The sequence below is a fragment of the Nelumbo lutea genome, chromosome 1, assembly GCF_056320005.1.
Source record: "Nelumbo lutea isolate HS-2025 chromosome 1, American lotus-T2T, whole genome shotgun sequence".
Lineage (NCBI taxonomy): Eukaryota > Viridiplantae > Streptophyta > Magnoliopsida > Proteales > Nelumbonaceae > Nelumbo > Nelumbo lutea.
The window spans coordinates 24,499,040-24,571,128 of NC_142684.1; the positions used below are offsets into that span (position 1 = coordinate 24,499,040).

Below are 72,089 nucleotides of genomic sequence, written 5' to 3' on the forward strand. Positions count from 1 at the left end.
TAATAATTTTCATCGATACAAAATAGCAAAGGACCCAATAAGAGGCCATATTCTCCTCATTTTAAGCCCTTCCTCCTATCCCCTCTACCACTGAATTATAAATCCCCCTCAATGTCTAAGAATAGCCTTTCCACTTTAGATCTTTTTTTCTTATTTGTTCCTCTTCCCCCCCCCCCTCCCCTTCCCAATTTCTCCATCCTTTCCAGCCAATGTTTGAGAAAGAATTTAACCCTTCTCACACTTGTTTTTGCTACAACATCTTTCTACAAGTCCTTCCTTTTTATTTTGTTCCTCCATCATTGTATAGATCAACTCCCAAATTCTATCCGCCTCCCCCTTACTACTTCCTTCCAACACCCTCTCTCCTCCTTCCACTATCACCCTCTCTCTTGCATCAGAATCTCCTGGATGGGAAGCTGGGATATCTGTTACAGGCATAGCAAACAAGTCAGTACCTAAAACAGAATTGACACCCATACCTGATAGAACGGGGGTAGGACTAGAATCACTGAAAATGACTTGCTGACAGGCGGCACATGGTTTTAAGGCCTTTCCCCTTTTTGGACAAGGTTGGGAAGCAGACATGGTGAAAGAATCACTTCCTGATGACCTACCCACTTGGAAAACCTTTCTTTGTGTTTTCGACACTGGAATACCCGCATCCATCCTTACGGCCGATTCTTGTCCCTCTCCACCAACATCCTGTAATTCATTAGACTCTGGGTCATCTCCCTCGACGAAGGGAGGAGGAGTTTTCACAGCTTTAGAACCAATTTCTTCACCATTCCTAGTCTTCCCGCCACCTGCCTCTTCAGTCTCTTCCTCTAAGAACAACTCTGTATGCAAACTTTCTGTTTCAAGAAGATCATTGTTGCTTTTCGGAGACAAACTTCCCAGACTTAGCATTTCGTCTCTATCAGAATCGTCGTTACTGTTTTGTTCACTCAACCAATCTTCAAGCCTTGTTCTGTTCTCATCACTAGGCTTCATGTATCTCGGGTTGTGCCTATCTGGTGAGAGATGGTTTGCCAAGTTGGATGGGACCCACTGTAGTGAGCCTCGAGACTGCGAGTCTTGAGACTTTTTTGCGCCTGAACTATTCGGTTGAGAGGAAGGGTTCGGGGTTGAAGAAGATAGACACTTTATCTCGTCTATCAGCTCATCCCTCTTCCCAGTCACGTGCTTACTTAACATGTCCCTTGGCCCATCTGTCTTATAATGGGCCTTGGGCTCAAGACTATAGGAGCCCAACTTTAAATCCTTTACTTGAAAAGCCTTCTCCGGCCCACCATAATAGGGACCCACTCGATTGGGCCCTTCTTTTCATCCCACATGGCCACTTAAAGAGTCATACCCCCCTGTTTTAATGGCCGAACTAGCAACCTTCCCTGTCTGAGATTGCTGGTTCAGCCTTCTCCCTTTCGATAGTAGAAGTTTTTTGTCTTTTTCCCCTGACACTACCTGCGCAAAGGATTTGCCATTTGTCGTACCCTCTTCTTGCTTTCTCCAGGTTTGACCTTCCAACTGCCCCAAAGCTTTTTGGCTTCCCAGAATATATTGGCCCTTTTTAGTGAAACATCCCTTCCCATTTGAATTACCCAATCTCACAAGTCCACGTAGTGCTTCTTCTTCCTCCTTCTCCCCTCCTACCAACCGAGCCTCCTTCCACAGCACTGCTTCAATGGAGGAAGCCAACTGCACAGAGATAAAGCTCCCCTCTGTTCGTACCTCTACCTTTCGTGGAATTTCTTCTGGCTTCACACCACTTAGCAGGATTGCTACTGAATAGAGATCACCCTAGAAAGCACCTTTCAAGATTCCTCCACACAACATAGCTATAGACTCTACTATTTCTTGTTTCCATAGATGGAATGGCAAGCCTATTACACGCACCACCACACCATCTTCAACAAAAAATCCTTGGAGTTGGATGTTGGATTCCATTTGAAGACTATGAATGATCTGAACTCAGCCTGAACATTGATAGCTAATATTTCCAAATCATTCTCTAATGGATCTAGGATGGCTTTACAGTTATCGAAGGGGGTTACTACGAAGACACTCTTCAACTTCAACCTGGTTGCCAGTAAGTCAGCTACCCTCCTCCAATCATTAACCTTTTCCTTGGCTTGTATCACAAACTTACTATCCCACTCCTCTCTCTCTAGATCTCCCACCATTCTGCAATGGCCTTTTGTTTTTGCCATGACCACTGGCCCTTGTTGTACCCTGCTGTTACTGAGATAAGTCTTCTCCTCCCTTATGGAGGCTTTTTTCTCATTTGCTACTCTTTGAGCTAAGAACTCTTTGAGCAACCAGTCTACTTCCCCCTGGCCTTGGTTCAGTTTTCCTGCTGGTAGACACACCAATTGCCTCTGTCCCTTCCCAAAAAATTCAGTCAAAGTTATGAAGAACCCCTTTCTATTCCTCTTACATTCAACAACATATCTTCTCCCTTCTAGTGTACTAAAATCCTACTAGTTTATCTGCTTACCTTTTGAACAGGCTCCAGCTATGAACTTTCTTAGCCACTCGATCACTTCTAATCCTTCCAGCAATACTATACCCTTTTTCGCTTCCCTTACCTTCAGGCTTACCTTCCCCTTGATTCTCATCTCTTCAAACAAGAGATTTTTTGCTTCTATCTTCAAGGATCTCCTCCACTGACCTGCCTGCACGAACTTCATCCCCTCCATTTTCCCTCCCATCTTAGCTCCTCACCCTCTCACCCTCTCCCCCTCACCACTCCTTCAATCACTCACCCTCTCACCCTATAGAACTCCATCCCCTTCATTCCACAATGTGTATTTTAAACCCTAAGGACACTTTTTTGTAGTGTGAATTCCTCAAACCCTTTCGGCTAGTGCATATAAATCATCTTAGTGATAAAACCATTAAGGAAGGCATTATGGGCATCCAACTGACGGATATCCCATCCATAGGAAATTGCAAGTGATAAAATAGTACGTACAGTTGCCGGTTTGACCACGAGGCTGAAGGTATCAGTGAAGTCAACTCCCAAAACATGGGTAAAACCCTATGCAACAAGATGAGCCTTCTAACATTCAATCGAGCCATTAGGATGCCGTTTGATTTTCAAGACCCACTTGGACCCAACCACGTTCATATAGGAATCATAGGGAACCAATTCCCATGTGTCATTCTAAAGTAACACATGAAACTCAGCAGCCATAGCAGAACACCAATGAGGAGATTTAGGAGCCTGTCCATAGGAAGAGGGCTCTTCTTCATGAGTAGTAACATCATGGAGTAGAGCAAGAGGAAGAGGATGGCGAGTAGCTTTTAGAGCTTGAGCCGATCTAGATGCCATGGACCGAGTAGTCATAGTATGAGTGCGAACAGGGGGTCCCACAATAGGAGTTGTGTCTAGCAACTCCTGAATAGGTCTAGTGCACCGAACTAGTAAAGGATCATCAGTAATGGAAGCTTCTTGTTCTGGTACAAAGGAAGAAGTGCCAGATTCCTCATTAGTAATAGATATAGATGGCAGGGGATCAAGAGATACCTCAAGAACAAAACCAGTAGAGGCTGGACACGTGTCAGAATTATGGAAGCCCAGAGAGAGAAGAGTAATCCCAGTAGGAGCAACAGGACTGGGAGATGGTGATGAGTGGACCATTCCAGGGAAGGAATGTCCATCAAAAGCAACATGGCGAGCAATGATCTCCTTGCTGGTAGTAGGGTTGTGAAAATTGTTAGTAGTATTTTTATTGTTTATGGCAACATTCGCATTAGGACTTTCACTAGAAAAATTGTGTTGCAAAATCCAGGATTCATGGCTCAAAAGTAAACCAAGGACATCACTAATATTGAATTGATTTGCATTAACTCGATTTGTGATAGCTATTATAAGAGATTTATACTCACTTCCCAAATCAAATAAGACGTATAGAACCAGGTCTTTCTTTGCTATTAATTCTGAAACTGTATAAAGATTACCTGCGATGGTTTTGGCTTTTTGGATGTAGTCACTGATGGAGAGATTTCCTTTCTTTAGATTTTGAAATTGGTGCCTTGGTTGTAGCACCCTGGATCAAGAGTGAGAAGAGAACGATCTCTTTAGAGCACTCCAAACCTCAAAAATAGTGGAGAGGCCAACAACTTGCGCCAGAACTCCTTTAGTAAGAGAGGCAACGAGCCAACTAAGGACCAACTGTTCTAACTGCACTCAGGTAGTAAAGTCTGGGTTCAGAATCATCATACTCTTGCCATTTGGATCTAGTATTTCTGCTGGAGGCTTGGCAGATCCATCAACTAGTCCCATGAGTTTGTGAGCTCAAAGTACTGGAAGCAACTGAGCTTTCCAGAGAAGAAAATTATCTCCATTAAGTTTGATAGTAAGATAGTGTGAGATGTTGGGAATTGAACTGAGGGTCATTGATATAGAAGCAGTTTAGAGAAGGTTGAGCTTGAGCTCATTGCTTCAGAAGCAATTGATGTATTGTAGGCCATAGGCTTTGATACCAAGTAAAAGTTAAAAGAAGAATAAATTTCAAAGAATGTGTCGAATTCCATTATATTGAATGGTTGTACATGACTGATTATTCATACACAATAATAAGGAATAAATTAGAAACAATTACAAGAATAGAAACAGATAAATAAGGAAAAGTCTTCAGTAGAAAACTTGCAAAGATGAGAGTTTCCTTTTTGCTCTGATTGATCTTTCTTTGGTAAGAGGTTTCTGTATAGTAGCTGGTCCTTCTTTGGTAGGAAGACTAGAGCCTTCTTTGGTAGGAGATCCAGGGCTCTCTTTGGTAGGAAGACTAGAGCCTTCGTCAATGGCTTGCCCTGACCAAGAAGATTAGGACAGCCTTGTCTCAGAGGCCTAGCACCCCAATGGCATGAAGATGCTGGCAAGCCAAGAAATTTGAACAAGGTAGAAATTGGAATATGGTGGTGACTAAGAGAAAAATGGAAGTCTCAGTGCGAGAGAGAATTAGAAAAATCTGGAACGAAATGAAAGAAAGAGGCAGTAGAATCATAAAAACAAGATCAGTTGAACGTCTTGTCTAGAAGGAGAAGAAAGGAAAGTCCTCTTACATGCCTGCTAGAATATACCTGGAAGATGAGGAGAATGAATGAGTACAAAGAAGATGATGATGATCTACTTGGTGAAGTTGATGATAATAAAATGGAATTTGGCGATCCAAATGAAGCTCAGTACTCCCACAATTTAATAGTGAACAACTTGTAAAGAGAATGGGAGAAACAGAATGATAATGAGGGAGTGAATGCATGAGATTCTCCACCATTCGATGTTCAAAGTCATAATTTTCTAATATAAGAGAATCGTTATGAAGCTAGTTTTATTTACATTCAAAAAGGTGTTTCGGGCCAAAATGTTTTCCATCAACAGAGGTCGTGGAGTTGGAAAACTCAGAGACTTACAACTCCATATTTAATTTGACAAATGTAGATAAAAAAATCAACTCATTAAACCACCGACTAGGAAACCTTCTGTCTGAATTGTATATGGTCTGTACATTATTCTTTTGTACAAGTTCTTCATCTGTGCATTCAAGCACCACATCATGCATACTGTATCAACAAAAAGAAAAAAAAAATGGATAATTACATAATAGAACATCGGCTCAATAGAACATCTTTCAAAAATTCCACGGCTGTACTTTTCGCCACTTCTTGCGCCATGGCTGCAAATATTGAACTGTTTTCTAAAGTCTGACAAAGAAATAAAAAGATATTATTATACTTATCAATGTCAACAAAAATATTTGATTTCAAACGAAAAGTATGGGATGGAAGGGAAGGCTAAAAGATATTATTAGTTATCAGTGTAAATATAAATATGAAAACAATAGGGCTGTATTTGATGTGGAAGAAAAGGTAGGAGAAGGAAGAGAAGGCTAGGGAGAAACCTCTACATACACACAAGTAAAGCCTAAGAGACACATTTGAACAGATAGATACATGGATATGAACCCATAATTACTACTCACTCTCCCTACCCGCATCCTACCCACAGTACACTGCAGTCACACAACATTTCACAATATAATCTGATGATGTGTGGCTGCAATTCAAGGCGGGTAGTCGGGTAGGGTATGGGTGGAGAGTAGTGGGCAGTAAATCTGGTTGAGAGAGAGAGATGATTATTGATGGAGGGTGATTTGACCTGACCTCCTAACTAAGGGACACGTGGATATGACTTCGACGTGAGTGACAGCTCAGCATGACAGTTTAGCCATAATTCAACGTAATGAGCTCACTGAAACTCCAACAGAACAGTTCGCCACAAGATAGCTCGCTGCAGAATGGCTTGCTGCAAGGCAATTCGCTATTAGAGCTCGCTACGAGGGAGCTCGCTACAAAGGAACTCGCTATTGAGTAACCCGTAGCCTTTGGGAAACTTCTTATCCGACAAGACCGTGCTTGACAAACTACTCCCACGTCTCTTGTTCGGCGACGCAGCACCTGCCAGTCCAGAGGACTATGACCACATCTCACGTCAGGTGGCGTCGTGCACGCCAGATCTGCATAATGTCTCTCAAGTGACAAGACCGTACCCTACGACGGATACCTGAGCCAATCAAATCAATCTGACGAATAACGACTGTAGCAGAAAATCAGAGGCGGTTACACCTGATTTGGCATCACATTAATATATAAGGGCTCCAACCCCCAAGGAAAAAGGTAATTGAATTTTCGGTAATCAAGTAGTGCATATCTCCACTCTTAGCTCGCCATTACTCTCTAAGCTTTTCATCGAGTTCTAACTTAAGCATCGGAGTGTTCCCGCTGGGCGAGCTCCCCAGGAATCCTTCACCTTCTCCTTTCAGGTGTTGTCCGTTGCCAGATAGGAGCAAGGCCCCTGCCAGTTAGGAGTGACCAGATCGTGCTACATCAACTATGTTTGAGAATAAAACCTATTCAAGGACCTCACTTAACAGCTATGCTTTTAGGTTTCAATGGTCCTTTGAGATGGTTTCAAATCCACTTTGACCAAGTGGTTTAATGTTCAATTCTCATCACCCATTATAATTACTTAAGCTTCAGCACAATGTATGGGTGGGCCTGTTCTGTCCATGCTTCAAGCCCAATGGGCTTTCATGAGGGGGCATGTTAGAGAATAAAACCTATTCAAGGACCTCACTTAATTAACAGCTCAAGTGGTTCGTTGAGAGACTATATGTTTGTAATAAGGCGGCTCTCTTTCTGATCTCTCTCTCAAACCAGATTTCCTCTTCACTCAACCTACATCCTACCCGCCTTGTATTGCCGCCACACATCGCCATCTTGTATTTGTGAGATGTGCAGCTGCAGTGTACTGTGGGTGTAGGTAGGGTGCCGATAGAAAAGTGAGGTGGGAAATCTGGATTCACTTGCTAGGCATTTAACCAAGTTTAAGAAAAACCATACCATGGAGTCTGATGCAACAGGGGATCTTAAGTCCTTTTCTTCCATTTGAATTTCCTTCACCACCTCGTCTTCCTCCTCCTCCTGTTGTATACTTTTCTGTTGATAATTAAATTTCAAAACCATCGGCTCCACAAGGAATTTAAATGTTTGATCAATCAAAAAAAAAAAAACTATATTACTACTAGAAAAATGGAAAGTGATCAAGTAAATGAGAGTTCTTATTTTATATTTTCTCATGAAGGGTTTCAAAAGCTACCTTTCCTTTCCCAGACAGACTTCTTGTTCGAAGCAAAGCATAGTTGTCCAAGAAAACGTGTGGGTGATTCACTCTTCCGGTGTCATAGCAAGCAAGGCAGAGACTATGGGTCTTACGTTCACCGAGACGTCCTTTGTGATCGAAACACTCTACGCAGGTGTAGTACATACCCTTGATAAAACGTCTACACACTTGACATATCTCCCTGGTCAAATCCATATAATACAACACCTTTGCATCCTGATAATCAAGATATCCATCGCCATCCCTGTCTAATTCCATGAAATCTTCGATTGCAGGCTTCAGTAAACCCACACTAGAAGGGAAGGCTTCAAACTCTTCACAACTCACTTTTCCATCACTGTTAGTATCCAAGGTTACGAACATACTTAGAACTCTCTGCTTTTCTTCATTTGAACAACTATTGTAATAAATGGCTGCAGCCTCACGGATCTCATCGATCTCATTTTTCGTCTCTTTCTCCTGTACATCAAATTATGGGTGTAGGTTATAAATAATCAATTTTTGAAATCTTTGAAAACTTGATGAACTAATGTGTTTCTGCTCCATCTATCAGTGGTTAGTACATAGGTCCAGTCCTGCAGTGCGAGTTCAGGTTGGTGCAGCAGGTTTGACAGACCACTTTTGCTTCAAGCTACCCATATTTTTCAATACTAAATCTTTTTAATAAAAATTTAAAATAAAAAGAATGAATGTTAATTGAACTTTCATTAGGTTTTCTAGGATTGAGGATAGTGCCCAGCTTGTTCAGCCAAGACTGAGAGATCTGTGGCTCAAAATTAATTTCCCTTAACATGATTCTGTCAGTTCCAAGTTTTGCTTTCAGTAGTGTGGGCCTGCTTGGGCCTACAACAAGGCTTAATGTATGACTTCGGACTGGATTTAGGCTGATCTTGGGCCTAGTACGTTCTGGTCTAAGTACATGTGTGTGTTTACGCTCAAACAGGGCTGAGCTTGATGCAGAAGGGTCCAGTGGATTTTGATGAATATCCAAAGTAATTTCTTTGAAATTTGAGGGAAGAGCCACGCAAAAGAATTTAACTTGTCAAAAAAAAGAAAAAACATACCAAAGAATTTGATCGAATAGTAGATGGTACTATGGCATTTTCCTCTTCGTCTGCATCTTTCTCTTCCTGCTATATTACCATGCAAAAATGTTTGTACATGAGTGAAAATTAAGAGGAAACAAGAAATATGAGTTTCCATACTCTTACCAAGCGGAAATACAGAAAACAAAATATTATTATATGCCTGTCCTTCGATTACCAGGGGATTTGTGACATGAAAACAAAAGCAATATATTTTGTAGAATTTAGTGGAATCAAAAACCCTTCCCCCCTCCCAATTTCATGGCTTGAAATTTCTCCCTTAACCCAACCAAGAACTCTCAGCCCCTCTTCATTTTAGTCTTCTCTGCTCCCTCAAGAAGTCACCTCATCACTCCCTTCTCTCTCTCTCATTTTGACATCTTAACAAGTTTGGCCCATCCCTCTTTCGTCTATATTTATCCCTTTAGATATCCCTTCCTAAAATTATACTTAAAATCTGAATCTACCAAAATCTAATCTAATCTAGTGGCACCACTATCCCCACTTTCTCCTAAATTATGTATTTCCTATTTATCTCCTAAATTATATATAATTTCTAATTATCTTCTAAACTATCTCTAATTTATTAGAGTTTCTCTCCTAAATTATTTCTAATTCCTATTTATCGTATCCCCCACATTTCATCCATATCAAACAAAAGAATGTTTGATTTAAAAAATTTAAGAATTATTTAGATATTATAATGAAATTCAGTAAATTTAAAATATTTATTAAAAACACAAAAATGTCATAGATATAATAATATTCATATGATTAATAATTTTATACTTTTCTGAAATTCATAACAAAATTATGTACTAACAACATAATGTATAATTTTATGAATTATTAAATTTAAATATTATTCAAATAATAAAATTTAAAATTAAAAACATTACTTAAAAATTTCAATAACTAAATATTATAAATAACAAAATATTAGAAATATAAAAGTATTATATCACAAAATATTTAATATTATGTAATAAATTTAAAATAAATAAAATTTAAATAATGAAAATTTTTAAATATTTTACATTTTATTTCAATATTTAAATAACTAAATATTTTAAATAACAAAATGCTTAACATAACTAAATTTTATATAGTTAAAATGAAAAAATTATGTAATAAACTTAAAAATTTTATTAAAAGTAGAAATTTGTTATAATAGATTTCATGATATTTGAATTAATAATAATTTTATATTTTACAAAATATAAAATGAACTATGAAATTCATTAAATAAGTAATATTGAAGTAACTAAATAATCATATTATTTAAATAGATAAATAATATTGTAAATAATTAATTTTAAATAATATAAATATTAAAAAAATTAAATACTAAATGTTATTTAAAAACAAATAAAATAGATTAAATAATGAAATGATGTAATAACCTTAAAAATTTTATTAAAAGCACAAAATAATGATAATAATGGTCGGTTCAGCTTGGTTTTTGCCAATTTACAAATAGCCAAACTGAAACTGACCCGACCTGATTACATTAGGAAATTGTTGAATTAAAACCCACCATAAATACTAGAAAACTAGCCAACTCGAGTCGAGTTGGGGCATATTGATCAGTTTCACTGATTTGATGAACAACTTAGATGAAATTAATTATTATTATTTTTGTATTGTAAAAAATTATTAAAAGTAGTATATAAAATATAACTAATTATTAATTATTTAAAAGGTTAAAATATAAAAGAATTGTCTACTCTTATATGTTTTATTGTTTAGCTTTCGCTTAACAAAGCTCGTGCATCGCACTGGTCCCTACCAGGTGCAACTTGAGTGGGTTGGGTGAAGTTGACGGTCAATCCAATCCTAAGTCTCAAACCTCAAGCTCAAGCTTGGCTCAATTCAAGGATAAGCTTGAGCTTACCAACCTAGGCCCAACTCAACCTTAACTAACTATCTCGAGCTTAGGGATTGCAATTTCTACCCTATCCGGTGAGTATCCACACCTACCCACTTTGACGGGACGTGTTTTTTTGTTTGAAGGATGGGTTTTGGGGTATGTTGGGTTTTAGGATTCTATAGCCCGTACGTTATGGGTAGGGTACGGTATTAGGCTACACCCAACCCCCTCAACCTGTATTTTGTTGGAAAGCTTATAAGCTTTATGTACTAGGTGTTGAATTTAATAATATTTTGAATTAGATGTAAAGGATAATTGATAGTTAATGTGTTCTTTTACATCTTAATCAAATAATTGAAAATTTTGTTGTTTATTTATGTTATTTTACTTATTTATTGCTTTTATATAACAAGAAATAATAGGAAATTAGATGTGGGTTTTAAAACCAACGTACCCCTACTCTTGAATATATATATATATATATATTGGGCAAACTTAAATTGCATCGGATCAGTACCCGAGGCCTCAACCCAAGCCCAATTTGAGTTTATTTTAGGCTTGAGTTTTTTTTTGGCTCAAGCCCTTCTTAAAGTTCAAAAACTCCAACCCAATGTATGCAAACGCTTTGATTGAACCGGTCGGGCTTGAATTGGGTACACCCAACTTGCACTCCTAGCTCTATTTCCTAAAGTTGTTTTAACAAAGCACGGGTCCCTGCTAGTACTAAATAACTATAAGAAAATTTCCGTTGAGATTGTTGAATTAATCTTACCTATAAAATGAAAATCAATTCAATTGTTTTAAACCACAGATTGAGAATAAAGAACTATGTTCAAGGATTTTAAAACTGGACCAGACACTGAACCATTATGGGGACTGGTTCCTGGGTCGAACAGCAGCCCGACCATCTGGTTCAAACGGATGGCCTGTTCTGACTTAATAAATAAATAAATAAATAAAACAAATAAAATAAAAATGACCAAAAATCATTATTTGGGTCAATGAGTTGATGGTTTGACCGCCCGGATCATTGGGTCCCTGACCAAATCAACGGTTTTTGGTCAAAATTAGTTTTAAGGTGAAATGGAACCGGTTACCTGACCGGTTCCCAGGTCAACCGGTCCGATCGTCCGTTCCGTCCTGCTTTCAAATCCATGATTATGTCACCAATGATATTAAATTTTGAAGCAAAAGACAAATGCAGGAACACCTAGAGATTAAACTAACAAAAAAAATACCACAAAAATCACCTTCCAAAGAAAATACAAATATTTTCAAGTAATTAAAAGTACCATACCGAATTATCTGTCTGGGTGGATTCAACTGTTGCAATATCCTCGGTAAATACCTCGTTCTCTTCCTGTAGTGTAGCTATCTGTTGATAGAGTCCCACTCGATCTCTATAACTATTTCTTTAACACGAACCAAATCTAATTTAGTTCCAAGAAGAAAGTCTCCATCTTACCTTGTTTTCATTTGTGGGTGCACTGAGTATCATCTGAAGAAAAGTGTAGTTATCCAAGAAGAAGTGTGGGTGGTCCAGTCTCGCAGTGGGATAGCAGGAGAAGCAGAGATTATATGTTTTACGATCGCCAAAACTTCCCTTCTGACCGAAACATTCAATGCAGGAATAGTACATACCATTTATAAAATGTTTGCAAACTTGACATCGAGCTCTCGTCTTATCAATGTAGTAATAGACTATTGCATCCTGCAAATCGAGATATCCATCGCCGTCCCGGTCTAAGTAAACGAGTTCATCAGTGAACCCAGTAGCAGAGTAGAAGGCATCGAACTCTTTAAAGCTTACTTTGCCTTTACTGCCTGCATCTAGGTCTCGAAAGGTCTTCTCCACTTCCTGGATTTCGCCTTTTGGACAATTCTCATAATATGCAGCAGCAGCGACTCTGATTTCATCCATCTCTTTCTTCCTCCTTTCGTCCTGTGTATAAATTATTTAATATTCATTAGATAGACGTAAAAACTAATTGTTCTATGAATGTTTTTAATAAAACTGATCTGAAGCATAAATTGCTTTTTTCTACAAACAGTTCGAGGCGGATATAGTACCACCAGATACAAGAGTGAACAGAAAACTTTGGCTTTTGAGCTATAGTTTGCGTGGCATAGTTCATAGTCCCAAGAACAAAAATAAACTTAACCAATTGATCAAAAAATAACAAGTGTGATTGGAGTTTATCTAGACAGTCTAAACAAGACTATGTTTAGTATCTAGAAATCAGAAAACAAAACAAATCTAGATCCTTCACTTTTAGCAAAACCAATGGCAGTCCAGATTGTACCCAATTCTGCTTCCACCGCATTCCTACAATCAGAAAGCAAAACAACAGATCTCCATCCTTAATCTAAGAAAAACCAATAGCAGTCCAGATTGTACCCTATTCTGCTTTTGTCGAGTCTTTCGCAGCACTCAAAATACCACCTGCATCCCGAAGAAATTTGTTATTCATGAAGACACGAAAACCGTATGTTCCAACTTCTCCAATGTTATCTTGTGTTACCCCTGCACCACTTAAATTCCTTAGCCAGCACCTGTAATTGGCCAAATCCCTTAGCCTTCGACAAGTTGTTCTCAGCTTCCTCAGCTATGATTGAAATCCAATTTCGATTAACACATGACCCAGGGAGGTCTTGTGTTTGATTCCCAATGGAAGCAAGGTTTTACATGACCCACTTGGTGAGTGATGTGGGTTACCTTGGCCCAGCCCACATACTAACGCCTGTTAGCGTCAGCAACAATCAGGGAGCCCTGCTGCCTCCGTACAGGGTATCAAGGTGCCGAGCTCTGTAGCGACAGCTTGTAACCCGAGCGGGGATATTAAGGTGGAGTAATTTGCCAGGGTCAGGTGGAGTAATTTGTCAGCACGCTCGTGTTACAAGTAGGGAGTTGAACCACGGAACTTGAGCGAAAGTTTGGGCTCCATGGTCCTTAAAGCGGGAGGCTCCCGCATCCGTTGGATCTGCGTCGATAGGAACCGTTGCTTTGGGTATCGTTTCGTCTTCCGAGTGCCTGCGTTAAGCGATTCCCGCATCCGTTAGATCTGCACCGATCTGAACCATTGCTTTGGGAATCGTTCCATCTTTCGAGGACTTGCGCTAGGTGGTGCGTCACAGTTGGATGGTAGGAGCAGATTAGTTTCAGCCGTCAGATTTAGAGAAATCCAGGCCATTCATTTTCTTTTAAATAGGGGCCCTAGTAGTGACTTTCTTCTCCATTTGGACCTTGATGCCCTTGCTCTCGAGTGAACGCAGCTCCCCAACTCTCAATTCTCTAGAACTTTTTTACTTCTCCCCTTCTTCGGGACATTTCACCCTCTTTTAGGTAATCTTAACATTAACATGTCATTTTCAAACTTTAGTCCCATGAGCCGAGAACTCCCGAGCCGATGCCCTGTCCAAATTAGTGAGCACCTCGGATGCGGCTCTCGGCAGCATTGTGCACGTGAAAAGATTAGCCCGACCCTCCATAGAGGACATCCAAATCCTACCCGTAGAAGCCGAACCATCTTAGATGGATCCTATCATCGACTTCCTACTGACGGGAAAGCTACCCAATGACAGGAACGAAGCTCGAAAACTCCGACAACAGGCATCACACTACACTTTGCTAGAAGGAAAATTGTATAGGAGGTCCTTCACCTTGCCTTACCTCCATTGCCTCGGCAGGGAGGAGGGTGAGTATGTGCTCTGGGAAATTCACCAAGGCATCTGCGGCAATCGCCTCAACGGCCAGACCCTAGCCCAAAAAACATTAAGGCAAGGGTACTTCTGGCTGACACTTCACAAAGATGCGGCCGAGCTGGTGCGGAAATGTGATCAGTGTCAGAGACATGCCAACCTCTGCCATCAACTAGCCACCACCCTCTCGGCCCTCAGCAGCCCCTGGCCCTTTGCCAAGTGGGAGATGGACCTCCTCAGCTCCTTCCCTCAGGCAATAGGAAGTAGGAAGTACCTCGTTGTTGTTGTGGATTACTTCAGTAAATGGGTGGAGGTCGAACCCGTAGCCACTATCACTATGCAGGCAATTCAGAACTTCTTTTGGAAGAACATTATTTGCCACTTTGGCCTCCCCCACATGCTGGTCAAGGACAATGGAAAACAGTTCGATGGCTCTAAATTCTGAGAATGGTGCACCCCCCTCGACATCAAGCAACAATACACCTCGGTGGGCTACTCCCAGACGAACAACCTGGCCGAGGTCATGAATAGAACCGTCCTGGATGGACTAAAGACCAGGTTGGATAGAGCTAAAGGCCTGTGGGCCGACAAACTACACAACGTTGTTTGGGCGTACCGAACCACACCTTGGACAATGACGGGAGAAACCCCTTCCAGCCTGACCTACGGCACAAAAGCAGTGATCCCAATGAGATTGGCCAACCAACACTTTGAATCCAAGGGTATACTGAAGTCGAGAATGATGAAGCACTCAAAGCAAACTTAAACCTGCTGTAAGAAACCCGAGAACAAGCACAAATTAGGATGACCGTCTATCAACAGTGAGCGGCCCACAACTACAATTCTAGAGTGAAAGAAAGGCACTATAGAGAAAGAGACCTTGCCCTTAGGAAGGTCATGGTTCTCGAACCTAGAGTAGGAAAGTTGGGCCCCAACTGGGAAGGCCCCTACCAGATTAAGCAAGCTCTCGGCCTCGGTACATTTTTGCTAGAAAACTTAGATGGGAGACTTGTCCTTTGGATGTGGAACTCGAAGAACCTCCGGATGTACTACAAATGAACGTAATTTTTTTTATGAAAGTAATGAATGAATGAATTAAGCAAAGTTCCTCTTCACCTCACCTCGTCACCTTGTTACCTCGGAGTGTTGTGATCCCCTCGGCTTTCTGCACTTAGAGTAAAGAAAATAATGAGATAGAGCCCTCGGCTTCACCGGTGGGATGCCTCAGTCACCCCTGAGAAAACACTTGGTAAGAATGAGTCAGGGGAGTTGCACCCCGATGGTGCTACTCCGCCGTGGCTCTTCATCCATCCGAGTACCTCGGCCCTAGACCTCGGTCAGGGTGCTAGGTCTCTTCGGCCTCACCTAGGATAGCACGGGATCTAGAAGCCAAACGAGCCCCGCCTCGGACGTATGACTCCACTTTGGCTCCCAATATGTCAATAAGCCGAGACAAGCATGCAAATAAACAAATACTATGACTGGATCGTGTGTGCCTTGTGTATCGTGGTTTCAACTTTTCGGAGGGGCAAGGACCTCTCACAAAAAAAAAGAGAAAAGGGAAGAGACAACATGCACGAAACATAGTATACACAAAAAATGGCTTCATTCACTATTCAATGTTGGTCTTGTACAGCCTTTACAAAATTTTGTATTGCCTTAAAAGAAAAACAAAAAAAGCAACAAAATAGATGGCAAGTATTACAACAATAGAACAAAAAAGAAGGGGGGGGGGAAGTCTATGCCTGCACCTCAACATTGGCAGGAGAGGGAACGACATGTTCCTCTGGTTGGACCTTGGCAGGAGCGTTAGGGATCACTTGCAGTCCCTCGACATCAAAATTTGGCAGCACCAATAGGAGTGCCTTCTTGGTATCTGCAATACCGTCAAGGTAGGATGATAAAGCATACTCCACCAACGCATCCTGGAAGTCGGAAGACTTCTTGTACACCTCCACTGCCTCGATCACTGCCTTCTTTGACTCCTCTACCGAAGCTAGGGCTTCGGCAGCTTTCGCTTCCGCCTTGACAACTCTCTTTTTAGCCTTGGCAGCTCGTCTCTTCGCTTTCGTGACGATACTCTCCAGCCGCACCCACTCAATTTACTCTTTGGAGAGCCCTTGCCACGCCTCCTTCAGTTGAGCCTCAAACAAACCCAAAGTGATTGTTCATCTAGGAGTGCCTTTCGGAATTTCTGGTGCTTCTCCTCGGCGGCGGCGGTTGCCTTCTAGAGCTTCTCCCTTTCCCTTTAGAGCTTCTCCTCAGCGACTTTCTTCTCCTTCTCAGCCTTGTCGGCGCGACCCATGGCCGGCCTTGTTCGGTTCCCCAACCCAAGGATGTGTAGACAGGCCTTCCACAAAACCGATAAGTGAAAATAAAAAATAAAAATATATACATAATGAAATATTGAAGAACGTCTTACCTTGGCCAAATGGTACAAGCCCTCATCGTAAATGGACTTGGGGTCGCTTTGCAGAAGGCGATAAAGATCCCTCGGCAGGATGGATCCGCTAACCAGCTCCTGGCTAACCCCCTTGTCACGGATGGAGTTCCCCTCTCGGAGCTGCCATTAGGGGTAGAAAGTCTTACCAATCCCTTCGGTCCTCTCGGAGACACCTTGTACTGATGAAGGGCTGCCAAAGGCCTGGACGGGCGCGCCCTAGGTGTGGACCTCTGCACCACCTCCTCGACCTGCCTATCCGTGTTGGCAAGCTTCCGCCGAGGGCTGTCAGCCGCGGGCCTCTTCTTTCCCATCTCAGGCCCCTCCGTGGGCCTCTTTAGCACCTCTTCCCCGGTGCCAGGCTTTTTTTGTGCCTCTCCCCCGGTGGTTTCTTTGGTGCCACCATTGACTGATTCCCCTTGGTGGATACTTGTGAATCTCCCCCCTTCACCAGGGCAGGGGGCAGCTTCATCGTCAGGCCTCTTCGGCGTTTGTCCTCTTGCCTTCTTCCTGGCCTACTTCGCCCGGGCCTTTGCAAACAAGTGTTCCTTGGCATCCATTAGCACTTCTGCGAAACAGCAAATGAAAGTTGTTAGCACATTAGAAAAAAAGAAAAGAGTGTGGAAGACACACTAACCACAACGAAGACTATGGGGACTTCCTTCTCCACCAACAGCTTCGCCTAGAATGTCCCCATCACAAGCAGGTGAGCTACTATTGCAGCCTTTTTGTCTTGGAGCGGCGGGGAACATCTCTTAACGATGACGCAGTCCTCCCCCTAGTCAGACCTAAAGCACCAGCCCTCAGTGCAGGAGAGGTAGAAGAACTTATCCTTCCACCCGTAAACGGACGAGGGGTTGTGCACTGGCTTCCCTGTCCTCGAGTGGAAGTAATAAATGTTGGCCTCGGAAGCATGCTTCCTCAGCATGAACATGGCGCAGAATAGTCTTAACGTCAACTCCACGCCCCTGAGCCGAGACCACACCATCATCACCACGATGGTCCTGAGGGCATTGGGTACGAGCTGGCTGATAATGATGCTATACCACTCCTGCAGTTCAGAGATTAAGGTTGGGAATGGAAACCTAAGGCCAAACTCTAAAAAATGCTAGTAGATACAAATTTCTCCCTCCATGGGAGCCCACGGCCTATTGCCCATGTCGAGGTCCCTCAAGCTATAAGATCGGGGCATGTGGAACCCCTTCGCCAAGGATTTGAACTGGCACACATCTAAGGAGCTATCAAACTCTAAACACGGGACACTAGTGTCAGCCACCCTTTGGGCAACACTCCCTCCTAGTGGTCCAACGACGAGTTCCACAGCATTGTCCTTGGGGAGAGGAGATCCCTCGGGCTCCCTCGGTGACGCCGAGGCAGTGCTTTCATGGGGAGAGTCCTTTCCCCAGTGACTGCCCTCGGCACCCCCCGAGGTTAACCTCTCCCTCAAAATGGCCACCTCCCATCGAAGGGGGGATACAGCAAAAGAACCTAGAGAAGACAAAGGAGAGGGGGTTGCAGGAGAGCTCCCTCCCAAGATGTTCGGGAGTTCATGGCACTCGGGACCAGAATCTAAAAATGACATGTTAAGATTACCTAAAAGAGGGTGAAATGTCCCGAAGAAGGGGAGAAGTAAAAAAGTTCTGGGGAATTAAGAGTTGGGGAGCTGTGTTCACTCGAGAGCAAGGGCATCTAGGTTCAAATGGAGAAGAAAGTCACTACTAGGGCCCCTATTTAAAAGAAAATGAACGGCCTAGATTTCTCTAAATCTGATGCCTGAAACTAATCCACTCCTACCATCCAATTGTGACGCGCCACCTAGCACAGGCCCTCAGAAGACAAAACGACGCCCAAAGCAATTGTTCAGATTGATGCAGATCCAACGGATGTGGGAGCCCCCTAGCGCAGACCCTCGGAAGATGAAACAACACCCAAAGCAACGGTTTAGATCAACACAGATCCAACAGATGTGGGAGCCCCCTGCTTCTGCGAACCAGTCTCACCCCACCTCTTAGCACATGCCCTCGGAAGGCGAAATGACACCGAGTGGACCGCGAAGATCGCCCACGACAACCCACCGAGCGAACCGAAAGGCCCACTCATCATGGACCATCGGGCGGACCATTCAACCCAACAAACACAGGACTCCTGGGATGACCGTCCCTTGCACGGTAGCCCTGCTAACGTGACTTGCTCGTCCATGATACGGAACACCCCCGCCAAGCCGAGGCATCCACATTGCTCGCGCTTCTGAATCGAAGAGGGACGACGCAAATAGCGAAAATGACACCACTGCAGGATATCCCTCGGTTGACGAATCCGAAGGCATAACGACCACTACTCCCATCGGTCGAATTTGAAGCCTTACTTCAATTACTACCCTCATTACGGGTAGAAGCCGAGGCCTCACCTCGGTCTCGGGAGGGGGGAGGCAAGTGATGTGGATTAGCTTAGCCCAACCCACATAGGGCTGGGAGGCCCAACCCACTAATGCCTGTTAGCGTCAGCAACAATGAGGGAGCCTTGTTGCCTCCGTATGGAGCCAATCACACAGCTGTTTGGCGTACCCGTCGGGGCCTGCAGTCTGACCTCGTACGAATTTCATCTGGGGCGTTCATCTTCACCTACCACCAACACGCTCAAGTATAAATAAGAGGTAACTACCCCTTAAAAGGTGCTAGAACAGAGTAACTCCAACATCATTCACTCATTTACTTCCTACACCCACATTGTCTACCTAGCATTAATTCAGGGAGATCTGGTGCATCCAAGGACTCTCTCTAGGAGCACTTTTGCACTCTCCCCTTCTTCACACCTCGTACTAATTTGAACATCGGAACCTCTGCCTCGGGTATCCACCCTGAGGTCTCTGACACTCCCTATCTGGTAGTATCTCAGGTCACCAGGGACTTCACCTCGACTTGTAGTCCTCGGCTACCATAGTCCTCGGAAGGAATAATTCACCTCAATTTGTTGTCATCCGCTTTGATCAACCTCTTTCAAAGCCCCGAGGTCCTTAAATAATGCTCAAAATCTGAAGAATAAATTTACCTTATTGCCCTCGGCCAACTCATGCGGCAATAGTAAGTTTTCTCAGTGATTGGTTGTGCTGGAGACTTGGAGACTTTGGATGAAATCCTACTAAAAGGGGCATGGAATACCCCTTGTTCTGTAGCTCCATTAGGGATGGCAATTGTGTTAGACAATTTTGTATGCCCTTAGCTTCAATCAAAATGATGTGTTTTATAAGTTTATTGTAAATGAATAAAAGTGCATATTTGATTCAGGTTCCCTTGGTATGTTTCTGTGAAATACCCTTAAACTGGACACTTAATGAGAATCGTGTTAGTTTAGAATGTTCACAGCCAGTGGGTCAGTCTGGGGAGACCTATCCTGACAAGGCTGACACTGTGGTGCCACCAAGTCGGTTGGGGTGGCTTGTCTCAGCTACCGGGGTGAGACCCTAGGCACATACAGTGTGGGATTAATTGAATCTTTGAACTGGACCAGATTTCCAGTATTGTCCTGGACCTTGGAGATTGGTGGGCAAAACTAGAAAGTTACACCCGACCCCTAGACTCGATTATGACACTGCACTAGGTGTCGGATTAGGTTGTCTTTGATGTACCAATCAGTGAGATCCTTAGCGGGGGTCAAAACCTGGGTATGTTGGGGCAGTCTGAGAATTCATCTGAGTGGGTGATCATAGTGACATGATCAGCCTCTTTGTCGGACAAAGGTAATGATCGGAGATGCACTCTCACTGATGGAAACCAAGACTGCCGGTAGCTGATTTCAATCGTTGAAATTTGTTTTGCAAAATATATTTTATATGAGATATAAAAGTATATATATTATGGTTTCAAAATGATTTGCAAAAGGTTTTAATTCCTGGGATCCATACTTGAGAGAGTGCAATACTGTTCCTTGCAGCCGAGGGAGAAGTCCTCTCCTGTCGGGCAGTGTATGATCATTATGGGCTGAGAGGTTAAGTCTAAGACCATTGAGGATAATACCTGATGGGCTAATCTTTCATCTACCCACAGTCCCTGGGTGTTACAAGGTGGCTTGGCCCAGGGACCACTTAGGGTAAGTGTTGGGCCCATAGAGCCCATCTGATGGGTTTCAGGGGGTGCACTATCCATAACAGTGTATTCGGCCAGGCCTTGTAACAAAGGCTAGGCTGAACCCATGTGGCTGATGTGTAGATCAATGTTTGGGTCCCACGCCATACAAGGAAGCCCAACTGGGCAGCAGTTTGGAAGGCTAAATGAATACATAACCCTAAATAGGCCTTAAGCCCATTTCGAACTGGGCTAATTTGATTAGTCACTTAAGGGGCGAATTCTAAGATAAGATCAGCTGATAGGATTGGGCCCACACCCTATCTACTCAGAGAGTCCAAGATCTAAATGAGATTTAGATCTGAAAACATCCTAATTAGATTAGGATATGACTGATCTAATCTGTAGATAAGATAAGATAAGATAAGATAAGATCTGAAAACTTCCTAATATGATTTGGGTTAGCAACTCCTAATGGGATTAGGAGTTGATTCCTTTAAGTCTATAAAAAGAAGAAGGGGCGGCAGCCTTTAGACACAACACAATAGATAGCAACAATCTTGTCTTCAGAGCTGAGATCACAGAAGAGAGAATTCTGCACCCTGCAAATATTCTCTAGCCGCCTCCTTCCTGCAGCCGCTGCCTACAGCAATTCGATCTCCATTCCTTGGGAGAAACCAAGATTGGATCTTGATTCCAATCTTTTGGAGAAAAGATTGGTAGGAGTTATATTCACAAACTGTCCAGGTGATTCTTGGGAATGATCAAGTTCTTTGGAAGAACACTGTTGATTCTGCTCCACCCTGCACTGTGCCATCTTCAGTGGGAGCAGATTTTGGATCCTACCTTGGGTGTGAACACCTCCATTGAGAGATATTATTTCTCTGTATCAGGTATTATCTCTCCTTACTCCTTTTGTTTCAGATCTGATTCAGTTTATGGTTCAAGAATGATCCTTGAAAATATGATTTTCTAAATAGGGAATTCGATTCCCAGTTGAAGGGAGAGAAAAATTTTTAAAATTCGGCCCCCTTATTCCACAATCTTTGGACATCCATGTGATGAATTTCCTATCCCTTCAAATTGGTCGTCTCATCTCCTGCTGGAGTTCTGTTAAGAGAAAGGTATTTTGATATATGGATTGACACAATTACACAAATACGTAAACGATTAATTAATCATATTAAGTTTTTAAACAAGAATGCGACCTGTTTATTACACAAGTAACACAACACGATCCACATAACTCGTTTCGTTTATTGAAACAGGCCCTTTTTGTTTGACATGACATAATACGGTCTTAATAACTCATATTCAAGTCATATTATCAACCAAGTAAATAAATAATTAAACAAATAATGATCCATTCACAAGATCTAGAAATCTTGGTAAACTAAACATCAGTGTTTGCAACCTAGATATAATAAAAAGTCATTGACCAACTATACGTGGAATTGATCTCTTTTCTATGAAAACCATATCCTAGATAAATAATAACTCAAACATTTGACCGACAAACATTTCCCATAACGAAAGATTACCAATAAGGGATAACAAATAAAAGTGCCCTAACAACAAGACTACAGCAAATAAAATGCATAAATATTGGAATTGTGAATGAATTAATGGAGTGCCGACCACATATGGGTTAATGTTGTTTTTTTTAAGCCCGGCTAATCAACAATGGATTGAAAGCATTGGTTATAATCTAGGAGAGTATTGCCAAAAGGGCTGCAACTTGAGACAAGTTAGCCTGAATCCAAGCCAAAAATAAATTAAGTTTAGTTTCATAAGTATGGACATAACTAAACTTCTGGTTGATTATGGCTTAGGCCTTGGCCAATTCGACGCAACCGAAACCCAACTGAGCTTCATGTTTGTATATATGTATAAATATTTTGGGCCTACCTGGTTTACAGGAATAGGGATCTGTAATCGGAATGCGAATGACTTATTTCAATTTCGACTATTTGGTTGGAAGGAATTGGAATACCATTCCCATTCATGATGGAATGGCATCCCCGCATATAAGAAATGGTCATTCCTTATCTTTTGGGAATAAAATTCCATTCCAGTTAATTTTAATTTCCATCCCAATTCTTGCCTTAACCATATAAACCAGTTAATTCTAATTTCCATCCCAATTCTTGCCTTAACCATATAAACTATGGAGATAGACCATTCAAATTCTGATTTTAAGGATTTTAGTTTGGATTTCGACTACCAATCAAATGGAGCCTATATACACATTTATTTATGTGCGTGTGTACTATATTTATTTGTAAATGGTCATTTCCTCTCCTTTGGGAATGAAATTCCATTCCAGTTAATTCTAATTTCCATCCCAAGTCTTGTCTTAACCATATAAACTACGGGGATAGACCATTCAAATTCTGATTCCAAGGATTTTAGTTCGGATTCCAACTATGAATCAAATGGAGCCTATATACACATTTATTTGTGTACGTGTGTACAATATTTATTTGTGTATGCAGTATGTATGACTATGCATCCACAAATGTATGTATATATGTATGTATCCATGTCTACATGCACATATGTAAGTGAACAATTATAAGTTTATAGTCAAAATATCAAAAGCATGACCATGTAATAATGCTAAAACTGAACTGGTCTCCACCACAAATCTAAGATCCAGGAAGTAGTAACATTTGGCCAAAAGGAAGTAGAGAAGTTAAGCCAACCCAAACCCAACTAGAAAACTTTGGATTGGGGCTTTCGTAGCTCAAGTTGGATTAGGGTTGACATTAACGGACCTATGACTTGCACCCTTAATTGCTAGTAGGGTATCATAGGCTAGGCTTAGCACCTATATGATTAAGGGTGGATTTGAGAAAGTTGAGGTGAATATTTGGCTATTTAAGCCTAATTTGATAGAAAATACATGAGGTTCAAATATAGGCTCAAGCTCAATTCAAACTAGAAACATGAGCTCAAATTCAGCTCAATTCATGCTAGACATGAATAACTCGCTAGTCACGAGTTATTCTACCTATGATAATAGCCATTAGTCCAGGTGAAAAAGAAGTAACAAAGCACAAGAAGAGCTAATTTGTTATTTGTTGTGCTAAGAAATATGGTCAACCAGTATTTGACAGTACAATGGTGAGAATGAATTGTCTCCTTGAAGACGAGATGGAAAAGTAGGGCTTCCATCCTTCACTTCTTTGGTTCTTCTCATGCTCACCATTCTTAAATGTAAACTTTTAGGATTATATCGCAGTTTCTACAACCCAAGGTTTGTTCTGAATCAGTGAATCCCATGAGTGAATCACTTCATCCTATATATTTTCCATACCAACTATACATAGGAAAAGGGAAAAGAAAACGGAAATTAAGAACCCATTATAAGAAATTTACCTCCTCATTTCTTGCAGCCTGCATTCTATTCCAAAGCATCTCATAGTTATCCCAGAAGGTGGAGTGTTCATGGACAAATTTCCCATATTGATAACAAGCAGGACAGACATAATAGTTATCACCGCTCTTGGAGATCCACTTGTTCATGCATTCAGCACAGCTGTAGCACAAGCCCTTTATAAACAGTCCACAGACCTTACAAGAAACCCTTTTGTCAATCATGTACTGAAGCACATTGAAATCCCATTGATCAAGATATCCATCACCATCTTTGTCTAGCTCAGCAAGAGATTTAAATTTCTGACCCGTATATCCTTCCTTAGAGAGAAAAGCTTTCAATTCTTCATAACTGATTTTGTCATCACTATTGGAATCGAGGTCTCTGAAAGCCTTCATCCTTGCTTCCTTCTTCTCGTCTGAACAGTTCTTGTAGTCTGTCATAGCAGGGCCACGGATTTCCTCCTCCTCTCTCCTCTTCTCCTTCTCCTGTATGGGAAATTGTTACAGGGTTGAAAAGAGAGAAGTTTTGTTTAATGGTAACTATATCTTGTGAATTTACCTTGTATTCTTTTAAAGCCAAATTTCTCTTCTCCAGAAGAACATAGTTATCGAAGAATGAAGAGTGTGGGTGGACGAATTTCCGAGTGCGATAGCAGTTGACACAGAGATCATAGCGACAGTGCTTGCCACTGGAATCCCACCTGTCGAAGCATTCTACGCAAGAGTAAAACATGCCGTCTATATAAAGATTGCAGTGCTCGCAACAACCCTTCGAATCTCTTCTGTATATACTTTTAATGAAAGTCTGGAAATCCATATAATAATTATCCAACAATTTGATTCCCCGTCCTGAATTGGCAAATGGAGAGGCATTAAAATCTTTAGAGCTAACTCTTCCGTCGTTGTCAAAATCAAGTTGCATGAACCCTTTCTCTAACAGCTCCTTTTCCTCAATTGAACATGCATCATAATATGCCAAGGCAGCTTCTAAGGCTTCCTGTGACTCTCTGCTTTTTTTTCTATCCTGGGTTTCAAAGATTGAAGTAAAACCAACAAAGAATTGTCGAGAAATGATAAGAAATTATTCCTTATTTTCTATCAAATTGTTGCAGGATAAAGACAATATTAGCTACTAAAATTACAAAGTTTTTCCAGAGCAATCACTTCCCCATGAAGATCTAGTTTCATTATATGACAGATAGGAGAGATAAAAATTGGATATATAAAAAATACTACTAAAATAATTCAAAACAAATAAGAGGGTGCTTTCCAATATTAATTGATTTTTTCTTTTTTTTTTTTTTTTGTTTTTCTAGTTCCAAAAACAAGACAAAACCAACTGGTTTGTAAATAAAATTAGTTTTTTAAAACAAAAACATAGAAAGCATGTTCTTGGTTATATATGTGTATTTTTCGTTTTCAAAACTGAAATAAAAAAATATATATGTTCTTGAATTTATACACTATTATCAAATTTGGTATTAAAATTGGTTAAAAAATATATGTTCTATTAAATAAAAAAAACTGGTTATTTAATATTATGTTCTATAAATCATATAATTTATGCACTATTATTAAATTTTATTTTTATTTTGACAGTTTAAAAAACATATATTGTTTTTCAAAGAAATGCCGATTTAATTGTTTTGCATTTAAAAAAATACAAAGAGAGTTGGAAAAAACAACTCCAGATTCCACTTCCTTCTCCATTCTTCTTAATTTTCTTCTTATTTCGTCGTTCTCGGCGAACGTAAAGCTGCAGGTGCCCCCTCTTCTTTGGAGAGAAAAGAAAGAGAAAAAGATGGATAGATGGGGTCTGGTGTAATCAATAATATTTACCTTGAGTTTCTTTGCCATCTGATTCCTCTTCTGCAACTGCAGGTAGTTATCCAAGAAGAAAGAGTGATGGTGGCTGAATTGCTTACTTTTATAACATCTGACGCAAAGATTGTACGAACGATTGTCGTCGTTGGAGTTTCTCAAATCGATGCATTCGACACAGGAATAAGACATGCCCTTTATTAGCCTGTTTCTGTCTACACACTCGTCACAACTGAACGTCCCGTAGAACGTGTAAGCCAGGGTGATGAAATCGTAGAGATTCAGATACCCATCTCCATCTCGGTCTACTCTGGCGAAAATTTCTTCCTTTCGCTGGCTTCTGGATTCAGAGAACAAATCTTCCAACTCTTTGCAGCTGGCTTTGCCATCTTTGTAAGAAGCCAAGGATTTGAAGGCCTCAACTACCAGATTCTTTTCCTCGCTTGAATAGTCACTGTAGGCCGCTAAAGCAGCAGCTCGGACTTCCTCCATCTATCCCGTTCTCTGTGTACAATCATCAATATGGGAGAGAAGTTGTAAAACTTTATGGACTTGAGAGTTGTTAGGTCAACTTAAAATAAAATTAAATCAATATATATAAGAAACTAAGAGGTATTGACCCAAGTGTTGGTTGCATCATCAGCATCATCATCCAAGCCTTAATGAACTAATGCCTTGTTTTGGTGATTTTTTTTTTCATCTCATAATGCAATCTGGTTAATGAAAAAATCCCTTATTTAGGTGAGTTTGAAGCTTAAAAAATCAAGTAAATTAATTATTAGTGGGTTCTTTTATTGTTTTGTTGAACAGAAAACTTGATTCGAACAAACAAACAAAAAACTACGAATACTGCAAATCACAACAAAACAGAGCCACTAAACTATGGAGACTTATATAAGAATTCTGCAATTGATTATTACAAATGGATACTCATTGACCTGGCCTTACTAAATTAAATTTATGACTTATCCTGGGTCTGACCTAACCATTTCAGTTAATATAATTTACGATGGTAAAGATGGATTAAGTCGGGATTCCTGGGACCATTGATCGGAAACCGAGGATGGTGACCCTTAGGCTATGTTTGGTTTGAAGGAAAATGTAAGGAAAGGAAGGAAAAGGTAGGAAAATCCATACAAGGTTTATAAAGGTTTCCTTTCCTTTTCCTACTTTTTCCTTCAAACCAAACATAGCCTTAATTGCTATGGCCCCTTATTTATGAACACATCATTTTCATCTTTTTTCAATGGCCAAAATACCTGGTCTGGTCACAGGGTCACAGCTCATCGCTGATTAATTAAATACTTATATATTCAAGATAATTTTGGATTTCAACTTGCTTGTTTTAAGGGCATCTATTTGTCACTTTCATATGCATCTCCTACCTAATGCAAAAATTACACTGTTTATAGCATTCACATTCATAGATGATACAAATTTTGCATCTTAAAACATGATGAAAATTTTGCACCACCTATTAAGTTGTTATGGCCACGTGCTAATTTGTTAGATTCTTAGAAAGTAGTTGTCTCTAGGCTCTCATATGAACATTTCCCCTGAATCTTGCCACTTGCAAAATTGAGTAACACAGACGATTAGACTGTCTCTTGTATCTATAAATACCTCTCTCTATGAATAAAATATACAAAATTCTTTTGCCACCAAAATTTGATATGGTATCAGTGTTAGACAGTTTTGTATGCCCTTAGCTTCAATCAAAATTGATGTACTTTATGAGTTTATTGTAAATGAATAAAAGTACATATTTGATTCATGTTCCCTTGGTATGTTTCTGTGTATTACCCTTAAACTGGACACTTATTGAGAATCGTGTTAGTTTTGAATGTTCACAGCCAGTGGGTCGGTCTGGGGAGACCTATCCTGACAAGGCTGACACTGTGGTTCCACCAAGTCGATTGGGGTGGCTTGTCTCAGCTACCGGGGTGAGACCCTAGGCACATACAGTGTAGGATTAATTGAATCTTTGAACTGAACCAGATTTCCAGTATTGCCCTGGACCTTAGAGATTGATGGGCAAAACTAGAAAGTTACACCCGACCCCTAGACTCGATTATGATACTGCACTAGGTGTCGGATCGGACTGTCTTTGATGTACCAATCAGTGAGATCCTTAGTGGGGGTCAAAACCTGGGTATGTTGGGACAATCCGAGAATTCATCTGAGTGGGTGATCATAGTGACAAGATCAGCCCCTTTGTCGGACAAAGGTAATGATCGGGGATGCACTCTCACTGTTGGAAACCAAGACTGCCGGCAGTCGATTTCAACCGTTGAAATTTGTTTTTGCGAAGTATATTTTATATGAGATATAAAAGTATATACATTATGGTTTCTAAAATGTTTGCAAAAGGTTTTAATTCCCGGGATCCATATAAGTGGAGAGTGCAACACTGTTCCTTGTAGCCGAGGGAGAGGTCCTCTCTTGTCAGGCAGTGTATGATCATTATGGGCTGAGTGGTTAAGTGTAAGACCATTGAAGATAATACCTGATGGGCTAATCTTGCATCTGCCCACAGTCCCTAGGTGTTACAAGGTGGCTTGGCCCAGGGACCACTTAGGGTAAGTGTTGGGCCCATAGAGCCCATTTGATGGGTTTCAGGGGGTGCACTGTCTTTAACAGTGTATTCGACCAGGCCTTGTAACAAAGGCTGGGCCGAACCCATGTGGCTGATGTGTAGATCAATGCTTGGGTCCCACGCCATACAAGGAAGCCCAACTGGGCAGCAGTTAGGAAGGTTAAGTGAGCACATAAGCTTAATGGGCCTAAAGTCCATTTCGAACAGGGCTATTAATTTAGTTAATTAAAGGGGCGAATTCTGAGATGGATTAGCAGTTAGGATAGGGTCTTAATCCTATCCACTCATAGAATCCAGATCTGAATGTGATTCAGATCTAGAAACCTCCTAATAAGATTAGGATAAAGCTAATCTAATCTGCAGATAAGATAAGGGTTTATCCTTATCATTAGAAGAGAATGCTGATCCAAATATGATTTGGATAAGCACCTCCTAATGGGATTAGGAGCTGATCTTTTCAAGTTAACAAAAGGAAGGAGGGGGGCGGCAGCCTTGAGAGAGACCAAGAAACACATCAGATCCTCTTTAGTGCTGAAATCAAGAAGAGAGAATTCTGCACCCTGCGAATACTCTCTTGCTGCCTCCCTGCTCTTGCCGCCCTGTTTGCCAGTTCGATCTCCAGCTGTGGGAGAAGTCAATATTGGATCTTGACATCAATTCTTTGAGAAAGGATTGAAAAGGAAGTTGTGCTCACATTCCATCCTGTTGTTTCTTGCGAAGGACAGAGTTCTTGGGGAAGAACACTGTTGATTCTGCTCCATCCTGCACTGCGCCATCTTCAGTGGGAGCAGTCTTTGGATCCTTCCTTGGGCGTGAACACCTTCGTTGGGAGATATTGCTTCTCCGTATCAGGTATCATTATCTCCCATTCCTTTTGGTTCAGATCTGGTTCAGTTTAAGGTTCAAGATTTATCCTTGAAAATATGATTTTCTAAATAGGGAATGTGATTCCTAGTTGAAGGGAGAGAAAAATTTTTGAAATTCACCCCTTATTCCGCAATCTTTGGGCGTCCATATGATGGATCTCTCAACCCTTCAATCAGAGTGTTCAGTTTAATCCACCGCTGCTTCTTGTTCCTCTCTGCAACGACGACCTTGTGCTTCTTCAAATCGCACGCAAGAAGATGGATAATGGAGATAACGTCAGTGGAAACACACAGACACCCGTAATGCAGATTACTCTAACTCTACGTCGCATCTCAAACAATCCTGGCACCATGCTGGTCACCACTCCTCTGAATGGTGACAATTATCCGACCTAGAAGAGAGCAATGACAAATGCTCTTTGGGAAAAAATAAATAAAATTAGTTATGTTGATGGCATAATAGTGAAACTAGATCAGACAAAGCAAGCAGAGCTCTTTGCATGGAAGAAATGCAATTCAATGGTCATATCATGGATTTACAATGCCTTGGCCAGAGAATTGCATGACAACATTGCCTACATGGATGATGCTTGTGCAATCTGGTTAGATCTGGAGGAGAGGCTTTCGTAGGGAAATGCATCGCACGTCTTCCACTTGAAACAGGATTTAGCATTGCTCAGACAAGATAACCTCTTTGTTTCAATGTATTATACAAAAATAAAGGTGATCTAGGATGAACTCTCAACTTACATTCAGATGTCGATCTATACCTACTACACTTGCAATGTAATGAAAGCTCTGGTAACAAAACACGAGAAGATCTCGTCTACCAATTTCTCATGGGTCCTAGTGACTGATTCAGTACTGTTCACTCCAACATTCTTGGAATGGAACCTCTCTCATATATAAGCAAGGTGTATGCCATAATTACACAAAAGGACAAACATTAGTTAGTTGCTAGCCAACGAACTAATCAGGTCTTCACATAACTGATCAGGCCATGGGTGGTTCCAAGAACACCAAAGATTGATCAAAACTCCATTGTGATCATTGCAAAAAGACAAGCCATGGTAAGGATTGCTGCTATAAACTCATTGGTTACCCTCTAGGCTGGGATGCAAAAGGGAAATCTAGCATACAGAGAAAAAATTCTCAAGAAAAGAATAACACTAGTACTTCGAAGTCAAGCTCACAAGCTTCAGTTGCCTCTGACACATCTTTGATAGCTAGCCTCATAATGGAGTAGTACCATCAACTTCTGAAATCTTCTCAAATCTGATAATCCAATGATTTCCTTAAATTTTATCGATAATGCCTCTTGTTTACTTTGGTTGTTAGAGTTAGGACATTGGTTACTAGACAGTGGTGCTTTAGACAATATGACACCTTCTACCAAGAATCTATACACTCATACACTTCCTTCACCCAACAAGCCAACTCACTTGCCAAATGGCTTTACAATGCCAATACAATCACAAGTTGATTTGGCACTATCCCCCGGGTTTGTCCCTATGAGATATTCTATTTGTGATAGACTTCAAATGCAAATTTTTATCCATTAGAAAAACAACTTCACATCTTAACTATGTTGCCTTGTTCTTTTCGAGTTTCTGTGTGACACAGGACCTGAGCTCTAAGAAGGTGATTAGGTTCAGTCTGATGCGTGGTGGCTTGTATCATCTTCTACCTACTCCACCATCCATGGCTTTTCACACAGTACATAAAGTTAACTCGAAATTATGGCATTCGAGACTTGGACATGCTTCTTATCATAATCTTGCATTGATTCCTGATTTACATATTCTTTACCTAATAATTCTTGCGGTGACATTTGCATGAAAGCAAGATAGGCTCGACTTTGTATTCACATTAGTAAGACAAATGCAACTAAATGCTTTGACTAGATACATATACATATCTAGGGTGGATATCATACTCCTTTACTTTCAGGGACTCAATATTTCCTTATTGTTGTAGACTCATGAGCTACATGGTTTTTTTTATGCAATGCAAATCTGATGCTCATTGTTCTTGCTTATGTTCTTTGTTTGTCAAACTCAATTTAACACACAAGTTAAGTGCATCTAATCTAACAATGGATTGGAATTTCCACCTAGGCCTATGTAGACATACTTTGCTGAGAATGGTATAATCCATCAGTGCTCTTGTTTCGAAACTCACAACAAAACGGAGAGGTGGAAAAAATCATCATCATCTTCTTGAGATGGCTAAAGCTCTATATCCAAGCAGGTTTACTAGTTCGGTTTTGGGGGGAATGTGTTCTTACGTCAACATATTTGATCAACTACTTACCCACTCCTAACCTTTCTAGTAAAATCACATATGAAATGTTGTTTCAAAGGCCACCTTCCTATCACATTTGGATGTCTTTGTTATGCTACAACACAAAAATGTGGTAGGGATAAATTTATCCCACATTCATAGCGATGTGTTACCATCGGATACCCTCATGAACAGAAGGGTTACCATGTTTTCACTATTGTCACAAAACAAATATTAATATCTCAAGATGTGGTACTTTTTGAAGATCTTTTTCCACTCAAGTATGTTGATCACTCTCTTGATGTTGATGCTTCCTCTATAGTTGTGATTCCACGTCTAGTCATAGGTGATGCTATCTCTCCATTAGAAACAACCAATAGCAATGATGCATGTGCAACAACTAATGAATCCAACATGGACTTGTCTCAGGATCAACAAATCCATCAAAATGTTGATACGAGGTTGATCTCATCACAAGAAATGTATATTGATTTAACAAACCATAGTGTTGTAGAGCCATCACAATCATAACAAAATGATGGATTTGTTGGGCCCATTCACACCTTTGAAACTATCTAATCCAATTCTAGACCCACTAGAATATGTTGTGCACCCACCAAACTGGATGACTTTATTTGCCCCACAATTAAACATGGCCTACATGGTACCAACTCCGTATGTTATACAAGTCATCCAATTTGCAACTATCTTACCAGTTCTAATTTGGTGTCCACTCCACCTATCCTACCTCCTAAACCCACCACTTACCAGCAAACCAATCAACATGCATGTTGGCACAATGCCCTAGCAGTTGAACTTACGACCCTTGAAGCTTCACCAAAACATGGTCTCTAGCAGATCTTCCTCCTAGCAAAAAGCCCATTGATTGTAAATGGGTCTACAAGATTAAAACCAATCCTCACAATAGTATAGAGTGCTATAAAGTGTGTCTTGTAGCCAAGGGCTACTTTCAAACTAAGGGTGTGGACTACATTGAAACTTTTACACCTGTTGCTAAACTCGTTTCTATACATTGCTTATTGGCCTTAGTAGTAGCACGAGATTAGCATTTGCATCAAATGGATGTAAACAATGTTTTCCTTTAGGGAATTCTCCACAAAGAAGTTTATGTATGGCCTCCTTTAGGCCTCCTTCCTGTAGTTGACAACTGTGTTTGTAAGCTGAACAAGTTAATCTATAGGCTCAAGCAAACATTTCAAAATTGGTTTGTGACTTTAGCCCATGCACTTAAGTAATGAGGGTTTTCTCAATCTTCCATAGATCATACTCTCTTCACACTTCACAAATCTAGCAGCATTCTTATTGTGTTGCTTTTATGTGGATTATTTAATCATAGCTATAGGAACAATCTGGTTAGTATTAATTCACTTAAACAATACCTCAGTCATTGTTTTTCCATTAAGGACTTGGGCCCTCTCTGATATTTTTTGGGCATTGATATTTTTGGGTCTCCTTTTTTTATCTTCCTAAGCAAGTGAAAGTACACACTCAACATTCTCAAAAAGACAGGCATGCTCGACTGTCATCCAAGTTCTTTTCTTATGGAGCAGTAACACCATATTAGCCCAAATTCTAGCCCATCCATACTATAGACAAGTTAGTAAAGAACTTAATTGGGCGCCTAATATATATATCCATCACCAGACCAGAAATCACCTATCCAGTGCACATTCTCAACCAATTCATGAGTGATCCACTACAACAACACTTGGATGTTGCTATGTATGTTCTACGGTATCTCAAGTCATCACTTGATAATGGGGTGTTTCTTTCTTCTAAATCTGATCTTCTCATACGAGGATATTGTAACTCAGATTGGGCAAGTTGCCCATGCACAAGATGTTCAACAATTGGTCACATTACTGCTTTGGGTTACTCCCCTTTGTCATGGAAATCCAAGAAACAAATGATTGTCTCTTGCTCTTCCATTGAACCTGGATACAGATCAATGGCTACAATAAGAAGTGAGCTATTATGGCCTAAGCATTTTTTTTTATAATCTTGGATTTCAACATCCATAGCCCATGCAACTCTTTTGTGACAACTGGGTTGCACTTCAAATTGTCGCCAACCCAGTTTTTCACGAAGGGACGAAGCACATAAAGATCGATTGTCACTTTGTCCTCTCTCATCTTTAGGCTCATACCATTACCACGAATCACATAGCCTCTAAGTGGCAATCAGCCAATTTGTTCACCAAATCCTTGGGGCATGATCAATTTGTTTTTCTCGTATCCAATTTGTGCATTTAACCTCCTCCCTCCAATTTGAGGAGTATTAAGTTGTTAAGGCTAAATGCTAATTTGTTAGGTTATTTTGTCTCCATGTTGTCATCTAAACCTTGCTCCTGAATCTTGAATCTTGCCACTTGCTCAATTGAGCACCACATTTGGTTAAACTTGTTAGACAGTGTATGCCCTTAGCTCCAATCAGAATGATGTACCTTATGACATTTAATGTAAATGAATAAAGTACATATTTGATTCATGTTATTATGGTGTGTTTCTGTGTAATACCCTTAAACTAAACACATAAGAGACTCGTGTTAGTTTAGAATCTTCATAGCCATTGGATAAATTTGGGGAGATTTATCCTGCCAAGGTTGACACTGATGTGCCACCAAGTTGGTTGGGGTGGCTTGTCTTAGCTGCCAGGGTGAGACCTGAGGTACATGCAGTGTGAATTTTCTTGAAACCCTAAACTGGACCAAAATTCTAGTATTGCTCTGGACCTTGGAGATTGATGGGAAAAACTGGAATGTTACACCTGACCCTTAGACTCGATTATGATACTGCATTAGGTGTCGGATTGGGCTGTCTTTGATATGCCAATCAGTGAGATCCTTAGAGGGGGTCAAAACCTAGGTATGTTGGGATAGTCTAAAAATTCATCTGAGTGAGTGATCATAGTGACAAGATCAGCCCCTTTGTCGGACAAAGGTAATGATCAGGGACGCACTCTCTCTAATGGAAACCAAAGTTGTCGGCAGCCGATTTCAATCGTTGAAATTTGTTTTTGCAAAATATATTTATGTATATATATATATATATATATATATATATATATATATATATATATATATATATATATATATATATATCATGGTTTCAAAATGTTTGCAAAATGTTTTAATTCCCAGGATCCATGTAAATAGAGAGTGCAGCACTGTTCCTTGCAGCCGAGGGAAAGGTCCTCTCTTGTCGGGCAGTGTTTGATCATTATGGGCTGAGAGGTTAAGTGTAAAACCATTAAGGGTAGTGCCCGATGGGCTAATCTTGCATCTGCCCACAGTCTCAAGGTTTTTATAAGGTGGCTTGGCCCAAGGACCACTTAATGTAAGTAGTGGGCCCATTAAGAACCCATGGTGATGGGTTCAAGGGTTCACTGCCCATAATAGTGAATTCGGCTAGGCCTTGTAACAGAGGCTAGGCTGAACCCATGTGGCTGATGTGTAGATCAATGTTTGGGTCCCACGCCATACAAGGAAACCTAACTGGGTAGCAGTTTGGAAGGTTAGTGAGCATATGGACTTAATGGGCCTGAAGCCCAATTCGAACTGGTCTAATTTGATTAGTTAAAGAAGGGGGCGAATCTGGGATTTGGATCGATAGATAGGATAGGGAGTTATCCCTATCCACTCAGAGAGTCCATATCTAAATACAGATTTGGATTTGAAAACTCCTAATAAGATTAGGAGGGCTGATCTAATCTACAGATAAGATAAGGGTTTATCATTATCTCTTAAAGAGAAGTCCTGATCCAAATATAGATTTGGATTAGGAAACTCCTAATGATATTAGGAGCTCTCTTTAAGGCTATAAAAGGAAGAGGGTGAACCTCCATTCACCTCATCACAACAGATCTCATATCACAGAAAGAGAGAAGATAGCTATAGTAAGACTGCGCCATCTTCTTCTCTTGCGCCCTCCTCCTGCTGATGCCATTGCCAGTTCAATCTCCACTGTAGGAATGATCAAGAAGTGTTCTTGATATCAGTTTTTGGAGAAAAACTGATCTGAAATCATGCTCACATTCCCTCCATCGAATTCTTGCTGAAGGATTTGGTTCTTGTGAAAAACCTGTTGATTCTGCTCCACCCTACGTTGTGTCATCTTTAGTGTAAGTGGTCTTTGGAGTTTTCCTTTGGTGTGAACACCTTCATTGGGAGATATTGTTTCTTCATATCAGGTACCTCCCTCTCCTCCCTTTTGGTTTCAGATCTGGTTCGATTCTTGGTTCAAGATTGATCCTTGAAAATGCAGATTTTCTAAAACAAGGAATGTGATTCCCAAAAGAGAGAGAGAAATTTTTGAAATTTCGCCCTACCTTCCTGCAGGGATTGGCCATCCATATGATGGATCTCTCATCCCTTCAGTGGTATCAGAGCCAGGTTCAAATCTTGAACCAAATTAAACCAGATTTGGATCTGCGCAAATGGGTAGAAGGCGTTCTACCCAATTTGCACAGTTAACATTTTTTCTGGGAAATCGGTTCCCAGTTTTGGGTGAATCATCTAAAATTAAATCTTTATTAATCTGATTTAGATTTAGAATTGTTCTATATATTTTTCTTGATTTTTGGGTTGTCCGTATGGTGGAGATCGAATTCTTTTATTGGCGCAAGAAATTTGTGCACCTGTTGATTTATTCTTTTCATTCTTGGTCTGTAATTAATTTTATTATTTTTTTAGACGAAATGTATAGGAATTCGAATCTGATGTAATATTAATACAAAAATTAGGTTTTCTATTTTTATTTCATTCAAAAACGAAGTTGAAAGCGCAAAGGAGAGAATTTCGCAGATTCGGGTTCAACGATCTGCGGTTTGCAGTTTTGGAAACTACATACTGTGAACTGATCTTTGTCTTGTAGGGTTGCAGCCTTGCGAACAGCCCCCTTTTTGTTTGATTACTGATTCTTGAATGTCATCTATCAGTTGTTTAATTCCATATCATCTTCTTGAATTAGATCTTGAATTAAATATCAAACACTAGACCCATTCGAACCAGATTGGACCAAACTGGTTGGACCGAACCTGTGGTTCGATGGGGGCTGTTCTCAGCCCTAAAACTTTCTACATGGGCTGAGGGATTGATGGTTAATTGCAAGATGCAATTCAGCCCACATCTATAAAATCCAGTTTTAGTCTGTTAAAATTGCTTTAGCCCAATTCGACATAAATGTTATATGGGCCTAACTGTTTTTTGTAGTTCAGCCCATATACCTAGATAATATTAATTGGTAATATTATGGAATTAAATGGGCTTTATTTATGGGTTTTACAGTTATTTAATTGATTGGATCAATTATGAATTCCACGCATGTGATTTATGGAATGTGATGTGCTGCGTTGTTGGGCCATGAGTGCTTGGCCCATGTTAATTTGATAGTGGCTCTTTCGAACACCATGGCTGAATGCACATCATTGCCATGGTGCCCTTAGGACCATTGGATGATCTCCCTTTCTCAGTGGGGCCCACATCAGTTTCTCCCCAAGAGGAACATCCTGGAACCCTAGCCATTTTTGGGCCCACTTTGAATCTAGCTTTATAAAAACTAGTGGGAGCCACTTTGGTTTGACCTAAATCAGATCTAGGGAGTTTAAATTCCCTCCATTAAATATAAGTGCATGTGATGGGGAATTTCATATGATGAATTCTCTAAAGGCCTTCCATCATTAGTATGAAGGTTGACTGTATTGGTGAGTGGAGATACACCATAAAATTGGGCTATCCATATGCTAATGCAGTTGGATGGATTGCTTCAAGAGATGATAAGGGCGTCATAGACTAATGTGGGAGGGGCCTATTCTAAAATGGAAGACTCTCTCACGGTACCTTGGTGTTCATTAAAATGATGGGTGAGCGCTTACTGGATAGAAAGGTTTAACCTAAAATGGCTATGAACCTTGTCTGACAAAGGCCAAAGGGAAAGCTCAAAAGATGAGTGGATGAGATCCTTCATAGAAGGTGGTGGAGTTTTGCAACCGAAACAGTTGGGTCCATGCACCCCATATGGTTTCTCACATTTCCAGAGACACAACTATCTCCGTCACTGAGATTGGAGGGAATTTCAGAGATGCCCAAAATGGAAATGGAACATAGATTTAAAGCCCTTTCTATGTGATAACATGAATCAATTAGGTTGTGGACTTATAAATCCGCCTTGCCTTTACCAGAAATGGAAAACGGAAACTTCACCAAATTGTTGGATGATAACAAACTCAAGGGCCCTAATTATGCTGACTGGTTCCAAAACCTTATGTTGGTTTTGACATCCGAGAAATTGGACAAAATTTCTAAGAACCCATCTCCGGATGGGAAGAGAGTATCAAGAATGGGAAGAGAAAAACTCTTTTGTACGGCGTTATATTATAGCTTCTTTATACAATCTGATACATAGTCCGAAGACTATGTTTGAAGAGCAGAACCATTCTACTCGACAAAAGGTCTTAAAATTGTTTATGACCACACAGATGACTGAGAACCAATAGGTTCATGACCATTGTCTAAAGATGATGGGTTTATCAATGAACTAGAGGATCTCGGGCCAGGGCTAGGACATGACACCAAAATTGATGATGTCATCATCCTTACCTCCGCCCTTCAATCAGTTTATCATGAATTACAACATGAATAAGCTAAACGTTAGCCTTCAAGAACTCAGCAATATGTTGTAGAGGGCTAAAGAACTGATTAAGAAGGATAAGTGGATAGCCATGCTTGTTGAAGGTGGCAAATGGAGCAAGAAAACACGGAAGCCTAAAAGGAAGGCTTAGAAGAAGGGTAGCAAAACTAAAATGTAGAAGAAAGATAAGGCATCAGATTCCTGTCACTTCTGCAAACATACCAGCCATTGGAAGAGGAATTGTCCTCAATAGCTGAAGATTAAGAAGCAAGGTAATTTCAAATCTTTTATCATAGAGACCAATTTGTTGGTCACTTCTGCTTCATGGTGTATTAACTCTGGGGCGTCAACTCATGCATGTAACTCACTATAGGGTATAAGATAAGAAGAAGACTGAGTGACGGAGAAGTGATGCTCTACTTGGGAACTTCTACAATAGTTGCAGCTACAGCCAAAGGAACTGTAGAACTAGTTTTCAGAGAAGGAATAATTGTACTTAAAGATTGTCTTTTCATACCTAATTTAAAAATAAAATTGACTTGTGTCTCAAAATTGTGCATGAATGGTTATTCTATCTTATTCAATAATGTGATTACTATTAAAAGGAATAACAAATTCCTCTCATACAAAGAACTTGAGAATAGTTTCTATGTTCTCTATCATTCTCTAGAAACATACATTACCAAAACTACGTCGGAAATAATCCCACGTGCCTATGGCATTACCGAGTTAGCCACATTAATATAGATCATATCACAAGGTTAGTAAAGGATGGTCCTTTGGATTTTCTAACTATAGAAGATCCTCCAACTTGTGAGGCAAGATGACAAAGAGGCCATTTATGGTAAAGCCTGAAAGATCTACAGGCACACTTGACTTGATACAGGTCCCCTAAATGTTAGGACATGTAACCAACACATTTACTTTATAACCTTTACCGATGATTACTTACGGTATGGTTACGTGTACCTAATGAAATATAAGTCTGAATCTTTTGAAAAGTTCAAAGAGTTCAGACAAGAAGTCAAGAAATAGTTGGGGAGAGAAATTAAGAACCTTCAATCAGATCGAGAAAGCGACGAGTATCTCTCTGACGAATTCAGTGACTACTTAAAAGAAAATGAGATTGTATCACAACTAGCTCCTCTTGCTAAACCTGATAATATGCGTAATTTCCATATTATTTGTATTTTCTTATTTAATTAGTAAGTTAATTAATGAATTTTATTGTGTTTTATTTAGAAAATCACAATTTCGAAAGAAAACTAAAAGGAAGCTTACAGAATATCCCCAACATGTTAGGAGAAGACCAATACGATTTCAGCATACAAGAAGTGGACCCCATCAATCTTTGTAGGATTCGGCTGAGTTGGAGGCGTGAGTCACCAAGAGTTTTAATAGCGTCTATTTCTTGTTGTACTTCTAAAAAGAAAGAAAGTCAAAGTCCACCTTAGTTAAGAATTTCTATTTAGAGATAAGGATAAGATTAACTATTAATTAAGCATTATCCCATTAGGAAATTGGACTTTCTATTTTTGAGAAAGAACTCCTTAGAGGTGTTGGAAACAGCCCCTCCCCCTAAGGCTATATAAATGGGAGGGGGGTAGACTAGCAATCAAAATCACTCAATCAAGCAAGGAAGAAGTGAAGGAAGGAAGCAGAAGACGTCCTCCTCATCTGGAAGTTGTGATCTCTCCATGAAGTGCGATTAGCTTCTATTTTTTGGTTGAAGGTTAAGTAAGCTTTGGTTCTACAAAAATTGTGAGATCTAATTGATTTTAATTCAGTTCATTGTTTATGAGTATTTATATATTTTCTGCGATTTCTTGTTTCAGATTATTTTATTGATTGAGCAACACGATCCATTGTTCAATTGATAAAATAACCTATTGCCAATTAGATCATCAAGTTCGTACATGTTTGTTAGATTTAATCTTTGTGGAAAATAACATAAACCGATTATGGGCAAATTTTCGGTTCATGTTATGAAAATATATAATCTGGTTAAAACGAACTGAGCTTGTGTGTTTGCTGACCAGAATTGGGTCTCTCAATTTCTTAATGATGTTAAACCCTAAGAGCTTGTTTAAGACTGTCTATTAATAAGAGAAGCAATCAAAGAACTTGTTTTGGTTGTCAAAAATACAAGTAGAGATTGGCTATTAGAGCTTGTTAGTAGCTATAACCAATTTACTCATAAGCACTTGAATTTATCTATGCATCGATGATCAATTGTAAGAATCAAGGCTGAACTTATCCCTTCAACTGGATGCTGCCTTCTATCGAATTTACCTTTATTTTATTTTATTTTATTTTCCTTATCTTTAAAACAACCCTCTACTTCATTTTCATGGAAATAAATCAGCCCAATCCCTAAGGAGACGACCTTGCTCAACACTATATACAAAAGTATTTAATTCGATCAGGATTTTTATTTTTGGTTGAATTCAACACCCACCAAATTTTGGCACCGTTGCCGGGGATTGGTGTCCTAAATAAGATTTATTTCCTTTTGCTTGGTTTATGCCTCGTTCTTCTCGTGTAGGTGAACTCCAATACAATCCCGAGATCGAAAACACAGTTCGTGGGTTAAGAAAAGAAGCCAAGCAACGTCGTAACCAATCGGCATCACCCCCATCTCCTGGAATGAAGTTGGCAACAAACCTCATCGAATCATCTAACAACTCTGAAGAAAAAGTCATGGCCAACATCGATGAAAGAACTCTTAGAGAGCTAGCTGCACCAGACCTGAATCAACAACCACTCTACATTGAATATGCAGATCTAACAGTACCTTTTGAACTAAAATACGGTCTTATCCACTTACTTCCTACTTTCCGTGGACTTTCAGGTGAAGATCCCCACAAACACTTAAAAGAATTTCATGTAGTCTGCTTGAACATGAAACATCAAGGTTTTACCGAAGAGCATATCAATTTGTGTGCCTTTCCTATCTCACTAATTGACAAAGCTAAGGATTGGCTTTACTACTTACCCTCCGATTCTATCACTACATGCAATGAGATGAAGAAGTTGTTTCTTGAGAAGTTCTTCCCTGCATCATGAGTTGCTAATATCATGAAGGAAATTTGTGGGATAAGACAATTCAGTGGGGAAACTCTCTATGAGTATTGGGAGAGATTCAAACAATTATATGCAAGTTGTCCTCAACATCAGATTCTGGATCAACTCCTTTCCAATATTTTTAGGAAGGATTATTGATTATTGACTATGGACAGAAGTATGTTAGATGCTACAAGAGGAGGTGTGTTGGTGAATAAAACTCCTACTCAAGCAAGGGAACTAATTGCAAACATGGCTACCAATACACAACAGTTTGGCAATAGACAAGAGTCCATCCCGAGGAGAGTCAATGAGGTAAGTACTTCCTCCATTGATCAACGATTAGATACTCTCACCTCTCTTGTGGAAAAATTGGTAGTAGGTCATGTACAACAAGTAAAGACTTGTGGCATTTGTTCCATTATGGGTCATCCAACCGACATGTGTCCTACACTTCAAGATGAACCCTATGAACAAGCCAATGTTGTTGGAGGATTCCCACAAAGGAGATATGATCCCTATTCAAATACATACAATGCAGGATGGAGGGATCATCCTAATCATAGCTATGGAGCCAAGCCCTTTGGTTTTCAACAATATCAAGCTAGACAACCGACTCTACAACATTCATCTTCCAAACCAGGTATGTCTCTAGATGAAATCGTTAAAGCACTTGCAAATAACACCCATCAATTTCAATAGGAGACAAGGACAAGCATCCAAAACCTAGAGAATCAAGTGAGCCAATTGGCAACTGCTGTGAGTCGATTGGAATCTCAATGATCAAGAAAACTACCCTCACAGACCATAGTCAACCCTAAGCAGAATGTTAGTGCAATAACTTTAAGAAGCGGAAAGGAGCTGAATAGGCCTAGCAAAGAAGTGCCTAAGAATACAATTGAAGAACAAATAGAAAAGGAAGCACCACCACCCCAAACTCAAGATCTAAGCGGTGAACAACCACAAGCCATAGTGACAACTCCACCTTTTCCTATCTGATTTGCAAAATCCAAGGAGGTGCAAGAGATGGATATTCTTGAGACATTTTGCAAGGTTGAGGTAAATATTCCCCTCCTTGAAGCAATCAAGCAAATACCTTATTATGCTAAATTCCTCAAGGACTTATGCACTACTAAGAAAAAGCTGAAAGGTAATGAGAAAGTTCATAGAGGGGAGAATGTTTCAACAATCTTCCAAAAGAAATTACCGCCTAAATGCAAGGATCCAAGTATGTTTTCTATCCCTTGTAAGATCGGAAACGTTAAGATTGAAAAAACAATGTTAGATCTAGGATTTCGATAAATGTCATGCCCCGTTCTATTTACACAACTTTGAACCTTGGGCCATTGAAAGAAACGGGTGTGATTCTACAACTTGCTGATCAAACCACTACATATCCAAAGGGGGTTTTGGAGGACGTGTTAGTCCATGTCAATGATCTGGTCTTTCTTGCTGATTTTTATGTGATTGATACAGAAGAAGATAATTCTTCCAATTCAACTCCAATTTTGTTGGGAATGCCATTTCTTAAGACATCCAAGACTAAAATCGATGTACATAAGGGGACACTTAACATGGAATTTGATGGTAATATATTCAACTTTAATATCTATGATGCTATGAGATATCCTAGTGATGTACATTCTATTATTTTTATAGATATTATTGACTCTTTAGTGCAGCAAACTTTTGAGTTGGAAGATGAAGATGCGATCGAAAAGGATTACAAAAAGCGGAAAAGGAGTTTGTGTTGAATCCTAAAATGCAAATCCTCCCCGCACACCTTTCGCTGCATCAAAAGCTCACTAGTCAGGGAAGTCTCCCTTATCTCTGTATTACTAGAATTTTGTTCTAGCAAGCTTTCTTTTGATACATTGAGGACAATGTATGGATTAAGTGTGGGGGGAGTTTAGGATTTGATTCAGGATTTTAGATAAGTAGCATTTTATTTTAGTTCAGAAAAAAAAAAGAAACTCAACTCTCTTGAAATCAATTGAAACAATATTGTGGGAAAATTCTTGTAAACCTAGTAATGAAGTGCGAATAGGGAATACACGACTTGTTTGAAGCCATTCCCTCCTAAGCTAGTCCTAAATTCAAGTTTAAGTAAATAGGGTAAATATTTTTACCTTACAATTGAGGTAACCTAATAGGATGGAGCATAAAATGCACCTACTAAACCAACAATTCAAAAGTATGATGGAGCATAAAATGCAACTACTATTCAAACAATTCTAACAGTAGGATGGAGCATAAAATGCACCTACTGGCCAAGTAATCCTAAAAGTGAAATGGAGTATAAAATGCACTCACTTCCACTAAGAAGAGAAAAAAAAAAGAGTGAAGATAAAAAGGTTTTCCCAAGTTTACTACCTAGTTTATAGTAGCAAAAATTGGATTGGTTGATGAATAAATCGTGTATGACTTGGTCGTGTTGATTTAATGGTTTGCAATAGTTAACCTAGAATATTTGTAGAAAAAAATGAAAGTTGACTTTAAAATTTGGTAGGAAGGTTCGTTTATTTTTGCTTAAATTTTGTCTTGCACGAGGACGGGCAAAGTCTAAGTGTGGGGGGTTTGATAGTGTGTAATTTCCATATTATTTGTAATTTTTATTATTTAATTAATAAGTTAATTAATTGATTTTATTGTGTTTTATTTAGAAAATCACAATTTGGGAAAAAAGCTGAAAGGAAGCTTGCAGCGTAGCCCTAGCATGTTGGGAGAAGAACAACACGATTTCAGCATGCAAGAAGTGGGCCCCATCAATCTTAGTAGGATTCGGCTGAGTTGGAGGCATGAGTCACCAAGAGTTTTAATAGAGTCTATTTCTCTATTTCTTGTAGTACTTCTAAAAAGAAAGAAAGTCAAAATTCATCTTAGTTGAGAATTTCTATTTAGAGATAAGGATAAGATTAAATATGAATTAAAGGGGGGGGGGGGTAGACTAGCAATCAAAATCACTCAATCAAGCAAGGAAGAAGTGAAGGAAGGAAGCAGAAGATATCCTCCTCATCTGGAAGCTGCGATCTCTCCATGAAGTGTGATTAGCTTCTATTTTTTGGTTGAAGGTTAAGGAAGCTTTGGTTCTACAAAAATTGTGAGATCTATATGATTTTAATTCAGTTCATTGTTTATGAGTATTTATATATTTTCCATGATTTCTTGTTTCAGATTATTTTATTGATTGAGCAACATGATCCATTGTTCAATCGATAAAGTAACCTATTACCGATTAGATCATCAAATTCGTACATGTTTGTTAGATTTAATCTTTGTGGCAAATAACATAAACCGATTATGGACAAGTTTTCGGTTCATGTTATGAAATTATATAATCTAGTTTAAACGAACGGAGCTTGTGTGTTTGTTGACCAAAATTGGGTCTCTCAATTTCTTAGTGTTGTTAATAAATTAAACCTTAAGAGCTTGTTTAGGGCTGTCTATTAATAAGAGAAGCAATCAAAGAGCTTGTTTTAGTTGTCAAAAATACAAGTAGAGATTGGCTATTAGAGCTTGTTAGTAGCTATAACCACTTTACTCATAAGCACTTGAATTCATCCTTGCATCAATGATCAATTATAAGAATCAAGGCTGAACTTATCCCTTCAACCGGATGCTGCCTTCTATCGAATTTACCTTTATTTTATTTTATTTTATTTTCCTTATCTTTATAACAACCCTTTACTTCGTTTTCTTGGAAATAAATCAACCCAATTCCTGAGGAGACGACCTTGCTCATTACTATACACAAAAGTATTTAATTCGAGCAGGATTTTTACTTTTGGTTGGATTCAACACCCACCAAATTTTGGCACCATTGCTAGGGATTGGTGTCCTAAATAAGATATATTTCCTTTTGCTTGGTTTATGCCTCATTCCTCTCATGTAGGTAAACTCCAATATGATATCGAGATCAAAAACACAGTTCATCGGTTAAGGAAAGAAGCCAAGTAGCATCGTAACCAATCGGCATTGCTCCCACCTCCCGGAGTGAAGTCGGCAACAAACCTCGTCGAGTCATCTAACAACTCTGATGAAAAAGTCATGGCCAACATCGATGAAAGAACTCTTAGAGAGCTAGCTGCACCAGATCTGAATCAACAACCACTCTGCATTGAATATGCAAATCTAACGGTACCTTTTGAACTAAAATCTGGTCCTATCCACTTACTTCCTACTTTCCGTGGACTTTCAGGTGAAGATCCCCACAAACACTTAAAAGAATTTCATGTAGTCTACTTGAGCATGAAACCTCAAGGTGTTACCGAAGAGCAGATCAAGTTGCATGCCTTTCCTTTCTCACTAACTGACAAAGCTAAGGATTGGCTTTACTACTTATCCTCTGGTTCTATCACTACATGGAATGAGATGGAGTTGTTTCTTGAGAATTTCTTCCCCGCATCACGAGCTGCTAATATCAGGAAGGAAATTTGTGGGATAAGACAATTCATTGGGGAAACTCTCTATGAGTATTGGGAGAGATTCAAGCAATTATGTGCAAGCTATCCTCAACATCAGATTCTGGATCAACTCCTTATCCAATATTTTTATGAAGGATTAATGCCTATGGGCAGGAGTATGATCGATGTTGCAAGTGGAGGTGTGTTGATGAATAAAACTCCTACTCAAGTGAGGGAAATAATTGCAAGCATGGCTGCCAATACACAATAGTTTGGCAATAGACAAAAGTCCATCCCGAGGAGAGTCAATGAGGTAAGTACTTCCTCCATTGATCAACGATTAGATATTCTCACCTCACTTGTGGAAAATTGGTAGTAGGTCATGTACAACAAGTAAAGACTTGTGGCATTTGTTCCACTACGGGCCATTCAACCGACATGTGTCCTACACTTCAAGATGAACCCTATGAACAAGCTAATGTTGTTGGAGGATTCCCACAAAGGAGATATAATCCCTATTCAAATACTTACAATGCAGGATGGAGGAATCATCCTAATCATAGCTATGGAGCCAAGCCCTTCAGTTTCCAACAATATCAAGCTAGACAACCGGCTCCACAACATTCATCTTCCAAACCTGGTTTGTCTTTAGATGAAATTGTTAAAGCATTTGCAACCAACACCCAACAATTTCAATAGGAGACAAGGACAAGCATCCAAAACCTGGAGAATCAAGTGAGCCAATTGGCAACTACTGTGAGTCGATTGGAATCTCAAGGATCAGGAGAACTACCCTCACAAACCATAGTCAACCCTAAGCAGAATGCTAGTGCAATAACTTTAAGAAGCGGAAAGGAGCTGAATAGGCCTAGCAAGGAAGTGCCTAAGATTACAATTGAAGAAGAAATAGAAAATGAAGCACCACCACCCCAAACACAAGATCCAAGTAGTGAACAATCCCAAGCCATAGTGACAACTCTACCTTTTCCTAGCTGATTTGCAAAATCCAAGGCGGTGCAGGAGATGGATATTCTTGAGACTTTCGCAAGGTTGAGGTAAATATTCCCCTCGATGCAATCAAGCAAATACCTCGCTATGCTAAATTCCTCAAGGAGTTATGCACTACTAAGAAAAAGCAGAAAGGTAATGAGAAAGTTCATAGAGGGGAGAATGTTTCAACAATCCTCCAAAAGAAATTACCTCCTAAATGCAAGGATCCAAGTATGTTTTCTATCCCTTGTAAGATAAGAAACGTTAAGATTGAAAGAACAATGTTAGATTTAGGATTTCGATAAATGTCATGCCCCGTTCTATTTACACAACTTTGAACCTTGGGCCATTGAAAGAAACGGGTGTGATTCTACAACTTGTTGATCGATCCACTACATATCCAAAGGGGGTTTTGGAGGACGTGTTTGTCCAGGTCAATGATCTGGCCTTTCCTGCTGATTTTTATGTGATTGATACATAAGAAGATAATTCTTCCAATTCAACTTCAATTTTGTTGGGAATGCCATTTCTTAAGACACCCAAGACTAAAATTGATGTACATAAGGGGACACTTAACATGGAATTTGATGGTAAGATATTCAACTTTAATATCTATGATGCTATGAGATATCCTAGTGATGTACATTCTGTTATTTTTATAGATATTATTGACTCTTTAGTGCAGCAAACTTTTGAGTTGGAAGATGAAGATGCGATCGAAAAGGATTACAAAAAGCGGAAAAGGAGTTTGTGTTGAATCCTAAAATGCAAAGTCCTCCCCGCATACCTTCCGCTGCATCAAAAGCTCACTAGTTAGGGAAGTCTTCCTTATCTATGTATTACTAGAATTTTGTTCTAGCAAGCTTTCTTTTGATACATTGAGGACAATGTATGGATTAAGTGTGGGGGGAGTTTAGGATTTGATTCAGGATTTTAGATAAGTAGCATTTTATTTTAGTTCAGAAAAAAAAAAGAAACTCAACTCTCTTGAAATCAATTGAAACAATATTGTGCGAAAATTCTTGTAAACCTAGTAATGAAGTGCGAATAGGGAATACACGACTTGTTTGAAGCCATTCCCTCCTAAGCTAGTCCTAAATTCAAGTTTAAGTAAATAGGGTTAATATTTTTACCTTACAATTGAGGTAACCTAATAGGATGGAGCATAAAATGCACCTACTAAACCAACAATTCAAAAGTATGATGGAGCATAAAATGCAACTACTATTCAAACAATTCTAACAGTAGGATGGAGCATAAAATGCACCTACTGGCCAAATAATCCTAAAAGTGAAATGGGGCATAAAATGCACTCACTTCCACTAAGAAGAGAAAAAAAAAAGAGAGTGAAGATAAAAAGGTTTTTCCTAGTTTACTACATGGTTTATAGTAGCAAAAATTGGATTGGCTGATGAATAAATCGTGTATGACTTGGTCGTGTTGATTTAACGGTTTGTAATAGTTAACCTAGAATATTTGTGGAAAAAAAAAAAGGAAAGTTGGGTTTAAAGTTTGGTAGGAAGGTTTGTTTATTTTTGCTTAAATTTTGTCTTGCCCTAGGACAAGCAAAGTCTGTGTGGGTGGGGTTTGATAGTATGCGTAATTTCAATATTATTTGTATTTTTTCTTATTTAATTAGTAAGTTAATTAATGGATTTTATTGTGTTTTATTTAGAAAATCACAATTTGGGAAGAGAGCTGAAAGGAAGCTTGCAGCATAGCCCCAGCACGTTGGGAGAAGACCAATACAATTTCAACATGCAAGAAGTGGGCCCCATCAATCCTAGTAGGATTCGGTTGAGTTGGAGGCATGAGTCACCAAGAGTTTTAATAGAGTCTATTTCTTGTTGTACTTTTAAAAAGAAAGAAAGTCAATGTCCATCTTAGTTAAGAATTTCTATTTAGAGATAAGGATAAGATTAGATCCGAATCACCAAGGGTGGCTTGTCTTAGCTGCTAGGGTGAGACCTGAAGTACATGCAGTGTGGATTTTTCTTAAAACCCTGAATCAGACCAAATTCTAGTATTGCCTTGAACCTTGAAGATAGATGGGCAAAACTGGAATATTACACCTGACCCCTTGACTCGATTATGGTACTACACTAGGTGTCAAATTGGGCTATCTTGGATATGCCAATCAATGAGATCCTTAGAAAGGGTCAAAACCTGGGTATGTTGGGATAGTCTGACAATTCACCTGAGTGGTGATCATAGTGACAGGATCGGACCCTTTGTCGGACAAAGTGAATGATCGGGGAATGCACTCTCCCTAATGGAAACCTAAACTACCGGTAGTTGATTTCAAACATTGAGATTTGTTTTTGCATAATATATTTATATAGAGATATAATATATATATTATGGTTTCAAAATGTTTGCAAAAGGTTTTAATTCCCGAGATCCATGTGAGTAGAGAGTGCAACACTATTCCTTGCAGACGAGGGAGAGGTCATCTCTTGTCTAGCAATGTTTGATCATTATGGGCTGAGAGGATAAGTGTAAGACTATTGAGGGTAATACCTGATGGACTAATCTTGCATCTGCCCACAGTCCTTGGGTTTTCATAAGATGACTGGACCCAATGACCATTTAGTGTAAATGTTGGGACCATTAAGAGCCCATGGTGATGGAATCAAGGGTTCACTATCTCCTACAGTGAATTCGGCCAGGCCTTGTAACAAAGGTTGGGTTGAACCCATGTGGCTGATGTGTAGATCAATGTTTGGGTCTCACACCATACAAAGAGAACCAACTGGGCAACAGGTTATGAAGTTAAGTGAACACATAAGCTTAATAGGCCTAAAGCCCAATCCGAACTGGGCTTAAATTAGTTAATTAAAAGGAGGCAAGATAGGATTTATAATCAGATTAGGATTAGCTAAAGAATAAGATAAGTCTTATCCATTCAAGAGTCCAGATCCCAATATTAGATTTGGATTAAGGAACTCTCTCCTATTTAAATTAGGAGGCTGATCCTGAGAAAGTTATAAATAAAGGGGGCGAATTCCTGAGTTACACAACACAACCTGTAGATTTCTCTCTTATTCTTGCCATCCCTACCCAGTTCAATCTCCTCTTGAGGAATTAATCAAGAAAGGTTCTTGATATTGTTTCTTGGCTTAAGAAACAATCTAAAGTCGTGCTCACTAGCCTTTGTTCGACTCTTGCTGAAGAGCCATCCTACCGATCTTGCTTCATCACACACTGTGCCATTTCCAGTGGAAGCAGGTTTTGGTTTCCTCCTTGGGTGTGAACACCTTCATTAGTTGTTGCTACTACTTCATATCAAGTATATCCCTCTCCTCCCTTTTGGCTTTAGATATGGTCCAGTTTTGGAATCAAGAACGACCCTTGAAAATGCACTTTTCTAAAATAGGGAATGTGATTCTCAGATGGGAGAGAAAGAAACTTTTGAAATTTCGCCCATCCTTCCTGTAGGGGTCGGCCATCCATATGATGGAGCTCTCATCCCTTCAGCACCATCATGGACTTTCGAACCACCTTGGTGAAGAGCAAGGGGGTCATCTTTCTTGAAGAGGTTATGAGGCTTCGCGAGTTACGTCTTAGTGAGCTCAAGTTAAATTTTATGCATTGCCTCATGGTGGTATATTCCTGACCTTCCCGCTGTATTCATTTTGACCTCCATTCTAGACTTATATCCTTTTATCTCTTTTATAGGCAAACACTTTGACGCATTCTTTGTTGGGTCAGGTTGAGGGTGGTTTGGCGAGGGCCTAGGTTACCAAGGAGGATGTGGCGGAATACAGGCCCCGAATTGAGTAGGCTATTCATCTCATTGGTGATCTGAAGGACGAGCTCATGGTGGAGCTAGATCGCAATGCGGACCTAACGAGGGAGGTCAAGAAGCTAAGTGAGGAGCTTGGGTGCAAGGACCAAAAGTTACAAGAGAAGGAGGTTTAGCGTACTAAGCAACAATCCAAGTTTCTTGACAATGTCCATTACTGTCGAGGTTGAAGAGTTTAAGACTTCACCCGACTTCTTGAAGGAAAGGGAAGAGTTTGGGTCTAGCACCTTTCATCAGGGATTCAAGTTGTGCCAGAGTTTGGGTCTAGCACCTTTCTTCACAGCAGTCCAATGCTCCTGCCCTGGGTTTGCCTGGAATCTTCTTACCACACTCACCGCCTGAGCAATGTCAGGGCGAGTGCACAGCATGGCATACATGATGCTCCCTACGGCTGAGGCATAGGGAACGTCTCTCATGCTCTCAATCTCCTCAGAAGTCTTGGGAGACATCTTCTTGGAGAGAGTGACTCCGTGCCTGAAAGGAACGTTTCCTTTCTTGGAGTTCTCCATGCTGTACCTCTTGACAATTTTGTCAATATAAGCAGCCTGGGATAATCCAATTATCCGCTTCGATCTATCTCTATAGAGTCGAAAACCCAGTATGTATGAAGCTTCTCCAAGATCTTTCATGGAGAACTGCTGCGATAGCCATACCTTGACCGAAGTCAACATTCCTACATCATTCCCAATGAGTAGGATATCGTCCACGTACAACACCAAAAAGGTGATCTTATCCCCACTGGTCTTCCTGTAAATTTAGGGCTCATCCGGATTCTGCTCAAAGTCAAACGTTTTGACTACATAATCAAAACGGATGTTCCAACTCCTAGAATCCTGCTTAAGTCCATATATGGATCTATTAAGTTTACATACCATGTGTTCCTGACCAGCAGCAATGAAGCCTTGCGGCTGCTACATGTAGATATCTTCACTAAGATCTCCATTCAGGAACGCGGTTTTGACTCCATTTGCCAAATCTCGTAGTCATGGTACACTGCTACAGCTAGCAAGATCCTAATTGATTTAAGCATGGCCACGGGCGAAAAGGTTTCCTCATAGTCGATGCCTTCTTTCTGAGTATACCCTTTTGCCACCAAACGAGCTTTAAAGGTCTCAATCCTGCCATCGGGGCCCTTCTTCCTCTTGTAGATCCATTTGCAACCAATTGCTTTTACCCCGGAGGCCGGATCCACTAGAGCCTAGACTCCATTGGTCTCCATTGAGTCCATTTCAGCTCTCATGGCCTCCACCCACTTCTGGGAGTCTATGTCTAACATAGCTTCCGCGTAAGTCACGGGATCCTCTTCACTAGTCAAGGTTTCCACCAGGTAACTATCCTGGTCATAACCATATCGGACTGGTGGTCTAGATACCCGGGTGGTTCTTCTAGGTTGGTCATTACCTGGAATTTGTGGGACATCTCCCACTGCTCCTGAGCTCTCCTCATCAAGAACTATTTCTTGACGATGGGAGTCCAGGATGTAATCGGATTCTAAGAATTGGGCGTTTCGACTGCAGAACACTTTCTGCTCACTCGGGTCATAGAATAGATAACCCACCGAATCCTTTGGGTAGCCTATAAACAGGCAACGGCTGGTTTTAGATTCCAAATTGTCCACACTTGTTCTTTTAACGTGTGCAGGACAACCCCAAATCTTCAAGTGTCTTACACTTGGCTTCCTTCCGGTCCAAAGTTCATATGGAGTTTTCGGAACTGATTTGGTTGGAACCCTATTCAGCATGTAGATAGTAGTCTCTAATGCGTATCCCCAAAATGATGTGGGTAATTGTGAGCGTACGAAAAGTGACCGGACCATGTCCAACAAGGTTCTATTCCTCCTCTCTGAAACACCGTTGAGTTGAGATGTAGCAGGAGGAGCTAATTGTGACACTATCCCATTGGCCTTTAAGTAGTCCCTGAATTCGTCAGAGAGATACTTGCCACCTCAATCTGATCAAAGGGCCTTAATTTCTCTCCCTAACTGTTTCTCGACTTCCTATCTGAACTCTTTGAACTTTTCAAATGATTTAGACTTATGTCTCATTAGGTACACGTAACCATATCGTGAAAAATCATCTGTAAAGGTGATGAAGTACACGTGTTGATTCCGTGTCCTAACACTCAGGGGACCACATACATCAGTATGTATCAGGTCAAGTGTGCCTTCGGATCTTTCAGGCTTACCGTCAAATGGCCGCTTAGACATCTTACCTTGAAGGCAAGGTTCACAAGTGGGAAGATTTTCTACGGTTAGAAAATCCAAAGGACCATCCTTTACCAGCCTTGTGATTCGATCAATACCGATATGGCCAAGTCGGTAATGCCAGAGGCACGTGGGACTTACTGTATCACGATTCCTTTTCTTGGGATTTTCGACCGACGTAGTTTCGGTTAAGTTAGTTTCCAAAGAAGGATGTAGAACATAGAGACCGTTCTCTAGTTCCCCGCATGCGATGAATTTATTATTCCGTTTAACAGTAATCATATTACTAAAATAAACAGTATATCCATCAGCACACAGTTTTGAAACAGAAATTAAATTTCTTCTCAAATTCTATACATAAAGACAATCTTTAAGTACAAGTATTCCTTCTTTAAAAACTAATTCTACGGTTCCTATTGCCGCCGCTGCAACACTTGCAGTTGTTCCCAAGAATAGTGTCACTTCACCTTTACTCAACCTTCTGCTAACTTTGAACCCCTACAGTGAGTTACACGCATGAGTTGAAGCCCCGGAGTCAACACACCAGGACACAGAAGTAACTAACATGTTAGTTTCTATGACACAAGTTTCGATGTTACCTTTCTTAGATTCCAGGTAGGCAGGACAATTCCTCTTCCAGTGGCCGGTCTACTTGTAGAAGTGACAGACATCAGATGCCTTGTTCTTCTTCTGCTTCTTAGGTTTGGTAGTTTTCTTCTGGGGCTTCTTTGCCTTTCTCTTTTTCTTGCCCGATTTGTTAGCTTCAGCAAGCATAACCACAGGCTCATCCTTCTTGAGTAGACCCTCGGCTCTCTGCAACATATTGCTGAGTTCCTGGATGCTGACATTCAACTTATACATATTGTAGTTCATTGTGAACGCATTGAAGGAAGAGGGCAAAGAATTGAGGATGGCATCCACTTGCATGCCAAGATCTAGCCCGGATCCAAGAGCTTCAAGTTCGTTAATGTATCCCATCATCCGAAGACAATGGTCATGAACTTTCTGCCCTTTGGTCATCTGCGCGGTCATGAACAATTTCAGGACCTTCTGTCGAGTAGAACGGTTCTGCTCTTCATACATTGTTCTTAGACTGTCCAATATGTCCTTGGCTAGTTCGATCTGATCGAACTGCCTCTGTATTGAGTTGTCTAATGAGGCAATGACAAAGCAGCGGGCTAGGGAGTTCTTATCCTCCCACTCTTGGTAGTCCCTCTTACGGGCCTCAGAAGCCCTATCACCCGGACGTTCCGGGGTAGGATTTTTCACCACCTTGTCTAACTTTTTGGAAGTTAGGACCAGCATAAGATTTCTGTACTAGTCGGCATAGTTTGGGCCCTTAAGCTTGTTATCGTCTAAAAGCTTTGCAAATTGGCCGTTTGCCATTTTATGATAAAATAGCAAAATCATTAGTCCACAACCTTAGTTTGATTCATGTTACCTACATAGATATGGCTTTTAATCTATGTTCCATTCCCATTTGTTCATCTCTGAGATTTCCCTCCTTTCTCATTGACGGAGATGACGAAATGTCTCTGGAAATGTGGGAAATCACATGGGGTGCGTGAAGCCAACTGTTTCAGCTGCATAAACCTACCACCTTTCTGTGACGGATCATATCCACTCATCAAATGAGTTTCCTTTTTGGCCTCTGTCAGACAAGGTTCAGAGCCATTTTCAGGTAAACCTTTCTGTCCAGTGAGTGCACACCCATCATATTCAGGTTACGCCAAAGTACTATGAGAGAGTTCCCATTTTCTGGTGAAGCCCCTCCCACATCGGTCTATGACGCCTCTATCATCTTATGAAACACTCTAATAGATCCAACAGCAAATGGATAGCCCAATTTTATGGTGCGTTTCCTCATTACTGAAGGACCCATCATTGTGCTAATGACGGAAGGCCTTTAGAGAGTCCATCATATGGGTCTCCCTATCACATGCATTCATATTTGCTGGAGGGAACAAAAAAATACGCCCTAGTTTTAATTTAGGTCAAACCAGAGTGGCTCCCACTGACTTTCATAAAGTCAGATTTCTAGTGGGCCTTAATCGGCTAGGGGTTCCGTACGCATCCCTTTTCAGGGTTGTGGGGCCCACCAAGAAAAGAGGGGTCATCCAATGACCTTAAAGGACACCATGGCAATGATGTGCATTCAGCCATGGTGTGCGCAAGAGCCACTAACGAGTCTTCATGGGCCAAGTACTTATGGCCCATGGTCGCAGCACATCAAACATCCAAACATCACATGTAAAGGAGGAATTGATCCAATCAATTAACTGCTGTAAAGCCCATTGAATAGCCCATTTAAAATCTAAGTCATTAATAATTAATGTCTACTAGGTGTATGGGCTGAATCGCAGATAGCAGTTCGGCCCATACAGCTTATCTCACAGTAATGGGCCTTTTGCAGTTTTAACCCTTTAAAACTGGGCTTTACAGGTGGGCCGAATTAATCCCTGTAATTGAACATCAGATTTGGAACAGCAAGTGTGAAAATACAGACTAAAAAACAGTCCCTATCGAACCCCAGATTCGGTCCAAACAGTTTTGGTCCAATCTAGTCCGAGAGGATCCAAAACTGATTTTCAATTCAAGAATTAATTCATGAAAGATCTGAAATTAATAATTTTGATTTCAAACAATCACAAATCAAACTATGGACTGTTCGCACCACCTGCAAAACAGAGGTTAATCACAAGGGTTGCAGTTTCACAAACTGCAAATCGTAGAAAACGATTTCTCCAACTACAAATCTCTAGTGCCGCCTTCTTCTTCCTTCTTCTTTAATCAAGAAAAATAACAGAAATCCTATTTCTATTAATTACATTCTTGATCAAATCCTATATATTCAGTCTAAAAATAAAAAAAAAATTACAAACCAAATTAAATGAAATAAATAAATAGAAAGAAAAAGGGTGCACAGACTATCTGCGCCAAATCTGCACTGCGATCTCCAGGTTCGAACAGTCCATTAAATCAAAATAAATAAAGAACAATTCTAAATAAATTTTGGATTTAATAAAAATTAATTTCAAATCAATCGCCCTTAACAAGAAACAGTTTCTTGAAAAAAAGAAAACAATCTGCGCAAATCTTGAAAGAACACCTTCTATCCATCTGCGCAGGGTCAGATCTGATTTTCTTTTGGTTCAAGATTCGAACTTGTGGCTCTGATACCACTGAAAGAATGGTAGGATCCATCTAATGGACGCCATAAAGGTTGCGGAATGGGTGGGCGAATTTCAAAAATTTTCCTACCTTCTCCCAACTGGGAATCATATTCCCTAAATTTAGAATACAATATTCAAGGATCCTACTTGAACCATAATCAAACCAGATCTGTACCAAAAGACAAATGGGAGGAATATACCTGATCCGGAGAAGCACTATCTCCCAAAGTTGGTGTTCACGCCCAAAGAATGCTCCAAGATCCGTTCCTGCTAAAGATGACACAACTGTGGATGGAACAGAACCAGCAGGGTGCGTCCTACACACTGGATCCTTCACAAGAATCCTCTGGAAGTACTAAACACTGAATATTTTTCAGTCTTTCTTGCAAGACTGATGTAAAGAACAGATTTCTTGACTTTCTTTTTCTGCAAAGATCTAATCTTGTAAAAACAGATGGCGGTGGCAGGAGGAGAACTCCAAAGGCGAAAAAGTTGAACTGCTTCTTCTTTCTTTTTCTGGAGTATGAGATCTGATCTCAATTCGCAGGAACCTTTCTTGCGATTTCTCTTGATTCGAAATCTGTTATATTTCTCTCCTTTTTTTTGGTTAGGGTTTCTCCTCCTTTCTTCTTAATTAAGAAACCTCCTAATTAGGAGTTATCCCAATCCAAATCAGTATTTGGATAGGGGATAATCTTAATCCTATCTACAGATGAAGTTAGCTTACTCTTGATCTTATCAGGAGGTTACCAAATTCAAATCTAATTTGAATTTGGTCTCCTAGAGTGGATAAGGCTAAAGGCCCAATCCTTTTACTAACATTAATCTTAGATTCGCCCCAAGGATGGGTGATCATATCAGCCCACCTCGAAATGGGCTTCTGGCCCATTAAGTGTTCAGTGTCTAATTACTTTCCAATCTGCTGCCCAGTTGGGCTTCTTTGTATGGCATGGGACCCAAGCATTGATCTACCCACCAGCCACATGGGTTCTGCCCAGCCTTTAATACAAGTCCCAGCCGAATTCAATGAAAAACTCAATGAACTCCTTGAGTCCATCATATGGACCCTATGGGCCCAACACTTACATTAAGTGGTCCCTGGGCCAAGCCATCTTATAAAAACCCAGGGACTGTGGGCAAGTGCAAGATTAGCCCATCAGGTATTATCCTCAATGGTCTTACACTTAACCTCTTAGCCCTTAATGATCAAGCACTGCCCGACAAGAGAGGACCTCTCCCTCAGCTGCAAGGAACAGTGCTGCACTCTCCTCTCACATGGATCCCGGGAATTAAAACCATTTGCAAACAATTTGAAACTGTACATATATATAAATATATTAATTTTGCAAAACAAAATTCCAACGATTGAAATCAACTGCCGGCAGTTTGGTTTCCATCAGAGAGAGTGCATTCCCGATCATTACCCTTTGTCCGACAAAGTGGCTGATTCTGTCACTATGATCACCCACTCAGATGAATTCTCAAACTGCCCCAACATACCCAGGTTTTGATCCCCGCTAAGGATCTCACTGATTGGCATATCAAAGGCAGCCTGATCCAACACCTAGTGAAGTGTCATAATCGAGTCTAGGGGTCAAGTGTAACTTTCCAGTTTTGCCCATCTATCTCCAAGGTCCAGGGCAATACTAGAAATCTGGTCCGGTTCAAGGATTCAAGTAATCCCATACTGTATGTGCCTCGGGTCTTACCCTGGTGGCTGAGACAGGCCATCCCAACACTTGGTGGCACACCAGTATCAGCCTTGGCAGGATAAATCTCCCCAGACTTATCCAACGGCTGTGAACATTTAAAACTAACACGAGTCTCTATAAATGTCCTGTTTTAGGGTTTTACATAGAATTAAACCAAACAACATGAATCAAACATGCACTTTATTTATTTCCACTAAATAACAAAAGTACATCAAATCAGATTGAAGCTAAGGGCATACAAATCTTCATGAGTACTAGGTCACCAAATCGAAATTGGTGTCTCTTTACTCAAGCGTTATAATACCAAGTTACTCTTTGTTGGTATGTTTTAATCTGAATATTGGCTAAGTCATAGACTTTTTCCACCAGTTCGAGGTTAGTCCACAACTCGTCCTCATTAGCCTCCTCGTCATACGTCTTGGACTGCAAGGTCGCTACCTAGATCTTGGTAGGAATGACAGCCTTCATCCTGTTTGTTAGGTTAAAAGGAGTCTTCTCGGTCACCGTCTTGATAGTAATTCAATAGGCCCAAAGGACACTGTGCGGCTCATCCACCTGCAAACCCTTAGCTCAGTAGAGCTAAGATTTGAGTCCGCGAAGTATCACTCTATTTGTCACTTTGACCTAACCATTTGCTTGGGGATGGGCCACCGAGGTGAAGTTCTGTTGGATTCCCATCTTGGTACACGAGTTTTGGAACTTAATGTCTTCAAATTGCTTACCATTGTCTGAAATCAGTACCTTGGGAAGTCTGAATCTGCAGATGATGCTCTTCTAGTAAAGGTTCTGCACATTCCAAGTTGTGATGGATACCAATGGCTCAGCTTTCACTCACTTCATAAAGTAGTCAACCACGACAACCAAGAACATCTTCTGCCCAGTTGTAGGTAGAAAGGGACCAAGGACATCCATTCCCTACTATGCAAATGGCCATGGGCTGGTAAGGTACCTCAAGTCGGCAACAGACTAGTGTGGTATGTTGGCATGCCACCGGCACTTGTCACCCTTCCGAACTAGTTCCATTGTGTCTGTCTTCATCGTAGGCCAATAATAGCCTTGTTGTATAGCCTTCTGGGTGAGCGCCCTACCCCCCAAGTGTCCTCCGTAAAGACTTTCATGGATCTCGCATAGCACTTGGCTCACTTCAGTTAATCACAAATAGCACAGGTAGGGGAGCATGAATAACCTGCGATACAGTTGCTCGCCTATGGTTACATAGTGAACTGATTGTCCCTCCACCCTCCGAGCTGTATTACACTCTGTAGGTAGGGTCCCATGGCGTAGATAGTCAATGAGCAGATCCATCCAATTCGACTCTGTAGCCAAAACAAGAGTGACCTCTTCTCCAACCCTTTCTATGCTAGACCATGGCAGGTCTTCAATGTAGACCTTTCTCTTTGTAGTGTCTGTCACACTGACCAGCTTCGAGAGCGCATCGGCTTCAATGTTATTGGACCTCGACACTTGCCGGATGTACCAAGAGTGGAAGTCAAGCAGGATCTCCCTAATGTTGGCCAGGTAGGCCGACATGGCGGGCTCCCAGGCCTCATATGGCTCACTTGGTTCACCACTAGCTGCGAGTCGTTGAACAACATGAGATGTTTCACGTCAACCTTCTTCGCAAATGATAGCTTGGTTATCAGCATCTCGTACTAAACTTCATTGTTTGATGGTCAGAACGCAAAATGGAGAGCATACTCCAGCTTCACCTCGCTGGGTCTATAGTGTATCAATTCAACTCCGCTCCTACGTTGGTTAGACGAGCCATCTACATGGAGGATCGAGGGCTCCTTGTCCCAAGTCAGGTCGGGTGCCGCATTGATTGATGCTTCCAAGGTGGTCACAAGCTCAACAACTTTAGGGGTTGGCGTGTTGAACATGCACTCAACAACAAAGTCAGCCAAGATCTGTGCCTTGACTGCTAGGTGCGGCTCGAACTGGATGTTGTATTCACTGAGCTCAATTGCCCATTTTGTAAACCTACCTGAGACCTTGGACTTCTAGAGGACTTGCTTTAGGGGTTGATAGATTAAGACCACGACGGTATGGGCCTGAAAGTAAGGACGCAACATTCGAGCTACTGGTACTAGTGAAAAGGCCAACTTCTCGGTGTTTGGGTACCTGGTCTCCGTGGCGTGCAAGACTTTACTCATGTAGAAGACCATGGTTCTGAAACCGGCATTGACTTGGACAGCTGAACTGTTTAGCCCAAGAACCGTCCAAGCAACCGGTTCCATTTTACCCCAAACCTGGTACCTAGCCAAAAATCGTTGAATCGATCAACGAATCATCGACCCGTTCAATGGTTTTTGGCCATTTTTTGATTTTAATTATTTTTGTTTTTTTTTAATTTATTTTGTCTAAATGGGTCGTCCATTCAAACTGAATGGTTGAACCATCGACCTAGAAACCAGTGGCCAAAACAATTCTGGTTTCGAGTTGTTTTTTAAAACATTGTAGTAGACAGGTCGCTACACTCTGTCTACCTCTTGGATTAGGACCAAGCTGACTACCTCATAGAGAGGTAGAGTTTGAGCTCATACCCAGGTTCTGACATGGTTAACAAAGGTGACGAACTGAGGTACTTCTTGAGCTCGTCATATGCGAGCTGGCACTCTTCAGTCAACTCAAAGTTTTGGTTCTTTATTATGGCCTTGAAGAACGGAAAGTGTTGGTAGGTCGCTCTAGCGTTTTTTAAACCAAAGGGCATAACTATATAATAATAGAAGCCCATCTCAATTACAAAAGCAGTCTTTTCTTCACCAGCTGGATCCATATGGATTTGGTTGTAGCCGGAATATGCATCCATGAAACTCAATAGCTCGAACCCCGAAGTCGTGTCCACCAGACGGTCAATTCTAGGGAGTGGGAAACTATCCTTTGGGTAGGTTTAGTTAAGGTCAGTGTAGTCAACGCACATATGCCACTTGCCATTGGCTTTCTTCACGAGCACTGGGTTGGTAATTTAGCTCGAGTATTGCACATCTATAACAAAGTTTACTATGATGAGCTCCTGACCTTCTCGTCTACTATCCTCCACCGCTCCTGGGCAAGGTGTTAGACAGTCTTGTATGCCCTTAGCTTCAATCGGATTTGATGTACTTTTGTTATTTAGTGGAAATAAATTAAAGTGCATGTTTGATTCATGTTGTTTGGTATAATTCTGTGTAAGACCCTAAAACTGGACACTTACAGGAACTTGTGTTAGTTTTAAATGTTCACAGCCATTGGATAAGTCTGGGGAGATTTATCCTGCCAAGGCTGATACTAATGTGCCACCAAGTGTTGGGATGGCTTGTTTCGGCCATCAGGGTAAAACCCAAGGCACATGCAGTATGGGATTGCTTGAACCCTTGAACCGGACCAGATTTCTAGTATTGCCCTAGACCTTGAAGACAGATGGGCAAAACTGGAAAGTTACACATGACCCCAATACTCGATTATGACACATCACTAGGTGTCGGATCGGACTGTCTTTGATGTGTCAATCAGTGAGATCCTTAGTGGGGGTCAAAACCTGGACATGTTGGGGCAGTCTGAGAATTCATCTGAGTGAGTGGTCATAGTGACAGGATCAGCCCCTTTGTCGGACAATGATAATGATTGGGAATGCACTGCCTCTGATGGAAACCAAACAGCCGGTAGTTGATTTCAATCGTTGGAATTTTGTTTTGCAATATATATATATATGTACAGTTTCAAAAGATTTGCAAAAGGTTTTAATTCCCAGGATCCATGTGAGTGGAGAGTGCGGCACTATTCCTTGCAGCCGAGAGAGAGGTCTTCTCTTGTCGGACAGTGCTTAATCATTAAGGGAAGAGAGGTTAAGTGTAAGACCATTTAGGATAATACCTGATGGGCTAATCTTGCACCTGCCCACAGTCCCTAGGTTTTTATAAGATGGCTTGGCCCAAGGACCACTTAATGTAAGTGTTGGGCCCATAGGGTTCATGTGATGGGCTCAAGGGGGTCACTAAGTCTTTCAGTGAATTCGGTTGAGCCTTGTAACAAAGTCTGGGCCGAACCCATGTGGCTGGTGTATAGATCAATGCTTGGGTCCCATGCCATACAAAGAAGCCCAACTGGGCAGCAGATTGGAAACTGGTTAAACACTGAACACTTAATAGGCCAAAAGCCCATTTCGAACTAGGCTGATATGATCACCTGTTCATGGGGCAAATCTGAGATTAATGTTAGTAAAAGGATTGGGTCTTTAACCTTATCCACTCTAAGAGACCAAATTCAAATTAGATTTGAATCTGGTAACCTCCTGATAAGATCAAGAGTTAACTAACTTAATCTGCAGATAGGATTAAGAGTAACCCCTATCCAAATACTGATTTGGATTGGGATAACTCCCAAAAATATTGGGAGGTTTCTTAATCAAGAAGAAAGAGGAGAAAACCCTAGAAGAAATATCAGATTTCAAACTAGGGGTTTGAGTAAGCAAGAAACATCTCCTACGAATTGAGATCAGATCTCTCACAGACTCTAGAGAGAAGAGACAGTTCTGCCCTCTTTGTCCCTAGACTTCTCCTCCTCCAGCTGCCGCCATTCCCTGTTGGAAGATTGGATCTTTGCAACAACAGGAAGTCAAGAAATCAGTTCTTGACAACAGTCTTGCAAGAAAGACCAAAAGGATTCGGTGTTCAAGGTTTTCAGAGGATTCTTGCGAAGAATCTAGTGTGTAGGACGCACCCGGCTGGTTTCGTTCCATCCACAGCTGTGTCATCTTCAGCAGGAGCGGATCTTGGTTTCTTCTTTGGGCGTGAACACCAACTTTGGGAGATATTGTTTCTCCGGATCAGGTATAATCTTTCCTATTTCCTTTGGTTCAGATCTGGTTTAATTATGGTTCAAGAAGAATCCTTGAATAATGTATTCTAAATTTAGGGAATATGATTCCCAAATTGGAAGAAGGTAGGAAAATTTTTGAAATTCGCCCACCATTCCGCACCCTTCTTGGCATCCATTAGATGGATCCTATCATTCTTTCAGTGGTATCAGAGCCACAGGTTCGAATCTTGAACCAAAAGAAAATCAGATCTGACCCTACGCAGATGGACAGAAGATGTTCTGCTAAGATCTACACAAATTGCTTTCTCTTTTTTCAAGAAATAGTTTCTTGTTGAGGGTGATTGATCTGAAATTAATTTTATTAAATCCAAAATTTATTTAGAATTGTTCTTTATTTATTTTTTGATTTAATGGATTGTTCGAACCTGGAGATCGCAGTGCAGTTTTGGCGCAGATGGTCTGCGCACCCTTTTTATTTATTTTATTCAATTCGCTCTGTAAATAATTTTTTTTTATTTTTTTTTTCTAGACTAAATGTATAGGATTTGATCAAGAATGTAATTAATTAATAAAAATATGATATCTGTTTTTATTTATTTTCTTGATTAAAGAAGAAGGAAGAATATGGCGGCACTGGAGATCGTTGGTACTGCGGGAGATCGTTGGTAGAGGGGACGTCCTAATTCAGAAGGTAGCATCAGCAGATAATGTGGCAGACCCATTGACTAAGCCACTGACACAGAAGGTGTTTGAGAAACACGTGGAAAGTATGGGACTCTGGCTTGTACCAGATTGGACCTAAGTGCAAGTGGGAGTTGTTAGACAGTCTTGTATGCCCTTAGCTTCAATCGGATTTGATGTACTTTTGTTATTTAATAGAAATAAATTAAAGTGCATGTTTGATTCATGTTGTTTGGTATAATTCTGTGTAAGACCCTAAAACTGGACACTTATAGGAACTTGTGTTAGTTTTAAATGTTCATAGCCATTGGATAAGTCTGGGGAGATTTATCCTGCCAAGGCTGATACTGATGTGCCACCAAGTGTTGGGATGGCTTGTTTCGGCCATCAGGGTAAAACCCAAGGCACATGTAGTATGGGATTGCTTGAACCCTTGAACCGGACCAGATTTTCAGTATTGCCCTAGACCTTGGAGACAGATGGGCAAAACTGGAAAGTTACACCTGACCCCTAGACTCGATTATGACACATCACTAGTTCTCGGATCGGGCTATCTTTGATGTGTCAATCAATGAGATCCTTAGTGGGGATCAAAACCTAGACATGTTGGGGCAGTTTGAGAATTCATCTGAGTGAGTGGTCATAGTGACAGGATCAGCCCCTTTGTCAGACAATGGTAATGATCGGGAATGCACTCTCCCTGATGGAAACCAAATTGCTGGCAGTTGATTTCAATCGTTGGAATTTTGTTTTGCAAAATTAATATATATATATATATATATATATATATATATATATATATATATATATGTATATGTATACGTACGGTTTCAAAAGATTTACAAAAGGTTTTAATTCCCGGGATCCATGTGAGTGGAGAGTGCGGCACTGTTCCTTGCAGCCGAGATAGAGGTCTTCTCTTGTTGGGTAGTGCTTGATCATTAAGGGCTGAGAGGTTAAGTATAAGACCATTTAGGATAATACCTAATGGGTTAATCTTGCACATGCCGACAGTCCCTAGGTTTTTATAAGATGGCTTGGCCCAGGGACCACTTAATGTAAGTGTTGGGCCCATAGGGTCCATGTGATAGGCTCAAGGGGGTCACTGAGTCTTTCAGTGAATTCGGCTGAGCCTTGTAATAAAGGCTGGACCGAACCCATGTGGCTGGTGTATAGATCAATGCTTGGGTCCCACGCCATACAAAGAAACCCAACTGGGCAGCAGATTGGAAACTGGTTAAACATTGAACACTTAATGGGCCAAAAGCCCATTTCGAACTGGGCTGATATGATCACCTGTTCATGGGGCGAATCTGAGATTAATGTTAATAAAAGGATTGGGTATTTAACCTTATCCACTCTAAGAGACCAAATTCAAATTAGATTTGAATCTGGTAACCTCCAGATAAGATCAGGAGTTAACTAACTTAATCTGCAGATAGGATTAAGATTAACCCCTATCCAAATACTGATTTGGATTGGGATAACTCCCAAAAATATTGGGAGGTTTCTTAATCAAGAAGAAATATCAGATTTCGAACTAGGGGTTTGAGTAAGCAAGAAACACTTCCTGCGAATTGAGATCAGATCTCTCACAAACTCCAGAGAGAAGAGGCAGTTCTGCCCTCTTCGTCCCTAGACTTCTCCTCCTCCAACCGCTGCCATTCCCTGTTGGAAGATTGGATCTTTGCAACAACAGAAAGTCAAGAAATCAGTTCTTGACAACAGTCTTGCAAGAAAGACCAAAAGGATTCGGTGGTCAAGGTTTCCAGAGGATTCTTGCGAAGAATCTAGTGTGTAGGACGCACCCTGCTGGTTCCGTTCCATCCACAACTGTGTCATGTTCAGCAAGAGCGGATCTTGGTTTCTTCTTTGGGCGTAAACACCAACTTTGGGAGATATTGTTTCTCCGGATCATGTATAATCTTTCTTGTTTCCTTTGGTTCAGATCTGGTTTAATTATGGTTCAAGAAGAATCATTGAATAATGTATTCTAAATTTAGGGAATATGATTCCCAGATTGGAGTAGGAAAATTTTTGAAATTCGCCCACCATTCCGCACCCTTCTTGCCGTCCATTAGATGGATCCTACCATTCTTTCACAAGGTTCTTCTTCCTCTGTCGGACTGGTCTGACTAAAGGGTCAACACTTAGTCTGAGTTAATTATGACAGAGAGGTCTATATCAGACATTTCTATTGTTGACCAAGCAAAAACATATATATTTTTAATTAAAAAAGTTACCAGGTCAAAGCACAATGCTTCCATTAACTATACAATCAGTTTAGGTCTTAATCAGTTTGGAACAGAAAGAACCAATCCTAACCCAATCATTAATCAGGGAACATAACCACAGAACCATAACCCATTCCATTTATAGTTCTAGATATGTTAGTGATGCCCTTCGAATTAAGAATACTCTAATCAGCAATTGCCTTGAAAGTGCATTTTCCGGTAACTAAACAAAATAAGATCCGAGGTGTTAGAATGAGGTTGATCACACCAAGAGATGCTTCATGATTTTGTGCTTAAAACTAGGAACAAGGAAGCAAGAAGTCCTAATCCTTATGTTTCTATTTTTCACATCCTTGCTACGACAAAGCATGGCGATTTCAAAAAGAAATTGCCTAGTTTTGAGACAGCACCAAGATAGGTTACATCCTCATAGTGAAAAAAAAGTTCAAAGAAATAACTTTAGCAGACGATTTCTTTGCATTGGTATATACAGCATTTTCTTGGGTTCTCCTAACTTGGTAGCCATGGGTCGTCCCATATACTGATTTTTCTTCCATCCCCCACCTCGGAACCCCCATACTCCAACCAAGTATTGCAAAGAGATGAGAAAAGCTCCAATAATTTCTAACATGGCAACATTAAACTTTTATGCTCCGTTCGCTTTTCATTAAGTCACTTACCGGATAAGTGCATTTACCCATGTTTTTTTATTTCTCATGTAAATAAGGCAATGACCATTTTACCCATAAAAATTCTATTATTAAAAGGAGAATTTTTGTCCCATCCAAGTATTGGCAACTTTTCCCTAATGAAAAAGTTAATTTACCCACCTACAAGATGAATATCACTTACCCGGTTAAGTGATATCCAGGAAAATAAACTTTCACTGGTCCCCACATAAATCTGAAAAATGAATATGGATTTCTTGGTCAACGGAAATTAAAATCCCATTGACCAACTTTACCCCCTCTCAAAATCCAAAAGAAAAGAACGCCCCCTTAAGTTTTTGAACCCACAACTCCTCTGAATTCTGTGTTGCAGAGACTAATTCAACGGTTCCAATGTGTTCACAAGATGTAAATTACCAAGTTTTCTCTAGAAATTTCCATCTTTAGCCTGTTCATATTTCTATTGGAAATTTAGCACAGAATCATAAAATAATCTCTACTGCTATATCCCTTTCCCCTTCCAAGAAGCAATTATTTCTTCTTTTTCTTTCTTCTTTCAGGGGAGTTGAAATCCCTGATGCAGCTCGTTGGAATATGATATAGTAACATTTGCTAGATGACTTGGTAACCAATGTTTCATGGAGTCTACAAATCAACACCAAATTTGAACTGCACAACTAGAATCTTCCAAACTTATCTCGTTAACTTGGATAATAGACTGCAATTTAGTACATCCCGGAAACTGATACCAGTGTGCAGCAACAATGAGAAAAGCACATACCTCGTACACAATCTAAATACTCTCACGGCTACTTTTATCCTTCTGGGACTAAGAAGTTTAACATACCTGACAAAATTACAAGGATGTGTACATGCATGCATGCATTGATAGTAACTTATAACTAATTTGGCAAAGCAGGAGTTATGCAGGCTTCCACGCGTTTAGAACCTCCTGAAACATCTCCACCACCAGTTCCCTGTCAGCATGGCGGAAAAAGCTATTTATTTCATCCCTGACATCATATATTTTTCCAAAATCAAACAAGTACGTCATGCATCCTTTCTTCAGCTTGTTCAATTGGTACAGCCAGGCCTCTTGCAACCTCTCAAGGACATTGCTTGAATTAATATCCTCCAAGAGGCTTTCTTCACAAGCTTCTTTTAGGTCAGTAATGTCATACTTGTTTGCTGCCCCCAACAGCGCAAGCCGGTGCTTCCAGAAATCTTCTTGTTTTATGGTCCCATACAAGTAACTAAGTAAGGCTGTGCAGGACTCTAGTGACATGTCCTCTATATCAATTGTTGAGGACTCTTTCTCCTTGAGGTTGTGCAAGAACATGCTCTGGAACACAGGAGAACTTGCTGACAGAATTGCCTTGTGAGCTCTCAGAGTTCCATCAGCTGTATTGATGGTTACATCTGCATGGATAGCTTCATCGAGCATACGGGAGAGGCATCTCAGGGTACTTTGGGTTGCAAGGTTCTGCATTGTTCCTTCACTAGGCCATATAGAATAGGCTTCCCCACCCTGAATTTCAATATGCTATATTATAAATGGTTTTAAACATGAGAAAATGTGACAATAGTGCCTATCAGAATGTAAAACATGATTATCAAAAAAACACTAACATTTAAGGGACAAATCTTCAGGTCCAGAAATTCAACATCAATAATAAATCGGCCATGAATAGTAGAATCAACAGGCCACACAAAGTCTTCACTGGTCCGAAGCAGCCTCTCATGAACTGCAACACCAGGTACATAGTGTGTCAGTGAGAACCCATAAATACTGGCAAGTATACAGAAGATCATCTTGAAGTTGATCAATTTCTAAGATGGAACATGCAGATTGCAGTAAGTTCAAATAGGACTATTGCTTAGTGTGATGATAAAATATTGAGCTGACAAGCATGAAAACACGGGTCTCACACTGAGAACAGCCATTTCATGCAAACAAAGAAAACAACCAGGGTTAGGTTCCTATCCAGTACACCCCTCCCAAAACCCTGGATAGCCAGAATGAACAGTATTAGGTAATGGTCCATTTTTTAATTCAATAAGCTTTGTTGCATGAATAAATGTATTTTTTCTCCTTCTATAGAGTACCTAGCAATTGACATAGAAATTGAGGGTTTATAAATGATAACACAGGTACCAATTTGGTGTCTTGGATTACTCAACTACACTTAACTACATGGATTGCAACTCAATCCTATCCACCCCAAATTGACTTCCTTCTAAAATGGTTAGCTACAGAAAACCATACACATACAGTCTACAAGCATTTATAGTTACATAATTCCCCCTATGCCCCTTACTGTCTACCATGCTGACTGCAGTTTTAGTAGTTTTACAATTGTACCATAACATAATGAAGTTAAACAAAGCAACATTAAATCCTGGTAACAGTATGAACCCAAATCCCCTCTTCTCCATCTTCTGTCAAGCATTCCTCCCCAAGAACAATAGCACACATCAACGCCTCCATCTCAACAAACGCCAAAAAACTCCTTTCATAACCTTGTCATCCAAGCTCCCCATTGATGTTGACTTGCCATTGTCATGAGTAATACTTCATTTGGTTAGTCATGTACTCATGTTCAAAGGCCCAAGCAAAATGAGAGGAATAGCTCAAAAGGATGCACCATGTAAGCTCATGATGAGTCCACTAGCAACACTTCAAATGACTTTCTTGATGACTTGGACAATGTTAATGCCAAAAATGCTTGAGACGAATATGTAATGAGATCATTGAAAGAAGAAGAGGAATATGGTTGGGGTGGTGAGTGGGAACCAACAGCTCTTTCTCTAGTTGGGGACTTGGGGAGAAAGAGGGGGAAGACAAGATGGGCAGAGGCAGGATGTGGGAGGGCAAACAATGGGTTCCCATGGTCCAAACCAACCCACCCATCTAAACATGTTGCAAATGGGTTGTCAACCCATATACAATCAACCAAATAAATGGGTGGTAAGGATACAAGTGGCTGGGTTGGATGGGCTCCATGGACTGGGTATTGCCACTGTGTTTTTTAGAAAAGAACTCTTCATCAAGTTGGATAAAATTCAAGGTTAACTGAAGAATGGAAGAAAACCTGTTGAAACAAAATGTAGAGCTTGCCCTATGAGAAGATTGAGGAGATTTCCATGTTTCCAAATTCATAGAGAATATTCTTTGTTGACCCCATTGACAGGTTTAAGACTGAGAACCTTATTTCCAGCAACTGCCATAAATTCAAAAAATACATCACCAAACTCCATATAAATGCTCCACCACCAATGGTCGGAAACAGCATAAGATCTTATGGATGATCATGTTATGCTTCACAGCATTAAAAAGCACAACTTACTATAACGTTCCATTTTTCTGTTTCTGAGTCCTAGCAAAGAGTGAAATAAAAAGGGAAAATACAAAAGAAAATTAACATTTGGCTCCTTCACGGCCTTGATAAAAAAAGAAGGAAGAAAAAAGCACAAGGGAAACAGAACAAAGCCAAATTTGGAATTTAAGAAACGGAATAAGAAATAACGTATCATCTACCGTACAACAACTGATACTTGACTAACATTAACACTGAAATTTCACAATAAGAAGCACTGGAGTTATCATTTTTTTTTTATTTATGAAGCCGCACTGAAGCAATCAATTAGATCAATTCAATTGTCGCATTTGAAATCAATTAAATTATGCAAATTGGACTAGCTCATGAACACATTTCTGATTTGTCTGATCCTGCATCTAGTTCACTACATCATGTGAAAAGCATCAAACAGATAATTGAAGTTTAGTTATACCGTTCTGTGATAATTGAGTAGATTCTTGAAACGGAAATAGAACAGGAATTAATAAATGAACGCTCAAATACAAAATAATAACGAAATTAGAATTTGCAGCGAAAAAAAACGAAATTAGAATAAATACTTGGCGAGATATAAGGGCGACGACTAGCGCCAACATTGGATACTCGGAGAACAAATCTAGCTATTGGAGGTTGTTCTTTAGCGACCCGACAAGGCTCTGGAAAGAGACGAATGTAGAGATAGCGATTCTTCTCTATCGACAAGTGCCTGTATTTCAATGGAAAGAGGAAAGAATCAGGTGAATATTTCGGAATTCAAGCACAATCGGGTAAATCCAGAAGAATCAAACTAGACTAAAGAAAAAGAAAGGGGGTTTCATGGAGAATTATACAAGGAAGAAGGGTATTACCAGTTCCAAATTCCGACCTTGAAAAGGTCAGACCGTCTGTAAGAACATGGACCAAAGTTCTCTATCTTCCACTGAGCAAGTCTCGAGATCGTCTCTACTTTCGAATCGCTGCTCATCTCTCTCTCTCTCTCTCTCTCTCTCTCTCTGAGTCTGCAACTCTCAATTAGCAGTTGAGGTCCACCTCAAGACTATGGAGACCTGAGAGAGTGAGACCGGAAGTCGGTGTCCTTCCATTGTCGAACGATCTTAAGTCCGAATAAAATATTTAGATAAGAATTTCAATTATGCTAATGCCCATATTCATTTCCAAAATAACGAAAATATTAGGCAATTGATCTTGTAATTATACTTTTGTAAAGGGTTAAGAATGACATTGCATTATGTTGTTTTCGGGTCTTATAGCCGAGAAAAAGAGGTAAATATGCAAGGAATCTTGGGTTGGTTTTACACGTGGCAAGATACAAGAAATAATCTAATGATCAATTGTTGGGTTTAGGCTTTGTTTGGTTTACTCTTTATCAAATCAAACAAGTCAATTATAAACGGATCGGATCAGCTCGAATCGGATTTCCCTACATATTATGAACTAGCGGTGACGTGTGGGCTGCTGATTAAAAATGTACTTTTATGGGAAAATGAAGTAAAAAATATTCAGTAAAATTTTTATATACTTTTAGTTTTTATATATAAAATAGAAGAAAAATAATTTTCTTTTCTTTTTTAATTATTTAACTTCACATTTATTCCTTTTTATATAAGTTATATTTTGTGAGAAATACATAAATCAACTGGCTTTGTTAGTAGGTTATCTAGTTGTAGTGGGACTTGGGATCAAATTCAACTACCACTAAGGTTGGGGTTAAGGGTTTAGCAAATGGGATATCCCCCTTTGTGTAGCCCTATAAATCAAAAATATATATATATGTTTATCAATAATCAAGTTAAAAAAAAAAAAATTAAAGGGGTTTTTATAGTTCAATCCACCCCTAGAAATCTAGAGCTCCACTCTAGGGGTGGACTAAATCCTGACCATGGATTGATACCAAATCCACGGGCAGGATGCGGTTTATAGGAGGGGGTACTAGAAGACTAGGAGGGGGCTGCAAATCAGATTTGTGAGGGGGATTGCAGCCCAAAAATCCCAAATTTAAAAATTAATTTGACAAAGATAACTAAAGGCTCACATTAAATTAATAAAATAAAGAAAGAAAAGCCTAATAACAGAGAAATTGTTTCTTTAGACTTATAGAAGAAGAATGGTTCACCCCATGTATTGGGTAGGGAATTTTGGATTTTGACATTAATTTGGGTCAGCTTAGCTAGGTATGCAAACGAATCGGATTGGACTCGAATCAGTTTATATTTGAATCCGATCCAACATTGACATGTCGGGTCTAATCCAATCCAATGATCCTATTAGATCTTATAGGACTCCATTTGAATTTGAACCCTATCGAATCTTCAGATCTAATTTGATCTAACTTGTTTTCTTTAAAAACTAATAAATTATTAAAATAAAAAAATAAAATATATGAATTTAAATAAAGAAAAAACAAAAAATACAAGTATTTTTTAATTATTTTAAACATATATATACATGTTTTTTATGAAAAATAAATAATATAACAAATTTGTAAAAATACAATATAAATAATATGTTTATAAATAAATAAATAATATATATATATGTATTATATATATTTATATTTATAAATATATAACA

General features: G+C 40.1%; 2 protein-coding genes across 8 annotated transcripts; both read right to left on the reverse strand.

The window, feature by feature from the left end:
- Nucleotides 1-5,437: 5,437 nt before the first annotated feature.
- Nucleotides 5,438-26,673, reverse strand: LOC148873981 (uncharacterized). 6 transcript variants are annotated; one of them, XM_088965263.1, is made up of 9 exons: nucleotides 26,057-26,673; nucleotides 24,777-25,241; nucleotides 24,218-24,703; nucleotides 12,102-12,578; nucleotides 11,934-12,011; nucleotides 8,746-8,811; nucleotides 7,658-8,140; nucleotides 7,402-7,497; nucleotides 5,438-5,703 (listed from the first exon to the last, which is right to left on the reverse strand). In XM_088965263.1, the coding sequence occupies exons 1-9, from the start codon at nucleotides 26,528-26,530 to the stop codon at nucleotides 5,596-5,598; spliced, it is 2,733 nt and encodes a 910-aa protein (XP_088821389.1). In that variant the 5' UTR covers nucleotides 26,531-26,673; the 3' UTR covers nucleotides 5,438-5,595. The 6 variants fall into 6 exon arrangements, with proteins under 6 accessions (XP_088821389.1, XP_088821392.1, XP_088821390.1 ...); XM_088965266.1 differs by having other exon boundaries at nucleotides 11,934-11,996; nucleotides 26,057-26,604; XM_088965264.1 differs by having other exon boundaries at nucleotides 8,746-8,814; nucleotides 11,934-11,996; nucleotides 26,057-26,604.
- A 40,149-nt stretch (nucleotides 26,674-66,822) lies between these two features.
- Nucleotides 66,823-70,735, reverse strand: LOC148873982 (BTB/POZ domain-containing protein At1g21780-like). Of its 2 annotated transcripts, none has more exons than XM_088963397.1 (4): nucleotides 70,367-70,735; nucleotides 70,079-70,224; nucleotides 67,789-67,904; nucleotides 66,823-67,687 (listed from the first exon to the last, which is right to left on the reverse strand). In XM_088963397.1, the coding sequence occupies exons 1-4, from the start codon at nucleotides 70,480-70,482 to the stop codon at nucleotides 67,082-67,084; spliced, it is 984 nt and encodes a 327-aa protein (XP_088819523.1). In that variant the 5' UTR covers nucleotides 70,483-70,735; the 3' UTR covers nucleotides 66,823-67,081. The 2 variants fall into 2 exon arrangements, with proteins under 2 accessions (XP_088819523.1, XP_088819522.1); XM_088963396.1 differs by having other exon boundaries at nucleotides 66,823-67,702; nucleotides 70,367-70,608.
- Nucleotides 70,736-72,089: the final 1,354 nt, after the last annotated feature.

Bases quoted from the DNA above. Each gene is read 5' to 3' on its own strand.
- LOC148873981 (XM_088965262.1), bottom strand. From the start codon at position 26,530: ATGGAGGAAGTCCGAGCTGCTGCTTTAGCGGCCTACAGTGACTATTCA. The intron at 24,704-24,776 runs GTAAATTCACAA...TTTCCCATACAG, and splicing joins TGGCTTTAAAAGAATACAAG to GAGAAGGAGAAGAGGAGAGA. The intron at 7,498-7,657 runs GTAGCTTTTGAA...AATTATCAACAG, and splicing joins GTCTGTCTGGGAAAGGAAAG to AAAAGTATACAACAGGAGGA.
- LOC148873982 (XM_088963396.1), bottom strand. From the start codon at position 70,482: ATGAGCAGCGATTCGAAAGTAGAGACGATCTCGAGACTTGCTCAGTGG. The intron at 70,225-70,366 runs GTAATACCCTTC...ATTGAAATACAG, and splicing joins AAGGTCGGAATTTGGAACTG to GCACTTGTCGATAGAGAAGA. The intron at 67,703-67,788 runs GTTAGTGTTTTT...TTTATAATATAG, and splicing joins TGAAGATTTGTCCCTTAAAT to CATATTGAAATTCAGGGTGG.